Source organism: Salmo salar, chromosome ssa09, assembly GCF_905237065.1.
Source record: "Salmo salar chromosome ssa09, Ssal_v3.1, whole genome shotgun sequence".
In the NCBI taxonomy this organism is placed as follows: domain Eukaryota; kingdom Metazoa; phylum Chordata; class Actinopteri; order Salmoniformes; family Salmonidae; genus Salmo; species Salmo salar.
Window position 1 is genome coordinate 110,885,544 of NC_059450.1, and position 72,089 is coordinate 110,957,632.

A 72,089-nucleotide genomic window follows, 5' to 3' on the forward strand; every position below is an offset into this window, starting at 1 on the left:
CAAGTCAGGAAGTAAATTGAAATTCCCATTCCCATTTTTTCCTCAGAGGAGATTTGATTTCAGTTTACTTTCAGAATTGAAAAGGAATTGACTCTAACCCTGGTGTCGTGTAATATATTGGTGCAAGGTTCAGCTCGTATACTCTTCATCTTCCAGTATTAATTGCACTGATTGGTTAGAGCGTTATCTGAGATTATGATCACAATTAACATGACTGCTACTGAGTGTACAGCAATGAGAAGTAATTTAATCCCTCTTATTACCTTTTCATCTATGCTCTCTACCCTTCTCCATCTCTCTCCCTGTCTACATATAACTTTTGTGAAGAAACTCAACATAGAAAGATACAAAAATAACTCAGACAGTTTCATTTTCTATGTTTTATTTCGGACGTTAATTTGAGTCAGCTCAGAGAACACTCACAAAGAGTAACACCAACATCCTTAACACATTGATGGGACCTGGGACATGTTCATTAGGCACCAAATGGAAGAAAATAGACAAACAGGGAGGGATTACCTGACCTATTTCTCCAATAAGAAAGGCTAATTTTTGTTTCCTGTTGCTAAATGTTTTTTAACCGTTGCATGCCCTAATGAACACAACCCTGTCCACAGTATAAAATTAGGAATTATAATACAATTTTTTTAGAATAGTAATTTAATAGGATCTCTATGGTCCACAGTCTCTCTCTATCGCTCTCTCTCTTTCTGAGCCTTCTCCAATCTAGTATGGACTGTGTTGATTTTTAAAGAGGGTTTGCAATGGAGGGTCCACAGAGATTCGATCATAGTTGAATGGGACACATGTAGAGGAAAAGGGAGAAAATGCCAAAAAGAAAACATTCAATTCCAACAACATATTCACTCACTCATATACACACACAGGCACACACACACACTGAAACTGATGTGGAAAAGAACATATGAAAAAAATTGTCTATTTAATGGGGATCAAGGAGAGAGAGCTGCATCCACACCGATTTTCTTCACTGAAGAAAGTACAGGCGCCACAACACTGGCGACAGACAGACAGAAGGAGAGCTATGCAGTTACAACCATATTCCTCTCAGCACCACCTGTCTTTCTCTTAGCCTCTACCTCATTTCCTCCTACTCCACCACCTCCTTCCTCTCCATACCAGGACGTCCTGAACACCTGCAGTGAGGATCCGCCCTCTGGATCACACATCACATGACATCGACGAAGAACTCACTGGGGTTGCCCATGGCCATGCGGAACGATTGTCGTGAGGCGGTGAGTTCGGGGGGCATGGAGGCTAGGTCTCGGCCCGGGGGCGACCCAGGGGGGGCCGTGATGGGGAGGGAGGACGGTGGCTGGGCTGGCAGGCCGGGGGGTCCGTACACCAGGCTACTGCTGTGGGAATGGGTGCTGTGGACACTGTGGGCCAAGCTGATCAGGCTGTGCATGCTATGCTCGTTAGGGGGAACCACCACTGAGCGATCACTGGGGGCATTTTCCTTCCTCAGCTCTGATTCGCTGCCGCTCCCTGTGGACTTGGACTCGCCACCACCAGCACCACCGCCTGCCCCCCCAGCAGCCTCTTCCTTTTTACTGCCACTGCAGTTGGACCCGCTGCTACGACTCTCTGCAAAGGAGAGAGAGAAAGAGAGAAAGGTTGAGAGTTAAAGGTGTATAGTCTACACAGACTATTAAGGTGTGTACACTTTATTCGGAAAGTATTCAGACCCCTTTACTTGTTCTTCATCAATGTACACACAGTACCCCATAATGACAAAGCGAAAAACGTTTTTTAGAAATGTTTGCAAATTAAAAAAACAGAAATACCTTATTTACATAAGTATTCAGATCCTTTGCTATGAGACTCGATATTGAGCTCAGATGCATCCACTTTCCATTGATCATCCTTCAGATGTTTCTACAACTTGGAGTCCACCTGTGGTAAATTCAATTGATTGGACATGATTTGGAAAGGCACAAACCTGGCTATATAAGGTCCCACAGTTTTAAAAAAAACAAGCCATGAGGTCGAAGGAATTGTCCGTAGAGCTCCAAGACAGGATTGTGTCGAGGCACAGATCTGGGGAAGGGTTCCAACAAATCTCTGCAGCATTGAAGGTCCCCAAGAACACAGTGGCCTCCATCATTCTTAAATGGAAGAAGTTTGGAACCACCAAGACTCTTCCTACAGCTGGCCGCCTGGCCAAACTTAGCAGTCGGGGGCGAAGGGCCTTGGTCAGGGAGGTGACCAAGAACCCAATGGTCACTCTGACAGAGCTCCAGAGTTCGTCTGTGGAGATTGGAGAACCTTCCAGAAGGACAACCATCTCTGCAGCACTTCAACAATCAGGTCTTTATGGTAGAGTGGCCAGACGGAAGCAACTCCTCAGCAAAAGTGACTATCCCTAATCGGATGACTGTTATTTATTTTATCAACTAACTATGTTTAATTGTTATCCGATTAAATTAATCATGTAACAATTCATTCCTAATGAGTTTGGGGCACCACGGGAAAAGATGTTTAACGAGTTACTATCTCCCGACTTAAACTCTAAAGATATACAGATATCTTTTACATCAATAACAGTCACTTATTAATCATTACTACCTCATATCAGTCTCATTCTGAACATCGCATACTCCTTGATATCTGCAAGAACCCTAACCTTATTGATGAATCAGCAATACACAAATCGGCTTATTTATTTATTTATTTATTTACTAACTAACTAAATAATAACACAGAATACATAAACACACACACGGTATCGGTTACTGATTACTAACGTAATACAATGAAAACAGGTCCCTAGTGGACTAACAAAAGCATGGCTGTTTGGTTATAAAATATGGAGGGATAGGAAAGAGAGGGAAAGAGAGAGACAAAGAGAGTCAACTATCGTTGTTACATTTGGAAGCTACGCTCACCAAAATACAAATACTTAGCACCCTAACCACCGCTCATTCGGATTAGAAATGCAATATATATTTATGCGTAGCTGTCTATCTCTGTTGAACTAGATGGGTCCTATGGTGAAGTTGTCGAGGGATGTAAAACTCTGGTTTGTCCACTAAAGGTCACTATGTCCTTTGTAGAGCTTCTCTGGTAGTGGAGTGTTTTTTAGACAGATACATCAGATATACCAATGGTTGTCATAGAGCCGTGGTTCCCAAACGTTTTATAGTCCCGTACCCCAAACATTCAACCTCCAGCTGCGTAACCCCTCTAGCACCAGGGTCAGCACACTCTCAAATGTTGTTTTTTGCCATCAGTGTAAGCCTGCCACACACACAGTTTATTGCCATCAGTGTAAGCCTGTCACACACACACTATACAATACAGTTATTAAACATAAGAATGAGTGTGATTTTCTGTCACAACCCAGCTCGTGGGAAGTGACGAAGAGCTCTTATAGGACCAGGGCACAAATAATAATAATATAATAATTCTATCTTATATATAAAACCTTATTTGTTCATCAAAAATTGTGAATAACTCACCACAGGTTAATGAGAAGGGTGTGCTTAAAAGGATGCACACAACTCTGCAATGTTGGGTTGAATTGGAGAGAGTCTCAGTCTTAAATCATTTTCCACACACAGTCTGTGCCTGTATTTAGTTTTCATGCTAGTGAGGGCCGAGAATCCACTCTCACATAGGTACGTGGATGCAAAGGGCATCAGTGTCTTAACAGCGCGATTTGCCAAGGCAAAGATACTCTGAGCAGAGCCCTATCCAAAAATCTAGCAGTGGCTTCTGAACTTCTTAAGGCTAGGGGGCAGTATTTTGACATCCGGATGAAAAGCGTGCCCAAAGTAAACTGCCTGTTACTCAGGCCCAGAAGCTAGGATATGCATATAATTGGTAGATTTGGATAGAAGACACTCTAAAGTTTCTAAAACTGTTAAGATAATGTCTGTGAGTATAACAGAACTGATTTAGCAGGTGAAACCCCAAGGACAAACCATCCAGGGAAAAAGAAATTTGAGGTCATAGGATTTCCCAATAGTTTTCTATGGGAAACCCTATTTATGAGGAACCTGGTTGCAGTTCCTATGGCTTCCACTAGATGTCAACAGTCTTTAGAAATTGGTCGATGTTTTTCTTTTGAGAAATGAAGAAGTAGTGCTATTCATTCCATGTGTCACTCTGAAGGTCCCTACGATTTTGGTGCGCGTGAACAGGAATTGGAAACAGATTGTCCCGTACAGCATCCTATGATACAAGGCATTTATGTAATAAATTACCAAAGCTGTCTGACTTTATAGTAAGTACAGCGTCCTATGATACAACGCATTTATGTAATAAATTACCAAAGTTGTCTGACTTTATAGTTGGTACAGCATCCTATGATACAAGGCATATATGTAATGTAATAAATTACAAAGAGATCTGACTTCATAGTAAGTACAGCATCCTATGATACAAGGCATTTATGTAATAAATTACAATGGGTCTGACTGGCAAAAAGTGCTCTTCACTGACGAATCGCAGTTTTGTCTCACCAGGGGTGATGGTCACATTTATCGTCAAAGGAATGAGTGTTACACCGAGGCCTGTACTCTGGAGCGGGATTGATTTGGAGGTGGAGGGGCCGTCATGGTCTGGGGTGGTGTGTCACAGCATCATCGGACTAAGCTTGTCGTCATTGCAGGCAATCTCAACGCTGTGCGTTACAGGGAAGACATCCTCTTCCCTCATGTGGTACCCTTCCTGCAGGCTCATCCTGACATGACCTCCCAGCATGACAATGCCACCAGCCATACTGCTCGTTCTGTGCGTGATTTCCTGCAAGACAGGAATGTCAGTGTTCTGCCCTGGCCAGTGAAGAGCCCGGATCTCAAACCCATTGAGCACGTCTGGAACCTGTAGGATCGGAGGGTGAGGGCTAGGGCCATTCCCCCTAGAAATGTCCGGGAAACGGCAGGTGCCTTGGTGGAAGAGTGGGGTAACATTTCACAGCAAGAACTGGCAAATCTGGTGCACTGCAGTACTTAATGCAGCTGGTGGCCACACCAGATACTGACTGTTACTTTTGATTTTCAGCCCCCACCCCCTTTGTTCAGGGAAACATTATTCCATTCCTGTTAGTCACATGTCTGTGGAACCTGTTCAGTTTATGTCTCAGTTGTTGAATATTTACACATGTTAAGTTTGCTGAAAATAAACGCAGTTGACAGTGAGAGGACGTTTCTTTTTTGCTGAGTTTATATATATTTTTTTTTATTTGACTTTTTATTTTTTTAAATGTGAATCACATTTTTATTTGGCGTACCCCCGTTTGGGGATACCTGTCATAGAGGGATCTTTCTTCCCCTTTGTGTCTTTGGTCAAATGTCCTAGACTACTTTACATGCCAGCTGCAGACTGGTAAATGCTATGGTCTAGTGAGTTTCTTCTTCTTGTGTAGAGATTGAGAGTTTCACCATTTCAAATGTATGGACTACCGTCTCACGTTTTCTGGTCTGTAGAGTTTAAACCATTTGTCACGTTCAGCCCGTGCTGTACATTGGCTGGTCTCGTAGTGGTCTCAAGGTTGATTATTCAGGTTCAGGTTCCCGACCACTATACACACCATCATAAAAAAAGTAGATCTGTAACAAAGAGATTTCAGTCTTCCCATACTGGAAAGCCAGAGGGAGAGTTTCTGCAAACTATTTATGACTGGCTGTTAAGTCATAAAACCGGCCCAACAACTGCCTCTCTCCTAACCTGTGGGAGAGAGGGGGGTCTGACTATCTGTCAGCCACTGCCAGGTGATCTGGCACCTTTGATCCTCACCAAGGAGAGAGAGTCATGACACCACTTGGAGTTTGCCAAATGGCACCTAAAGACTCTCAGACCAGGAAACCTGGCACCATCCTTACGGAAGCATGGTGGTGGCAGCATCATGCTGTGGGAAAGTTTTTCAGCGGCAGGGACTGGGAGACTACACAGGATTGTGGGAAAGATGAACTGAGCAAAGTACAGAGAGATCCTTGATGAAAAGATGCTTAGGACCTCAGACTGGGGTGAAGGTTCACCTTCTAATAGGACAACGACCCTAAGTACACAGCCAAGAAAACGCACCAGTGGCTTCGGGACAAGTCTCTGAATATCCTTGAGTGGCCCACCCAGAGCATAGACTTGAACCCGATCTAACATCTCTGGAGAGACCTGAAAATAGCTGTGCAGCAACGCTCACCATCCAACCTGACAGAGCTTGAGAGGATCTGCAGAGAAAAATGGGAGAAACTCCCAAATACAGGTGTGCCAAGCTTGTAGCGTCATACCCAAGAAGACTCGAGGCTGTAATCACTGCCAAAGGTGCTTCAACAATGTACTGAGTAAAGGGTCTGAAAACTTATGTAAATGTGATATTTCCATTTTTCTATTTAGTTTTTATACATTTGCAAAAAATTCTAAAAAACACATTTTCTTTTATGTAACAAAATGTGGAAAAAGTCAGTCCAGTCATTTGGTTTGCCTTTCTGTGTGTGTCTCTCTGTTAGTTTGCGTGTATGTGTAGCGGAGCATCTCACCTTCGCTGTGCTGGCTGCCTGCACTCCCCCCCCTTCCAGGTTGGCTTTGGGGAGGCTCATGCAGAGGGTGTGGGTTGTAGGGCTGTGGGATGGGGTACTGGTAAGGGAAGGCCAGGGGCCAGGGGGCAGCCCCAGGGTGGGGCAGGGGAGCAAGGGTGTCTTGGTCTGACGCCCCACTCGACCCATCGTGGTCTCCCAGTGAGAGGTTAGCCATATCTGAGAGAGAGGGGAGGAGAGGAGAGAAAATGGGAGGAGGGGAAGGGAGAGAGTGGAGGAGAAGGGGAAGGAGTGGAAAGGGACAAACGTGTTAAAGAAGAAAGAGTAAAGGAGAGGTAGAAGAGTCATAAAGAAAGCTATCTTGTGGAAGAGAAAGAGATAATAAGACTCATTGCCACAGAGGTCTCCGAAGATGGAGAGGTGAAGAGTCATAAAGAAGCTATCTTGTGGAAGAGAAAGAGATAATAAGACTCACTGCCACAGAGGTCTCCGAAAATGTAGTAGCACTGCTCGGAGAAGGTGATCTTGTTGACGGTGTGACGGATATAGCCGGCCTTCAGCAGGTTGCTAGCATACTTCCTGGCCTCACGGCGGTCAGTGAAGCCCTCCACGTAATGGTAGAGCCAGTCCACCACGTCCGAACCTGGGACGGAGACAGTTGGAGAGGGTGAGAGAGAGACCTTAACAATAGTCCCTATGAAAGCGAGACAATACAGACAGAAGAAAGAGTGAAGAGAGCAGAGTAAAGAGAGAAAGAATACCTATGAAGGCAGAGGGGATTGTGATCTTGAGCCACATCCTGTCTCGCACCTCCAGGCCAGACTCTGGATTGGCCATCGCTTTGGCGATTGCTGCCATGTCGCTGTGAATGGATAAATGAAAGTCATCGAGCCCTGGGATGGAAAGAAGGAAAGAGAGCAACAGTCAGATAGCTGCAGTAGTGAAACAACCCAGCAGGCAAAACTGTAAAAAAACTGGTTGAAATGACATCCTAACAACATTATTTCAACCAGTTTCTGGTTGTAATAATAATAATTTCACCCAGTCTTGCCCACTGGGAAACACCAAAGGAGCCTTTCATTCATTCATTCAGCAGCAAGCGGGAAATGAATTAAGCAGAAGTGGCAGTCGTGCAGCATCCCACTAGGCAAAATGTATTGCCAAGATGGCAGGCTTTTCTGTCATCAGGGTCAGGTTATACTGACTAAAATAGGACACGTTTTTCTACACGTCTTTTTAGAGACCAGAAAAATACGTGTTTGCCTGGTTGTAATCTTGGACGTTGCTTCGACCAGAAAACAACCCAAATTATGTTATTTTCTACCAGATGTCTTGATGTCGTCACAACCAGATTTCGACCACAAACTTCTGTCCTTGGGTTGTCCCATGCCAACTTTTGCCCGCTGGGGATGGTGGAGAGGGAAAGGGAGGGGTGACTTACGCTCGGTCTCAGGGATGGAGCTTGTGATGGAGGAGCTGGTGGAGGTGATGGTGGTCATAGAAGGGCTCATACCATACACTGGGTACGTCCCCGTCATTGCTGCGGTGTGGGACACCCAGGCAGCAGGGTCTATGGGACGGATCGGCTCACCTACACAGAGAAAGAGTTGTTTTGTCTCTGTGGAACATGGTAAAACACATTTACATCGATTTCCCCCCCATAAAAGCAAATTAAATGTCAAATCTTAGAGGTGACATTTGATCCTCCCAAGAGGAAAATATATCCATCTGAGGAAGTTTTTACAAAGTCATTACGTCTAATTACATGATGCTGTGTGTGAGTACTCACTTCTCGGCAGTGTGAAGAATCCCCGAGGGTTAGGATCCCAGCACTTAGCCACAGTCAGAGTAATAGGGCTGTCAACAATTACACACAGCAGACACTCAGTTTACACACAGTTTATACACACACACAAACCAGCAGCAATGTGTGATCCTCAGCACGTATCAGCATGTAGGTTTCAGTGTGAGAGACTGCTCCTTACCCTGGCTTATGCACAATCTCCCTCAGTACTCTTACTGCATCATCATTGCTCATGTTTTCAAAGTTAATGTCGTTCACCTGGAGAAGAGGGGATGAGAGACGGGGTGATGTAGAAAAGGGAGAGAAAGAAATCAGGAAATCCTACCAACCAAGTCCAATTAAAGACCCCAAAACCATTCCTCCTATTCTCACTTTCTTGCCACTTAAAAATACTTTAAAGCACGACTTAAGTCGTTTTTTGGGTTATCTGTACTTCACTATTTATATTTTTGTAAACTTTTACTTCACTACATTCCTAAAGAAAGTACTTTTTACTCCATACATTTTCCCTGACACCCAAAAGTACTCATTAGATTTTGAATTCTTAGCAGGACAGGAAAACAGTACAATTCACACACTTATCAAGAGAACATCCCTCCTCATCCCTACTGCCACTGATCTGGCGGACTCACTTAATTTGTAAATTATGTCTGAGTGCTGGAGTGTGCCACTGGCTATCCGTAATTTAAAAAACAAGAAAGGAATTTGAAATTATACTACCGGTCAAAAGTTTTAGAACCTACTCATTCAAGGCTTTTTCTTAATTTTTTTGTATTTTCTACATTGTAGAATAATAGTGAAGACATCAAAACTATGAAATAACACATATGGAATCATGTAGTAACCCAAAAAGTGGTAAACAAATCCAAATATATTTTATATTTGAGATTCTTCAAATAGCCACCCTTTGCCTTGATGACGGCTTTGCACACTCTTGGCATTCTCTCAACCAGCTTCATGAGGAATGCACCTGGAATGCATTTCAATAAATAGGTGTGCCTTCTTAAAAGTTAATTTGTGGATTTTCTTCTTAATGCATTTGAGTCAATCAGTTGTGTTGTGACAAGGTGTGGGGGGGGTATATACAGAAGACAGCCCTATTTGGTAAAATACCAAGTCCATATTATGGCAAGAACAGCTCAAATAAGCAAAGAGAAATGACAGTTCATCATTACCTTAAGACATGAAGGTCAGTCAATATGAAACATTTCAAGAACTTTGAAAGTTTCTTCAAGTGCAGTCGCAAAAAACATCAAGCGCTATGATGAAAATGGCTCTTATGAGGACCATCACAGGAATGGAAGACCCAGATTTACCTCTGCTGCAGAGGATAAGTTCATTAGAGTTACCACCCTCAGAAATTACAGCCCAAATAAATGCTTCACAGAGTTCAAGTAACAGACACATCTCAACATCAACTGTTCAGAGGAGACTGTGAGAATCAGGCCTTCATGGTCAAATTGCTGCAAAGAAACCACTACTAAAGGACACCAATAAGAAGAAGAGACTTGGGGGCTACTGAGTGGCGCAGTGGTCTAAGGCTGTGGCATGAGAGATTCTGGGTTCGAGTCCAGGCTCTGTCGCAGCCGGCTGCAACCAGGAGACCCATGGGGCGGTGCACAATTGGCCCAACGTCATCTGGGTTAGGGGAGGGTTTGGCTGACAGTGATGTCCTTGTCCCATCGTGCACTTGTGACTCCTGTTCTGGCTGGACGCAGATGCACACTGAAACGGTCACCAGGTGCGCGGTGTTTCCTCTGACACATTTGCGCGGCTGGCTTCCGGATTAAGTGGACATTGTGTCAAGACGCAGTGCGGCTTGGTTGGGTTGTGTTTCGGAGGACGCACGGCTCTCGACCTTCACCTCGCCTGAGTCCATAACGGAGTTGCAGCGATGAGACAAGACTGTAACTACCAATTGGATACCACGAAAAAGGGGTAAAAGTGACGTTTTTTTAAAAGACAAAAGGAATAAGAGACTTGCTTTGGCCAAGAAACACGAGCAATAGACATTAGACCGGTGGAAATGTTTCCTTTGGTCTGCAGTCCAAATTGGAGATTTTTTTGTTCCAACCGCCGTGTCTTTGTGAGATGCGGTGTTGGTGAACGGACGATCTCCGCATGTGTAGTTCCCACCATGAAGCATGGAGGAGGAGGTGTGATGGTGTGGGGGTGCTTTGCTAGTGACACTGTCAGTGATTTATTTAGAATTCAAGGCACACTTAACCAGCATGGCTACCACAGCATTCTGCAGTGATACGTCATCCCATCTGGTTTGGGCTTAGTGGGACTATCATTTGTTTTTTAACAAGACAATGAGTGATGGAGTGCTGCATCAGATGACCTGGCCTCCACAATCCCCCGACCTCAAGCAAATTGAGATGGTTTGGGATGAGTCAGACTGCAGAGTGAAGGAAAAGCAGCCAACAAGTGCTCAGCATATGTAGGAACTCCTTCAAGACTGTTGGAAAATCATTCCAGGTGAAGCTGGTTGAGAGAATGCCAAGAGTGTGCAAAGCTGTCAACAAGACAAAGGGTGGCAATTTGAAGAATCTCAAATATATTTGGATTTGTTTAACACTTTTTTGGTAACTACATGATTCCATATGTGTTACTTAAATATAATTTCAGCAATTACATTAACTTTTGATACTTAAGTATATTTAAACCAAATACTTTTAGACTTTTACTCAAGTACTATTTTACTGGATCACTTTCAATTTTACGTAAGTCATTTTCTATTAAGGTATCTTTACTTTTACTCAAGTATGACAATTGGGTACTTTTTCCACCACTGTTAAACACGAACACTCAACAAATACCTGCAGCAGCATGTCTCCAGGCTCGATGCGTCCATCGGCAGCCACTGCCCCTCCCTTCATGATAGAGCCGATGTAGATTCCTCCATCTCCTTTCTCATTACTCTGACCCACAATACTGATGCCCAGGAAGTTATACTTCTCTGCATGAAGGGAGGGAGGAGGAAAAGAGGAAGGAAGAGTAATGACAAGAGAAAGAAAGAGTGTTGAACAACAAAAAGGATACCTTCCCTACAGATGTAAACCAATAGCCAGAGTGAAGGATAAATATGAATTACTCTTTGAAAAGGGAGTCTTTGGCCTCTGGGCTCGTATACACAAAGCGTCTCAGAGAAGTTCTGATCTACTGGTTGAATCAACGTTGTTTCCACATCATTTCATCCCAAAAAAACTATGTGATGGCGTTGAAACAACATGGGAAACTATTTGGATTTGGAAAAAGTCATCAACGTAAGGGCATTTCATATTTTTTTCACCAAACTTTTAACCTAAATCCAATGACATGGTGAATTGTTTTGTTGATTTCAGGTGGAATTCACATTAGTTGACAACTCAACCAAATGTAAATCAAAATTAGATGTTGAATTGACTTCTGTGCCCAGTGGGTGGTCTCTGAATCTTTAAGTCAATCCATAAGTCCCCAATGATATATAAAATATCATATAGACGTAAAGTTATATACATTACACAGATATAGATGAACAGTACTACTCACCCATATTTAAAGTGACAGTGATGATGTTCAGTGACATGGTGGAATCTGTGACGCTACTGAAAGAGGACGACTGGACAGAAAGAGAGGGAGGAGTAGAGGAATGATTGAAAGAGAAAGACATGCACAAGGACCACTGAACACTAACAGCAAACTGGCATCTGTGTGGTCTGTGTGTGAGTGTTTCTTTCTATTTGTATTGTGTGTGTGTGTCTTACCCTCTCCATCCGTGGCGCTTTGAGTTTCCGCCGCCGCCGCCGATGTCGTCTCATGAGCCTCGACGAAGTGCTCTGCTCCGTGGAGCCACTGAACCTGCGGGTGATGACATCTCAGCGGTGACACAACTCACTGTTGTGTCATGACACACAATGCACACTCATATGCCAGTGGTTGATTGGCCACATGTGACTCCATCCATTTGAGCCAATCTTAGATGTGGCCATTGAGCTTAAAGGGAAAAGCAACAGTCTTTTGTATGGGTTTTCTAGAGCATATGATTTGTGGGCACTTTAATAAGAGTAGATAGCGATCACATAGTGTATACAGTGAGGGAAAAAATTATTTGATCCCCTGCTGATTTTGTACGTTTTCCCACTGACAAAGAAATGATCAGTCTATCATTTTAATGGTAGGTTTATTTGAACAGTGACAGAATAACAACAGAGACAGAATAACAACCCAAAAATCCAGAAAAGCACATGTCAAATGTTATAAAATGATTTGCATTTTAATGAGGGAAATAAGTATTTGACCCCTCTGAAAAACATTACTTAATACTTGGTGCCAAAACCCTTGTTGGCAATCACAGAGGTCAGACGTTTCTTGTAGTTGGCCACCAGGTTTGCACACATCTCAGGAGGGATTTTGTCCCACTCCTCTTTGCAGATCTTCTCCAAGTCATTAAGGTTTTGAGGCTGACATTTGGCAACTCGAACCTTCTGCTCCCTCCACAGATTTTCTATGGGATTAAGGTCTGGAGACTGGCTAGGCCACTCCAGGACCTTAATGTGCTTCTTCTTGAGCAACTCCTATGTTGCCTTGGCCGTGTGTTTTGGGTCATTGTCATGCTGGAATACCCATCCACGACCCATTTTCAATGCCCTGGCTGAGGGAAGGAGGTTCTCACCCAAGATTTGACGGTACTTGGCCCCGTCCATCGTCCCTTTGATGTGGTGAAGTTGTCATGTCCCCTTAGCAGAAAAACACGCCCAAAGCATAATGTTTCCACCTCCATGTTTGACGGTGGGGATGGTGTTCTTGGGGTCATAGGCAGCATTCCTCCTCCTCCAGACACGGCGAGTTGAGTTGATGCCAAAGAACTCCATTTTGGTCTCATCTGACCACAACACTTTCAACCAGTTGTCCTCTGAATCATTCAGATGTTCACTGGCAAACTTCAGATGGGCATGTATATGTGCTTCCTTGAGCAGGGGGACCTTGCGGGCGCTGCAGGATTTCAGTCCTTCACGGCGTAGTGTGTTACCAATTGTTTTCTTGGTGACTGCCGTGTCTTTGGGGTACCATTAAACTGAAGACATGTTTATCAATTAACTCCCTGTAATTATTATCACGCGATTAAACTGATTCATCGTTTAATTGTAATTAACTAGGAGATCGGGGCACCAAGGAAAATATTCAGATTACAAAGTTATAATTTTCCTAATATAACTTTCCTATATTATAACATTATATATTATATTCTATTATAGTATAGGCCGATTATCTTCTGGTTTAAATGGTGTATTTTACCTCGCGTCCAGTCTCATTCCAAACGTCGTAAATTGTTGTATCTGCACGAACCCAGTCTTTACTAAGAGTCATCCATACATCAATTGTCTTAAAATCATTTATTTACTAAACCAATTAATTCACATAAAGTATACAAACAGTAATTATCGTCACAAAGAATTGGTAGAGTAATGTGCCCTAGTGGGCTAAAACAGGCATGGCTGGTGTCTTGTTAACAATGGGTCATAAACTGTTCAGCTGAGGAGGTACACAGAGTTCATTAATATTAACAATTGAACGCTCACTCATTCGGGAACAATTGCAATCAATATATATTTACGCTCAGTGTGTCGTCGGGATCCTTGTTGGAGCGTCGTTCTGTTTGAGAGTTCTCTCTCTCTCTCTCTCTCTCTCTCTCTCTCTCTCTCTCTCTCTCTCTCTCTCTCTCTCTCTCTCTCTCTCTCTCTCTCTCTCTCTCTCTCTCTCTCTCTCTCTCTCTCTCTCTCTCTCTCTCTCTCTTAGAATGGTTCTTTCAAAGCGACATTCATTAATGTCATCATAGAATGGATGTTTCGTTGGTCTTCGCGTTCAATGATATAATTTACTTAGCTGCAGACTAATAATTAATATCAAAGACTTGTTCTTATTCTGTTGGAATCGATAGTCTAAAAGTTAACCACGTGGTATAGTTCACTTTCAGTAGAGTACTTGGATGGTCAAACCTATTGACCAACTCGCAATGGAGTGGAGGCCGGGTCTGAAGAAAGTAGATCAGAGTATAGTTTTATAGTGAACATGTCACATGACGCCTGGTCCTGTCTGTGTCCCTGGGGGCGTGCCGATGACTGAGTTAAGCTTGGTACAGAAATATAATTCTATCACATTAACATCAGTACATAGCATCTCAATGTATTACAAATAGCTTTATCCTTATTAATACATTCTATACAACCATGTGTATGCAAGTCTCAAGGCTGAGGCTATTATATAAACCGTTTTATGGTAATATGGCTATATTGTCTCTTCTGAGTATGACAAAATTGTACCAAGCGGACCAGTTCGTAGCTGGATTCTTCACCAATCTTCCATACCTTCTCCAGAACACAAATGTCACTCGGTTCCCCAATTCTGTGAGTTGGAAGAATTTCCTGTGTCTCTCTATGGGCCATGTGGCCAGAGACTCTTCTCTGGAATTTTACCACTCCTTCACACAGGGACTGGGCGGGGAAGGTAGGTTGGGGGATGGTGCCAGGGGGGAGGGGGTCAACTGTCCTCCCTGTACTCAAAGAGGCCAACGTCAAGACAGTGACTATGGTCCCAACTGTTGTCACCTTCTCACCAAGCTGCTTGGCGATGGTCTTGTAGCCCATTCCAGCCTTGTGTAGGTCTACAATCTTGTCCCTGACATCCTTGGAGAGCTCTTTGGTCTTGGCCATGCTGGAGAGTTTGGAATCTGATTGATTGATTGCTTCTGTGGACAGGTGTCTTTTATACAGGTAACAAACTGAGATTAGGAGCACTCCCTTTAACCTCTATGGGCTAGGTGGGACGCTAGCGTCCCCCCCGTGGTGCACTCCATCAACAGCAGGTGCATTTCAAGAGCGGCAAATTTGAAACCAAATAAATGTCCAAATTCAAATTTTTCAAACATACAACTATCTTACACCCTTTGAAAGATAAACATGTCCTTAATCTAACCACGTTGTCCGATTTCAAAAAGGTTTTACGGCGAAAGCATAAAGTTAGATTATGTTAGGAGAGTACATTGACAATAGCTGTGTGTAATGTTTTGTCAATTCAAAGACAGGGTCACCAAAACCATAAAACCAGCTAAAATGATGCACTAACCTTTTACAATCTCCATCAGATGACACTCCTAGGACATTATGTTAGACAATGCATGCATTTTTAGTTCTATCAAGTTCATATTTATATCCAAAAACAGCGTTTTACTATGGCATTGATGTTGAGGAAATCGTTTCCCTCCAATAACCGGCAGTCAAGTCAGCACCACAAATTAAATAATTAAAATTAGAAAACATTGGTAAAATATTATATTGTCATTTAAAGAATTATAGATTTACATCTCTTGAACGCAATCAACTTGCCAGATTTAAAAATAACCTTACTGGGAAATCACACTTTGCAATAATCTGAGCACTGCGCCCAGAAAAATACGCGTTGCGATACAGACTAGCCGCCATGTTGGGGAGATCTAAAATCGAAAATACTATGTAAATAATCCATTACCTTTGATTCTCTTCATCAGATGTCACTTCCAGGTATCACAGGTCCATAACGAATGTAGTTTTGTTCAAAAAAGCTCATCATTTATGTCCAAAAATCTCCGTCTTGTTAGCACATGATCTAAGCCCGCCGGACTTCACTTCATGAACGAGGGGAAAAAATATATTTACGTTCGTTCAAACATGTCAAACGTTGTATAGCATAAATCATTAGGGCCTTTTTTAACCAGAACATGAATAATATTCAAGGTGGACGAATGCATTCTCTTTTATAACGTATTGGAACGAGGGTACCCAACATGAACTCGCGCGCCAGAGTCTAATCGACCATCACCGTTCCATGGCTCTTGTTCGGTCAGATCTCACAGTAAAAGACTCAAAACACTTTGTAAAGGCTGGTGACATCTAGTGGAAGCAATAGGAAGTGCCAAAATATTCCTCAGCCCCTGTGTTTTTCAATGGCATAGGTTTAAAGGTAATACAACACATCAGATATCCACTTCCTGTCAGAATCTGTCTCAGGGTTTTGCCTGCCAAATGAGTTCTGTTATACTCACAGACACCATTCAAACAGTTTTAGAAACTTTAGGGTGTTTTCTATCCATATATAATAAGTATATGCATATTCTAGTTACTGGGTAGGATTAGTAACCAGATTAAATCGGGTACGTTTTTTTATCCAGCCGTGAAAATACTGCCCCCTAGCCCCAACAGGTTAAGAGTGTGCTCCTAATCTCAGCTCGTTACCTGTATAAAAGACACTTGGGAGCCAGAAATCTTTCTGATTGAGAGGGGGTCAAATACTTATTTCCCTCATTAAAATGCAAATCAATTTATAACATTTTTGACATGTGTTTTTCTGGATTCTTTTGTTGTTATTCTGTCTCTCACTGTTCAAATAAACCTACCATTAAAATTATAGACTGATCATTTCTTTGTCAGTGGGCAAACATACAAAATCAGCAGGGGATCAAATACTTTTTTCCCTCACTGTACATCAAGTGGATGTGTAAGTTGGTCAAGTGGTTTATGTAATGTTTTCATGTGATAGGACACATTTTTAGTGTCTTGGGTAAATGTACACTACATGACCAAAAGTATTCGGCCACATGCTCATCAAACATCTCATTCCAAAATCATGGGCATTAATATGGAGTTGGTCCCGCCTTTGCAGCTTTATAACAGCCTCCACTCTTCTGGGAAGGCTTTCCACTAGATGTTGGAACATTGCTGCGGGGATTTGCTTTCATTCAGCCACAAGAGCATTAGTGAGGTCGGGCACTGATGTTGGGCGATTAGGCCTGGCTCACAGTCGGCATTCCAATTCAGGTGTTCGATGGGGTTGAGGTCAGGGTTCTGTGCAGGCCAGTTAAGTTCTTCCACACCGATCTCGACAAACAATTTCTGTACGGACCTCGCTTTATGCAAGGGGCCATAGTCATGCTGAAACAGGAAAGGGCCTTCCCCAAACTGTGACCACAAAGTTGAAAGCACAGAATCGTCTAGAATGTCAGTGTATGCTGTAGCATTAAGATTTCCCTTCACTGGAACTAAGGGGCCTAGCCCAAATCATTATTTCTCCTCCACCAAACTTTACAGTTGGCAATATGCATTGGGGCAGGTAGTGTTCTCCTGGCATCCGCCAAACCCAGATTCATCCGTCGGACTGCCAGATGGTGAAGCATGATTCATCAATCCAGAGAACGTGTTTCTACTACTCCCGAGTCCAGTCGACGCTTGGCATTGCACATGGTGATCCCAATGAACACATTTCATGAAGCAGTGAACAGTTCTTGTGCCGACATTGCTTTCAGAGGCAGTTTGGAATTCGGTAGTGAGTGTTGCAACCGAGGACAGACGATTTATTTACACGCTATGCGCTTCAGCACTCGCTGGTCCTGTTTTGTGAGATTGTGTGGCCAACCAATTCACAGCTGAGCCGTTGTTGCTCCTAGACATTTCCACTTCACAATAACAGCACCTACATTTGACTGGGGCAGCTCTAGCAAGGCAGAAATTTGACGAACTGACTTGTTGGAAAGGTGGCATCCTATGAAGGGTGCCACGTTGAAAGTAACTGAGCTCTTCAGTAAGGCCATTCTACTGTCAATATTTGTCTATAGAGATCACATGGCTGTGTGCTTGCTTTTGTACCTGTCAGCAATGGGTGTGGCTGAAATAGACGAATCCACTAATTTGAAGGGGTGTCCACATATTTTTGTATATACAGTGTACGTGAGTGTGAGTGTAAATGAATGGATAGTCAATTCGCTCCTTACCGCTTCCCTTTGGTCCTAACCCGTCAAGGCCTATTGCAACCAACACTGGCAGCAATGAACAACCTTGAGGTGATCTCTTCATATTTAATGGATGTTCCACTTATCATTGTGGCTGTAGTTGTTTTGGGATATTTAGTCCCTTCACTTTAGTCCCCTCACTGACATAATTAAAAGCAATTTTTTGTTGATCCATCAGTGTGTGTGTGTGTGTGTGTGTGTGTGTGTGTGTGTGTGTGTGTGGTGCTCACCGACTAGATGCGTCATCGTCTTCAGAGTTGAAAAAGCTTGTCGTCTCCAGCTCAGAACTCATCAGCGTGGATGAGCTCTCGTACCCCGCCAGCTCCGGTCGCCGCGTCTCCCGCTCTGGACGCGTGTGACCATTCAACCTGCCACCTGAGGAGGGCGCCAGGCAAGCAGAAGAGAGTAAAAGTAAACCGGGTAGCGTTCAGTAGAAACAAATTGGAAGAAAAAAGACAAATGGGAAGGGAATACCTGAATGCAAATTTTCATTTTCAAAACACCAGTTTTTTGTAAGAAAAATGTTTTGCTATGGTATGCCCTAATAAGAGGATGAATACTAATCATTATGAATACTTCATAATTGCCTTTTCATACTATGTGCCAACCCAACCGAACTGTGCTGGTTCCGATATTTTCATTTCCCACTGTGCTTTTCAGCACAGTTCAACTACGGTGGTTGCGTAACCAGGCAACTTCAGTATAGCTTGGCTTGACTTAGCCCAGCTAGGTTCAGAATATACAGTGTATTCAGACCTCTTGACTTTTTCCACATTTTGTTACGTAACAGACTTCTTCTAAAATGGATAAAAAATAAAAAAAAACATAATGACAAAGCGAAAACAGGTTTTTAGAAATGTCTTATTTACATAATTATTCAGACCCTTTGCTATGAGACTCGAAATTGAGCTCAGGTGCATCCTGTTTCCATTGATCATCCTTGAGATGTTTCAACAACTTGATTGGAGTCCACCTGGAGAAAATCCAATTGTTCGGACATGATTTGGAAAGGCACACACCTGTCTATATAAGGTCCCACAGTTAACAGTGCATGTCAGAGCAAAATCCAAGCCATGAGGTCGAAGGAATTGTCCGTAGAGCTCCGAGACAGGATTGTGTTAAGGCACAGATCTGGGGAAGGGTACCAAAACATTTCTGCAGCACTGAAGGCCCCAAAGAACACAGTGGCCTCCATCATTCTTAAATGGAAGAAGCTTGGAACCACCAAGACTCTTCCTAGAGCTGGCCGCCCGGCCAAACTGGTCAATCGGGGGAGAAGGGCCTTGGTCAGGGAGGTGACCAAGAACCCGATGGTAACTCTGACAGAGCTCCAGGGTTCCTCCGTGGAGATGGGAGAACCTTCCAGAAGGACAACCATCTCTGCAGCACTCTACCAATCAGGCCTTTATGGTAGAGTGGCTGAGACAGAAGCCACTCCTCAGTAAAATGCACGAGAGCCCACTTGGAGTTTGCCAAAAGGCACCTAAAGGACTCTCAGACCATCAGAAACAAGATTATCTAGTGTGATGAAACCAAAATTGAACTCTTTGGCCTGAATGCCAAGCGTCACGTCTTGAGGAAACCTAGCACCATCCCTACAGTGAAGCATGGTGGTGGCAGCATCATGCTGTGGGGATGTTTGTCAGCGGCAGGAAGACTAGTCAGGATCGAGGGAAAGATGAACGGAGCAAAGTACAGAGAGATCCTTGATGAAAACCTGCTCTAGAACGCTCAGGACCTCTGACTGGCGTGAAGGTTCACCATCCAACAGGACAACGACAGGTGTGCCAAGCTTGTAGCGTCATACCCAAGAAGACTTGAGGCTGTAATCTCGGCCAAAGGTGCTTCAACAAAGTACTGAGTAAAGGGTCTGAATACTTATGTAAATGTGATATTTCAGTGTTTTATTTTGCTTTGTCATTATGGGGTATTGTGTCTTGATTGATGAGGGGGAGAAACTTTTTAATTCATTTTAGAATAAGGCTGTAACGTAACAAAAGGTGGAAAAAGTAAATGTGTGTGCAGTGTATATTTTTTTATTCCTGACATCCTCTCTCTTTGCCTCTCAGTGTGAGAGAGAAGCGTACAGGGCATTGGAGGAGAAGACCTGGCACTTCATGTTTTTGATATAACTGACCTGGAAGACTAGTTGTGTTGAATTTAGGCAATCACTGAGCTGATCAATTATGAAAGATTATGGATATACTGACAAGATTCATGTCTCTCCGCTGTAACAATGGGAGTCATTGTCCACAAAGCGGCATGGCGGTCTGTCTAGCTCCCGCTTATCCTTTCTTTGGATTGGTAGATACATCTCATCAGGGGCGCAACTTTCACTGGGGACGGGGAGGACATGTCCCCCCAACATTTTGAAATTGCATTTTTTGTCCCCCCAGTTTTATCATTGGAATATGATACAAAACTAGGCAACGGTTTGCTTTAGGACCATGCGGACGCCTCCGAGCGGTCGGGTAGGCTGTTTGAAGTTTTTATCCGACTGGATAAAAACAAAATGCCCCTCCCCCCACCACACGTTTCTCAAACAAAAGTTGCGCCCCTGCATCTCATTATTGTAATCCTTTTTTAAATATTCGATGAGGGTTGTTGACGTCAACCACCTGTATTCAATGGAGAGAGATGCTATGCTACTAGCCTCATGCCATGAATATGCATAGCCATCTTGAGACAACTCCGATATGAAATGTTTTTTCTCAAAGTTGCCGGGATGTCACGTGTCCTACTTATATCAGTGCACTCGTATCAACTTAAGCATTACAAAACTTCAATTTTATCAAATAAACCTCACATAGCAAATAAGCCATTCATTTTGACCTCCACACAAAAACTCCTTGAAAGAAACGCCAAATGCTGGAGGAAGACAGATTTTCTATCGATTTGGGCCTCTTCCTCTCTGTCAATTAGCTCAGCTGGTCAGGTGTGGTGCCTAGTTGGAACAAAGTCCAGCAGCACCTGTGGTACTCCAGGAACAGAGTTGCTTACCATTGGTATAGGGCCTACTGAATTGTATTGGTTAGTGGCTGCTGAGGGTTGTCGAGGACATCAGCAATAGTTCAATTGCTAAAAGATTGGATTTTTTCTAATCACCAATTGCATAATTTCAATAAAATGGGGCTGAGTCACTGGCTTACTGGTGTTCTTCCATGCCGTCCCTAGGAGGGGTGCATCACTTCAGTGGTTGAGTCACAGACGTGATCTTCCTGTCCGGGTTGGCGCCCCCCCTTGGGTTGTGCCGTGGCGGAGATCTTTGTGGGCTATACTCAGCCTTGTCTCAGGATAGTAAGTTGGTGATTGAAGATATCCCTCTAGTGGTGTGGGGGCTGTGCTTTGGTAAAGTGGGTGGGGTTATATCCTGCCTGTTTGGCCCTGTCCGGGGGTATCGTCGGACGGGGCCACAGTGTCTCCTGACCCCTCCTGTCTCAGCCTCCAGTATTTATGCTGCAGTAGTTTATGTGTCGGAGGGCTAGGGTCAGTCTGTTATATCTCGAGTATTTCTCCTGTCTTATCTGGTGTCCTGTGTAAATTTAAGTATGCTCTCTCTAATTCTCTTTCTCTCTTTTTCTCTCTTTCTTTCTTTCTTTCTTTCTTTCTCTCTCTCTCTCGGAGGACCTGAGCCCTAGGACCATGCCTCAGGACTACCTGGCCTGATGACTCCTTGCTGTCCCCAGTCCACCTGGCCGTACTGCTGCTCCAGTTTCAACTGTTCTGCCTGCGGCTATAGAACCCTCACATCTTCACCGGACGTGCTACCTGTCCCAGACCTGCTGTTTTCAACTCTCTAGAGACAGCAGGAGCGGTAGAGACACTCTGAATGATCGGCTATGAAAAGCCAACTGACATTTCCTCCTGAGGTGCTGACCTGTTGCACCCTCGACAACCACTGTGATTATTATTATTTGACCTTGCTGGTCATCTATGAACATTTTGAACATCTTGGCCATGTTCTGTTATAATCTCCACCCGGCACAGCCAGAAGAGGACTGGCCACCTGTCACGGGTGTGCGTACTGGTAGCGAAGTCAGGTGCAGGAGAGCAGAGAGTTGTGAACAGGCGCACACTTTATTTAGGCAGAAGCAAACAGCAGACAGACACAACTGCGTCAAAATCTCCAGCAAAATGGCAAAAGTGCAAAGCGCAAAAACAGTCACAAAAGCTATAGTTTACCAAATAAACATACTTCGTGAAATAAACACGGATCATGAAAACCAGCCAGGCGCGTCACATAAAACACGTAACACCAAACAATTCCACATAAAGACATGGGGCGAACAGAGGAATATACAGCAGTGTAATTAGGGAATGTAAACCAGGTGTGCAGGGAACAAGACAAAACAAATGGAACAATGAAAAATGGAGCAGCGATGGCTAGAAGGCCGGTGACGTCGAACGCCGAACGCAGCCAGAACAAGGAGAGGAGCCGACTTCGGCGGAAGTCGTGACACCACCCCTCATAGCCTGGTTCCTCTCTTGGTTTATTCCTAGGTTCTGGCCTTTCTAGGGAGTTTTTCCTCGCCACCGTGCTTTTACACCTGCATTGCTTGCTGTTTGGGGTTTTAGGCTGGGTTTCTGTACAGCACTTTGTGACTTCAGCTGATGTAAGAAGGGCTTTATAAATACATTTCATTGAATTTGATTGATTTTTAGGTCATTCTCCCTGACCTCCATAACAGGTAGATGTATTACATTATTTAAATAAAGAGTGGGAGCATGCTTTTGGTGTCCTATGGTACCCTGTAGGTTTTCTACGGTCTGAGAGTTAAAAAAAAAAAACAGGAAGAACCTGGGAGAAAATACGACTCTTTCAGATCTTGAAAGGAACGAAGCCCTTGCAGGTTGAAAATATCCTTAAAAATAGACCAATGAGGGAATGTAAAGGACATAGAGCCAGATAAAATAAAATTGTTATTCCAAATAGGAGATAACTCGTGAAAATTACAATTTGTGCCCAGATAATTATTGACTTGGAAACAAACCGTCAATAAATATTTTCCCCCAATAGATCCCATAAAAGATTAGGCAGTTTCTGCTTTATCACAGAAGGAAGGTCCTGAATTATAAATGAGTGGGACTTGGCCTCTATTATTTCCCAGTATGACCAATTTCCCTAAAACAAATACAGTTGAAGTCGGAAGTTTACATACACTTAGGTTGGAGTCATTAAAACTCGTTTTTCAACCACTCCACAAATTTCTTAGTAACCAACTATAGTTTTAGCAAGTTGGTTAGGCCATCTAATTTGTGCATGACACAAGTAATTTCTCCAACAATTGTTTACAGACAGATAATTTCACTTATAATTCACTGTATCACAATTCCAGTGGGTCAGAAGTCTACATACACTAAGTTGACTGTGCCTTTAAACAGCTTGGACAATTCCAGAAAATTTGGTCATGGCTTTAGAAGCTTCTGATAGGCTAATTGACATCATTTGAGTCAATTGAAGGTGTACCTGTGGATGTATTTCAAGGCCTACCTTGGATGTATTTCAAGGCCTACCTTCAAACATCATGGGAAAATCAAAAAAAATCAGCCAAGACCACAGAAAAAACATTATAGACCTCCACAAGTCTGGTTTATCCTTGGGAGCAATTTCCAAATGCCTGAAGGTACCACGTTCATCTGTACAATCAATAGTACGCAGGTATAAACACCATAGGACCACGCAGCCGTCATACCGCTCAGGAAGGAGAAGCGTTCTGTCTCCTAGAGATGAACGTACTTTGGTGCAAAAAGTGCAAATCAATCCCAGAACAACAGCAAAGGACCTTGTGAAGATGCTGGAGGAAACAGGTACAAAAGTATCTATATCCACAATAAAACAAGTCCAATATTGACATAACCTGAAAGGCCGTTCAGCAAGGAAGAAGCCACTGCTCCAAAACCACCATAAAAAAGCCAGACTACGGTTTGCAACTGCACATGGGGACAAATATCGTACTTTTTGGAGAAATGTCCTCTGGTCTGATGAAACAAAAATAGAACTGTTTGGCCATAATGACCATTGTTATGTTTGGAGGTAAAAGGGGGAGGCCTGCAAGCTGAAGAACACCATCCCATCCGTGAAGCACGGGGGTGGCAGCATCATGTTGTGGGGGTGCTTTGCTGCAGGAGGGACTGGTGCACTTCACAAAATAGATGGCATCATGAGGCAGGGAAATGATGTGGATATATTGAAGCAACATTTCAAGACATCAGTCAGGAAGTTAAAGCTTGGTCGCAAATGGGTCTTCCAAATGGACAATGACACCAAGCATACTTCCAAAGTTCTGTTAAAATGGCTTAAGGACAACAAAGTCAAGGTATTGGAGTGGCCAAGCCCTGACCTCAATCCTATAGAAAATTTCTGGGGAGATCTGAAGAAGCGTGTGCAAGCAAGGAGGCCTACAAACCTGACTCAGTTACACCAGCTCTGTCAGGAGGAATGGGCCAAAATTCACCCAACTTATTGTGGGAAGCTTTTGGAAGGCTACCTGAAATGTTTGACCCAAGTTAAACAATTTAAAGGCAATGCTACCAAATACTAATTGAGTGTATGTAAACTTCTGACCCACTGGGAATGTGATGAAAGAAATAAAAGCCGAAATAAATCATTCTCTCTATTATTATTCTGACATTTCACATTCTCTAAATAAAGTGGTGATCCTAACTGACCTAAGCCAGGGAATCTTTACTAGGATTAGATGTCAGGAATTGTGAAAAACTGACTTTAAATGTAAAGGTGTATGTAAACTTCAGACTTCAGCTGTATGTAGTTCTGCTACTTGTAACATTGTTGTTTCACTGATGAGTCAGTCTAGTTAAATCATTATATGTGATACCAATTTTTACAAATCGCATGGTTTTTAAGATGAGATTCACCCAATAGAATGTTCTTTTGTTGTTTGATTCAGTCATTTTCAACAAGCATGTGAACTTCCCAACTTGTCAACATTCTATTGCATCGACTCCCATTCAACAAGATATATAAAAGGTGTTAAAAACATAGAAAGCGGTTATCATATATCAATTTGATCAGGGGCTTGTGGGGTACAATTTAATACCATCAAACCTTTGCCACACCAAATTGGACAAATTTTTCTGCTGGCCCATGGACTATAAGTGGGAAAGGCTGTGACATGAAGGCAGATGGACAGACACTAAGACTTACCATGGTCATGAGTGTCTTTTTCTTTCCTTCGCGGCCTCTCCCTCTCCCTCTCCCTGCCCCGGTCTCTCTCCCGCTCCCTCTCTCTCTCTAGCAACACGACCGACTCAGTCTCTGTCTCGTTGTCCAGGTTGTCCTGAATGCCAGCAGCGTTTGCACTGATGGGCAGGTGAAAAAAAAAGTAAAAGGAGGAGTGAAAGAGATGAAAGAGAAAGAAAATTAATGAATTCAAAGAGAAGGGATTATACACTGCTCAAAAAAATAAAGGGAACATTTAAACAACACATAGTATCTCCAAGTCAATCACACTTCTGTGAAATCAAACTGTCCACTTAGGAAGCAACACAGATTGACAATAAATTTCACATGCTGTTGTGCAAATGGAATAGACAACAGGTGGAAATTATAGGCAATTAGCAAGACACTCCCAATAAAGGAGTGGTTCTGCAGGTGGGGACCACAGACCACTTCTCAGTTCCTATGCTTCCTGGCTGATGTTTTGGTCACTTTTGAATGCTGGCAGTGCTTTCACACTAGTGGTAGCATGAGACGGCGTCTACAACCCACACAAGTGGCTCAGGTAGTGCAGCTCATCCAGGATGGCACATCAATGCGAGCTGTGGCAAGAAGGTTTGCTGTGTCTGTCAGCGTAGTGTCCAGAGCATGGAGGTGCTACCAGGAGACAGGCCAGTACATCAGGAGACGTGGAGGAGGCCGTAGGAGGGCAACAACCCAGCAGCAGGACCGCTACCTCCGCCTTTGTGCAAGGAGGAGCAGGAGAAGCACTGCCAGAGCCCTGCAAAATGACCTCCAGCAGGCCACAAATGTGCATGTGTCTGCTCAAACGGTCAGAAACAGATTCCATGAGGGTGGTATGAGGGCCCGACATCCACAGTTGGGGGTTGTGCTTACAGCCCAACACCGTGCAGGACGTTTGGCATTTGCCAGAGAACACCAAGATTGGCAAATTCGCCACTGGTGCCCTGTGCTCTTCACAGATGAAAGCAGGTTCACACTGAGCACGTGGCAGACGTGACAGAGTCTGGAGATGCCGTGGAGAACGTTCTGCTGCCTGCAACATCCTCCAGCATGACCGGTTTGGCGGTGGGTCAGTCATGGTGTGGGGTGGCATTTCTTTGGGGGGCCGCACAGCCCTCCATGTGCTCGCCAGAGGTAGCCTGACTGCCATTAGGTACCGAGATGAGATCCTCAGACCCCTTGTGAGAACATATGCTGGTGCGGTTGGCCCTGGTTTCCTCCTAATGCAAGACAATGCTAGACCTCATGTGGCTGGAGTGTGTCAGCAGTTCCTGCAAGAGGAAGGCATTGATGCTATGGACTGGCCCACCCATTCCCCAGACCTGAATCCAATTGAGCACATCTGGGACATCATGTCTCGCTCCATCCACCAACGCCATGTTGCACCACAGACTGTCCAGGAGTTGGCGGATGCTTTAGTCCAGGTCTGGGAGGAGATCCCTCAGGAGACCGTCCACCACCTCATCAGGAGCATGCCCAGGCGTTGTAGGGAGGTCATACAGGCACGTGGAGGCCACACACTACTGAGCCTCATTTTGACTTGTTTTAAGGACATTACATCAAAGTTGGATCAGCCTGTAGTGTGGTTTTCCACTTTAATTTTGAGTGTGACTCCAAACCCAGACCTCCATGGGTTGATAAATTGGATTTCCATTGATTATTTTTGTGTGATTTTGTTGTCAGCACATTCAACTATGTAAAGAAAAAAGTATTTAATAAGATTATTTCTTTCATTCAGATCTAGGATCTCGTCGTTTAAGTGTTCCCTTTATTTTTTTTAGCAGTATATTTCTTTTCCCTTCTCCTACACACAACTGTCTGACAGACACACTAGCAAGACCCAGACAAGTCTTTGTTGCAGACCCATACTGTTTAAGTGTCAAGTGCTGCTATCAGAATGTCAGTATGTTTTAGTGTCAGCCTCACCAGAGCATTCCGGGAGCTAGCTACAAAGAGAACGTGAGCACCTGTCTGTGTGTGTGTGTGTGTGTGTGTGTGTGTGTGTGTCTGTCTGTCTGTCTGTCTGTCTGTCTGTCTGTCTGTCTGTCTGTCTGTCTGTCTGTCTGTCTGTCACTGCTGCATGCATGTGCACACCATGTGTGTGTGGTTACGTACATGCATGCATACGTGTGTGTTTGCACATGCATACACGGACACACATGTTCATGTGTGTGTATAATGCATGAGGATGAGCATATGTGGGTGTACATTTGAGATACAGTGGGCAAAATTGCAGTAACCAGTGCTGACCAGCAAAGGGAAAGGGGTGTTCTCGCTGTGTGTGTGTATGTTGTGGGTGTCTGATAAAGACCTTCCCAGCTGGCTGATTTAATATTGACCCTGAGTTCCCAGGGGGTAGGCAGAGAGAGACACATACATACAGATACTAGATATGATTTCAATAAAATACCAAAATCACACACAGAAACACACACACAGAAACACACACACACACACACACACACACACACACACACACACACACACACACACACACACACACACACACACACACACACACACACACACACACACACACACACACACACACACACAGTATTTAGCTCTACACCTCACCATAGTTAAGTCAAGGCCACTTCCACACCACACTAGAGGGAGGGGGGGGTTAGGTCAGATGGATCAACTAGAGTGACACACACAGTATTTAGCTCTACACCTCACCATAGCTAAGTCAAGGCCACTTCCACACCACACTAGAGGGAGGGGGGTTAGATCAGATGGATCAACTAGAGTCACACACACACATGCATACACAGACACACACTTTGCAGATACTGACTGAAAAGAGGGGGGTCTTGAGTCTCCGATTCCGCCGGTCCTCTCCAAAGGGGGTGGCAGCTCTGCCTGGCTGTCTGCACACATAGAACCCCCATCGGAACCCCCATGAGAACCATCTGCTGACACTAACTGGGGAGATAGAGCGAGAATGACAGAGAAATTATTATTATTGCTTGTGCTTACTTTGACACTGTAAGTGCTTTAACTTTCCATGTCCAAAAAGTATATTGAATTGAGAGAAAGAAAGTGAATGAGTGAGTGAGATAATGATAGTGAGAGAGAGAGGTGAAGGGGGCTTAGACAAACCTCAAATAAAACCCTATTCCCTATTATATTGCACTACTTTATACCAGAGTCCTATGTTTGTCATTATACTACTAACTTTATTCTCTGTCTAGGGCTTTATTCAAAAGTAGTGCACTATAAGAGGAAATGGGAATCCTTTGAGACACAGACACAGTGAGACACATACAGATAGTGAATAACAAAGTCAGTCATGATTTTGAGTATAAGTTTGTATGCGTGACAGTCTGTCGGAATTGTAAATGTGCTTATTGACTAGGTGGACACAAGACAGACACACATACAGTCCTCCATTGATAAACACACACACACACATATTCCCTTGTTTATTTGGAATGTCCCCCAACCATCCTTCCATCCCATTTTTCTCAGATTCAATCAGTAAAGCCCAGGATATTTCAGGAGTGTTGTGGAGCATCCTGTGATTCCAGTTAGCTAATCTAATCAGCTGGGGAAGTAGGGAGAAGTGTTCTGGTCTCTTCTGGTCTGCCTCCTAAGCATCCATCAACATAGTGCAGGAATAAAGCACTGGGGAGCAGCTTTATACTATGTGCGGGCCTAATTATTATTTTATACAGTACCAGTCAAGTTTGGACACACCTACTCATTCAAGGGGTTTTCTTTATTTTTACTATTTTCTACATTGCAGAATAATAGTGAAGACATCAAAACTATGAAATAACACATGGAATCATGTATTGTAGTAACCAAAAAAGTGTTAAATCAAAAATATATTTTAGATTTTAGATTCATCAAGGTAGCCACCCTTTGCCTTGATGACAGATTTGCACACACTTGACATTCTCTCAGGCAGCTTCATGAGGTAGTCACCTGGAATGCATTTCAATTAACAGGTTTAAAAAAAATTACTTGGCCGCAAGTGGATCTTCCAGCAAGACAATAACCCCAAGCACATATCAAAATCCACAAAGAAATGGTTAATCAATATTTTGCAATGGCCATCTCAGTCTCCGGACTTCAACACCATTGAAAACCTCAGGTTAGAATTGAAGAGGGCAGTCCATTATTGCAGTTGAAGTATATCAAGGATCTGGAAATATTATGTAAGGAGGAATGGTCTAAGGTCAATCCCACTGTGTTCTCAAATCTCATAAAACATTTTAGAGTTGTTGGCGCACACAGTGATGTGGGCAGGTGTGGATAAAATGCCAGGGCCAATTTCTTGTCCCACTCCCCTGACTTTGACATTAGGGTATTTAGTGTAGATCGCTGACCAAAAATGACAATTGAATCAATTTTAATCCCACTTTGTAACGCAAGAAAACATGGAAAAAGTCAAGTGGTGTGAATACTTTCTGAAGGCACTGTAGTTTCTGTTCAGATACACACCTCACATTTCACCATGCAATAAGCTTACATATCGGCATAAACAGTACTGTATCCCCTTAAGGTTGCCCATTCAAGCCCCAAGCTACAGCCTCTCTGCCTATCTAACAGGCCAACTAAATCTCTAGGCAAATGGTCCAGCATTGGCTGCCTCACTTTAGTACAGATGTATACATTTTTCCCTTTCATCCTAGCGCCACTTTTTCAATAGGCAAAACCTTACAAATCTCCCGAAACCACTGTGTAATAGTTTTCTTTATCTAGAGCAGTGTTTCCCAACCCCGGTCCTCGAGTACACCCAACACTACACATTTTTGGTGTAACCCTGGACAAGCACACCTGATTCAACTTGTCAACTAATCATCAAGCCCTCAATAAGGTGAATGAGGTTGATTTGTCTAGGGCTACAATGAAAATGTGTACTGTTGGGGTACTCAAGAACCAGGGTTGGGAAACACTGACCTAGAGTACATTTCAGACCAACACCAGTGTTCTAAAGTTTGGGAAATGCATATCTCCCTGATATGCTTCACTGCTTCACTTATACAGAAAAGAGGAGAAGGGAAAAGAGAAGAGAAGGGAGGACAGGAAGTAGAGCGAGGGGAGTGGCATCTGCACTTCTCTCTTATGGCCAACAAGGGGAGCTAATGAGGTCCAACCACACACCCAAAATACAGTGTTCAGTCGTGAATAGGGAGTCTAGCCAGCTCAGTGATGGTCATGACCAGAGCTCGATCAAAAATTCAGCCTGAGAGCACTGACGCTGATCTTGCGTCAGTTTTGCATTTTTCCGACTAATGGTTAAGGTTATGATTGGGGGAGGGCAAACGGATTCTAGATCTGTACCTAGGGAAACTTCACCCCGGGGCAGGGGAAAGGCAGAGTGCAGAAAGAGGGAAGGAGTCAGTAGACCAGGACAAATACACTACATGACCAAAAGTATGTGGACACCTGCTCGTCGAACATCTCAATCCAAAAATCATGGGCATTAATATGGAGTTGCCCCCCCCCCCCTTACTGCTATAACAGCCTCCACTCTTCTGGGAAGGCTTTCCATTAGATGTTGGAACATTGCTGCGGGGACTTGCTTCCGTTCAGCCACAAGAGAATTAGTGAGGTCGGGCACTGATGTTGGGCAATTAGGCCTAGCTCTCAATCGGTGTTCCAACTCATCCCAAAGGTGTTCGATGGGGTTGAAGGCTCTGTGCAGGCCAGCCAAGTTCTTCCACACCGATCTCGACAAACCATTTTTGTATGGACCTCGCTTTGAGCAAGGAGGCATTGGCATGCTGAAACAGGAAAGGGCCTTCCCCACTGTTGCCACAAAGTTGAAAGCACAGAATCGTCTAGAATGTCATTGTATGCTGTAGCGTTAAGATTTCCCTTCACTGGAACTAAGGGGCCTAGCCCGAACCATGAAAAACAGCCCCAGACCATTATTCCTCCTACAACAAACTTTATATTTGGCATTATGCATTGGGGCAGGTAGCGTTCTCCTGGCATCCACCAAATCCAGATTCGTCCGACTGACTGACAGATGTTGAACTGTGATTCATCACTTCAGAAAACACATTTACACTACTCTAGAGTCCAACTGCGGCGAGCTTTAAACCACTCCAGCCAACGTTTGGCATTATGCATGGTGATCTTAGGCTTGTGTGCGGCTGCTCGGCCATGGAAACCCATTTCATGAAGATCCAGACAAACAGTTCTGGTGCCGACGTTGTTTCCAGAGGCAGTTTGGAACTCTGTAGTGAGTGTTGTAACTAAGGACACACAATTATTTTTACGAGCTATGTGCTTCAGCACTTGGCGGTCCCATCCTGTGAGCTTGTGTGGTCTACCATTTTGTGGCTGAGCTGTTGTTGCTCCTAAACGCTTCCACTTCACAATTACAGCACTTACATTGACCGGGGCAGCTCTAGTAGGGTAGAAATTTTACGAACTGATTTGTTGGAAAGGTGGCATCCTATGACGGTGCCACGTTGAAAGTCACAGAGCTCTTCAGTAAGGCCATTCTACTGGCAATGTTTGTCTATGGAGATTGCATGCCTGTGTACTAAATTTTATACGTCCTGTCAGCAATGGGTGTGGCTGAAATAGCCGAATCCACTAATTTGAAGGAACTAATACTTTTGTATATACAGTGCATTCGGAAAGTATTCCGACCCATTCACTTTTTTCACATTTTGTAACGTTACAGCCTTGTTCTAAAATTGATAAAAAATGTTTTTACCTCATCAATCTACCCCATAATGACAAAATCTGTTTTTTATAGATTTTTGATGATTTGTAAAAATAAAAAAACTGAAATATAACAAGTATTCAGACCCTCTAATCAGTACTTTGTTGAAGCACTTTTGACAGTGATTACAGCCTTGAGTCTTCTTGAGTATGAGGCTACACGCTCTGTCAGGTTGGACAGGGAATGTTGCTGCACAGCTATTTTCAGGTCTCTCCAGAAATGTTCGATCAGGTTCAAGTCCGGGCTATGGCTGGGCCAGTCAAGGACATTCAAAGACTTGTCCCGAAGCCAGTCCTGCATTGTCTTGGCCATGTGCTTAGGGTTTTTGTCCTGTTGCAAGGTGAACCTTCGCCCCAGTCTGAGGTCCTGAGCACTCTGGAGCAGATTTTCATCAAGGATCTCTCTGTATTATACTCCGTTCATCTTTGCCTCGATCCTGACTAGTCAACCAGTCCCTGCCACTGAAAAACAACTCCACAGCATGATGCTGCCACAACCATGCTTCACCGTAGGGATGGTGTCAGTTTTCCTCCAGACGTGATGCTTGGCATTCAGGCCAAAGAGTTCCATCTTGGTTTCATCAGACCAGATAATCTTGTTTCTAATGGTCTGAGAGTCCTTTAGGTGATTTTTTGGCAAACTCCAAGTGGGCTGTCATGTGCCTTTTACTGAGGAGTGTCTTCTGTCTGGCCACGCTACCATAAAGGCCTGATTGGTGGAGTGCTGCAGAGATGGTTGTCCTTCTGGAAAGATCTCCCATCTCCACAGAGGAACTCTGGAGCTCTGTCAGAGTTGCCATCAGGCCCGTCTCCCCCGATTGCTCAGTTTGGCCGGGCGGCCAGCTCTAGGAAAAGTCTTGGTAGTTCCAAACTTCTTCCATTTAAGAATTATGGAGGCCACTGTGTTCTTGGGGACCTTCAATGCTGCAGAATTATTTGTGCTTTGACACAATCCTGTCTTGGAGCTCTATGGAAAATTCCTTCGACCTCATGGCTTGGTTTTTGCTCTGGCATGCACTGTCAACTGTGTTACCTTATATAGACAAGTGTGTGCCTTTTCAAATCATGTCCAATCAATTGAATTTACCACAGGTGGTAAGTCAAGTTGTGGAAACATCAAGGATGATCAATGGAAACAGGGTGCATCTGAGCTCAATTTCGAGTCTCATAGCAAAGGGTCTGAATACTTATGTAAATAAGGTATTTCTGTTTTTAATACATTTGCAAAAAATGCTAAAACTTTTCGCTTTGTCATAATGGGGTATTGTGTGTAGATTTGAGAGACAAATATTTAATCAATTTTAGAATAAGGCTATAATGTAAAAAATAATTGGAAAAAGTCAAGCGGTCTGAATTCTTCCCGAATGCACTGTATGTTAGCTCATGAATGTGAGAGGAGTAGATACATTCTAGCAGTTTATAAATAATTTAGCTAGTCTCGTTCTTTCTACATAAGTGTTCTCTTGAAATCATATTCCTTGAGTTTCAGCCCAGCCTGCCTAGGCTACAGTGCAGAGCACTTGACATTTGATGAAATGTTTTTTTTCTCTCCCATCAATCTACACACTACCCCATAATGACAAAGCAAAAACAGGTTTTTAGAATTTGCTGATATCTTCAAAGTAGCCACCCTTTGTCTTGATAACTGCTTTGCACACTCTTTGCATTCTCTCAACCAGCTTCATGAGGTAGTCACCTGGAATGCATTTCAATTAACAGGTGTGCCTTGTTAAAAGTTCATTTGTGGAATTTTTTTCCTTAATGCATTTGAGCCAAACAGTTGTGTTGTGACAAGGTAGGGGTGGTATACAGGAGACAGCCCTATTTGGTAAAAGACCAAGTCCATATTATGGCAAGAACAGCTCAAATAAGCAAAGAGAAATGACAGTACATTACTTTAAGACATGAAGGTCAGTCAATACGGAAAATGTCAAGAACTTTGAAAGTTTCTTCAAGTGCAGTCGCAAAAACCATTAAGCGCTATGAAGAAACTGGCTCTCATGAGGACCGCCACAGGAAAGGAATACTCAAATGTACTTCTGCTGCAGAGGATAAGTTAGTTACCAGCCTGTAAATAAGGTATCTGTTTTTTTTATTTTTAATACATTTGCAAACATTTAGAAAAACCTGTTTTTGATTTGTCATTATGGGGTATTGTGTATAGATTGCTGAGGGGGGGAAAATGTATTTAATCCATTTTAGAATAAGGCTGTAACATAACAAAATGAGGAAAAAGTCAAGAGGTCTGAATACTTTCTGAATGCACTGTAGCTGGTCTTGGCTGAGTCATTCCATCTCACCTATCAGACAGCGATGGACTTTGGTTTCTAGAGCACAACCGAGAGTACACAAATGAATGACAAAAACCAACCAACTACACACACAGCTCTCAAATGCACACACAAAAGCATCATCACACACAGTTGCCAACACACAGCAGAACAGACACACCGACACAGCTCCCAAATGAGTGAACCATCTGAAGCCAAAACAGATCCCACCAAAACCCAATTAAACAAGTTTGTTAGCTGTTGCCTAGCTAGTAAACAGTCACACACACACACTCACACACACATACGTGACGTAGACACACACGCAAGTAGTGTTTTACAGCTCAATTCTGATAATAATTGTGAGTTATACCATCATGTAACTTTTACACACAGTAACACCACGGTGTGATGCATTTCAGAAGTGTTAGGAGTGTTAACATACACAGGCCTCTTCTCGACCTCCTGATGAGGGACGTCTGCATACAGAGGGGTCATACAGATATACGGAGAGAGAGAGGGAGAAAGAGAGACTGAGAGACAGATGGAGAGAGAACGAAAACTGGGCTGTGGTTGAAATGAGAGAGAGATAGAGAGAAACACTGAACTGCGGTGGAATTGAGAGAGGGCACAGGTGATGACGGTGATAAACATGAAGAACCGTTGCTCACCCATGACACGACCCGGCCGTTGAAACAGGGAAGTTTAGCATTGTCGTCTGAGATCTCCTCCTTCACCACCCTAAGGGGAGAAAGGAGGGAGTCAAAATCCACCGGGTTACACACATCACAACATTAAAGGCAACCTCAATAACGTGGGTATATATACACGCAGTGGCCAGTTTATCAGATACACAACCCCGTTCACGAAAATGGTTCACTCCTACAGAGAGTGAGTCACGTGGCCGTGGCTTGCTATATAAAGCAGGCAGACAGGCGTTGAGGCATTCAGTTACTGTTCAATTGAACGTTACAAATGGGCAAAACGAGTGACCTAAGCAACTTTGAGCGTGGCATGATCGTCGGTGCCAGGCGCGCCAGATCCAATATCTGCAGCAGACGACCACCCCGGGTTCCACAACCTATCATCAGTACATGACAAAGAGTTCAGTTTTCTTGAGTAGCCTACGCAGTCCCCAGACCTCAAACCCAATAGAGCATCTTTGGGATGAAATGGAACGGGCTGTGGAATGTTTCCGACACCTTGAAGAATTCCCCGAAGAATTCAGACTGTTCTGGAGTCAAAGGGGGGTTCAACCCAATACTAGATGGGCTTTCTTAATAAACTGGCCGGTGAGTGTATACAGTGGGCTCCGAAACTATTGAAACATTTGTTAAAGATGAGCAAAAAGGAATGTATAAAATTAACTATTCAAATACTGAGCTATATTGGTAAATTCTATTATTTTATACTAATACAATTGCTCAGAGAAAGAGACTTTGTTTACCAAGTAATATAAATATTTTTCCTATCAAAACGGAAGGAGTCAAAATTATTGACACCTATTTTCAATACCTCACCTTGCGAGGATAATGGCACTGAGACTTTTTCAGTGACATTATCCTCGCAAGGTCTCATATTGAAAGGTATTGAAAACAGAACTTCCGGTTCCGGTGGCATGCAACATAACTATGAGTCAACTGACACATTTTCAAATAATTGTCAACATCTAACACCATATTAAGTTGTGGGACATTCACTGTATTACAAGGAGCAACACAGTAGCTCTATTTCACTCCAGCAGGTAGCATAATCTGTCCATTCACAGTTATGTCGGCTCTCAACACCCAACAACAGAAAGAGTTGGCCGCTACTATCAGGAAATTACCTCTGCCCTCGACTTGCAATTATATCCGATAAATGAATATCTTGCACTGCTTACTTCTAAAGTGGATAACGACTCAACTAAAGCAGAAAGTTTGGAGACAGCGGCCAATGTGACAGAGTGTGACAGCCTGAGCGAAATGATCCATTTCTTGCTGGATCATGTGCCCTGCGTGCATTAATGAGCTCTGCGTGCATCATTTGTTGGTGTAAAACCATATTTGAAAACATGATACATAATTTGAAAGCTGAGAAACAGCCCTTTCAAATGATATGACATCCCCATCAATAAAATTGTAATCAGTCAAGAAATAACACCTGTGAAAATATGTATCTTATATGAAAATCAATACTTTTTTTCCCAAACAACTGCCATTTACACAACTTTCTAATGAAGATAGAGAAAACCTTATTGAGTCTTCCTTGTTTTGTAATGATTGAACATCTGCAATCAGAATAGAAATACCTTTACTGTGAACACGTTACAGCTGTTTTAGTGAGCGATCGCATTTTCTATGTAATGTTCCTTGATCAGACACTTTATCTGGATAGTATATTAAACAAAAATCTGCACCAAAATGAATTACAAATAGCATTTAGTCTTACATTTGACAAAGAAAGACAAACAAGTACTATAATATTAATAAAATATGAACTTTATTGAAAGAATAAGGTTAGGGGAATACATTGTCTCATTCAAACCTGTAAAAAAAAGGTACAAGTTATCTCCATCATAGCCATAACGTTACAGTATATACAATATTCATCTCAGGGATATTGTCATCAAAATTGATCTGGCTGGGGAGTGACGCTGGGCAGCATCTTAGACCTGGAGGGTGGGGGAGGGGGACAGGCATCAGTTGGCATGGCATCAAGCATAATGTATTTCTATAACTTCCCTAAACCAGTGTGAGCACGGTGGTCAATCTATTTTATTCAACATCAATATGGAGTATAATCTTTAATATTTGCATCGTGTGTTTGGATATACTGAGCCATCTGCTCGTGGGATGCCTTCCTCAGGTTCTCAGTCTGCTTGACAGTCAGACCTCTGACATGACCCAGCTCCTGCAGTAGAGAGAGATTTATTCCTAAGGCAACACAGAGGAAATTCTTGCATGAAATTGATGAGTACTTTCGGGGGCTGCCATACACTCTTTTGTTAGCTCAGTGTAGGCCAATGCCAGGTTCAGCCTGCACAGAAGAAACAATAGTTTATAATATTTCAATGCTAGGGATACGTTCCAAATGGTACCCTATTTCTTAGATGGGGCATCAGTGTAGACATCTCTAATAGTAACCTGATCTGCATTAGCATCGAATAGCCCCCGTGATATGCAACTTTTCAGGGAAGTTAGGAACAAATACAGTGAGGGAAAAAAGTATTTGATCCCCTGCTGATTTTGTACGTTTGCTCACTGACAAAGAAATGATCAGTCTATAATTTTAATGGTAGGTTTATTTGAACAGTGAGAGACAGAATAACAACAACAACAAAAAACAGAAAAACGCATGTCAAAAATGTTATAAATTGATTTGCATTTTAATGAGGGAAATAAGTATTTGACCCCCGCTCAATCAGAAAAATGTCTGGCTACCAGGGTTCTTTTATACAGGTAACGAGCTGAGATTAGGAGCACACTCTTAAAACCTGTTAGGGCTAGGGGGCAGTATTTGCACAGCCGGATAAAAAAACGTACCCGATTTAATCTGGTTACTACTCCTGCCCAGTAACTAGAATATGCATATAATTGTTTGATTTGGATAGAAAACACCCTAAAGTTTCTAAAACTGTTTGAATGGTGTCTGTGAGTATAACAGAACTCATATGGCAGTCAAAACCCTGAGACAAATCCTGACAGGAAACTGAAATCTGATGTGTGGATATCACTTCAAACATTTGCCATTGAAACACACAGGGGCTTGCAATTCATTTAGCACTTCCTATGGCTTCCACTAGATGTCCCCAGTCTTTACAAAGTGGTTTGAGCCTCCTACCATCAAAATTGACTGAAAGAGAGGATGTTTACCTTGGTCGCAGGGGATGGGCCATTACCATTGTGACTTCGGCGCCCATGGGTACTCTCCCTTTTCGAAACGTTTTGAAAGACAATGCAACCGTCCCAATGGAATATTATTGAAGCCCTGGTTGAAAAAGCCCCTAAAGATTTGTTATACAACGTTTGAACGAACTTAAATATATTTTTTTTGCTCATTCCTGACGACAAGTCAGACGCACACGGTACATTTTTACTAGCCTTCGGAGCGCGCTAACACTATTGGGACATAAATTATTAACTTTTTTGAACAAAACGACATTTGTTATGGACCTGGGATGCCTAGAAGTGCCTTCTGATAAAGATAATCAAAGGTAAGGGATTATTTACAATAGTATTGTTGATGGTTGATCGTTCCAAGATGGCTCAAAACATGTATAGCCTAGACTATTTTTCTGGGCATACCACGTCGTTTATTGCAAAGTGTGATTTCCCAGTAAAGTTATTTTTAAATCTGGCAAAGAGATGGCATTCAAGACATGTTAATCTATAAGTGTTTGAATGACAATATTACATTTTAACAAGGTTTTCGAATAGTAATTTTGTAAATTGTAGCGCTGATCATCGGAAGCATTTGAGGGAAAAGATTTTCTGAACGTCATGCGCCGATGTAAAATGCTGTTTTTATACATAAATATAAACTTTATCGAACAAAAAATGCATGTGTTGTGTAACATGATGTCCTAGGAGTGTCATCTGATGAAGGTTGTCAAAGGTTAGTGCTGCATTTAGCTGTGTTTTGGGTATTTGTGATGCATGCTAGTTGCTTTGAAAATGGCTGTGTGATTATTTCTGGCTGGGTACTCTGCTGACATAATCTAATGTTTTGCTTTTGCTGTAAAGCCTTTTTGAAATCGGACAACGTGGTTCGATTCAGGAGAGGTGTATCTATAAAACGGTGTAAAATAGTCATATGTTTGAGAAATTGAAGTTATAGCATTTATGAGGTTTTGCATTTAGCGCGACGTGATTCCACTGGCTGTTGATTAGGGTGGGACGCAAGCATCCCACTGGCCCAGACAGGTTAAAGGGAGTGCTCCTAATCTCAGCTTGTTACCTGTATAAAAGACACCTGTCCACAGAAGCAATCAATCAATCAGATTCCAAACTCTCCAGCATGGCCAAGACCAAAGAGCTCTCCAAGGATGTCAGGGACAAGATTGTAGACCTACACAAGGCTGGAATGGGCTACAAGACCATCGCCAAGCAGCTTGGTGAGAAGGTGACAACAGTTGGTGCGATTATTCGCAAATGCAAGAAACACAAAAGAACTGTCAATCTCCCTCGGCCTGGGGCTCCATGCAAGATCTCACCTCGTGGAGTTGCAATGATCATGAGAACGGTGAGGAATCAGCCCAGAACTACATGGAAGGATCTTGTCAATGATCTCAAGGCAGCTGGGACCATAGTCACCAAGAAAACAAATGGTAACACACTACGCCATGAAGGACTGAAATCCTGCAGCGCCCGCAAGGTCCCCCTGCTCAAGAAAGCACATATACATGCCCGTCTGAAGTTTGCCAATGAACATCTGAATGATTCAGAGGACAACTGGGTGAAAGTGTTGTGGTCAGATGAGACCAAAATGGAGCTCTTTGGCATCAACTCAACTCGCCGTGTTTGGAGGAGGAGGAATGCTGCCTATGACCCCAAGAACAACATCCCCACCGTCAAACATGGAGGTGGAAACATTATGCTTTGGGGGTGTTTTTCTGCTAAGGGGACAGGCCAACTTCACCGCATCAAAGGGACGATGGACGGGGCCATGTACCGTCAAATCTTGGGTTAGAACCTCCTTCCCTCAGCCAGGGCATTGAAAATGGGTCGTGGATGGGTATTCCAGCATGACAAGAAGCACATTAAGGTCCTGGAGTGGCCTAGCCAGTCTCCAGACCTTAATCCCATAGAAAATCTGTGGGGCTGCTGAAGGTTCGAGTTGCCAAACGTCAGCCTCGAAACCTTAATGACTTGGAGAAGATCTGCAAAGAGGAGTAGGACAAAATCCCTCCTGAGATGTGTGCAAACCTGGTGGCCAACTACAAGAAACGTCTGACCTCTGTGATTGCCAACAAGGGTTTTGCCACCAAGTACTAAGTCATGTTTTGCAGAGGGGTCAAACACTTATTTCCCTCATTAAAATGCAAATCAATTTATAACATTTTTTACATGCGTTTTTCTGGATTTTTTTGTTTGTTATTCTGTCTCTCACTGTTCAAATAAACCTACCATTAAAATTATAGACTGATCATTTCTTTGTCAGTGGGCAAACGTACAAAATCAGCAGGGGATCAAATACTTTTTTCCCCTCACTGTATACACAGGCAGTTAGAAAAGCTAGGGCTAGCTTTTTCAAACAGAAATTTGCATCCTGTAGTACTAACTCAAAAAAGTTCTGGAACACTGTAAAGTCCATGGAGAATAAGAGCACCTCCTCCCAGCTGCCCACTGCTCTGAGGCTAGGAAACACTGTTACCACCGATAAACCCACTATAATTGAGAATTTCAATAAGCATTTCTCTACGGCTGGCCATGCTTTCCACCTGGCTACCCCTACCCCGGTCAACTGCCCGGCACCCTCCGCCAAAGCCCCCACCATTTCTACTTCATCCAAATCCAGATAGCTGATGTTCTGAAAGAGCTGCAAAATCTGGACCCCTACAAATCAGCCGGGCTAGACAATCTGGACCCTCTCTTTCTAAAATTATCTGCCGAAATCATTGCAACCCCTATTACTAGCCTGTTCAACCTCTCTTTTGTGTCATCTGAGATTCCCAAAGATTAGAAAGCTGCCGCGGTCATCCCCCTCTTCAAAGGGGGTGACACTCTAGACCCAAACTGCTACAGACCTTTATCTATCCTACCCTGTCTTTCTAAGGTCTTCGAAAGCCAAGTTAACAAACAGATTACCGACCATTTCGAATCCCACCGTACCTTCTCCGCTATGCAATCTGGTTTCAGAGCTGGTCATGGGTGCACCTCAGCCACACTCAAGGTCCTAAACGACATCATAACCGCCATCGATAAGAGACATTACTGTGCAGCCGTATTCATCAACCTGGCCAAGGCTTTCGACTCTGTCAAGCACCACATTCTTATTGGCAGACTCGACAGCCTTGGTTTCTCAAATGATTGCCTCGCCTGGTTTACCAACTACTTCTCTGATAGAGTTCAGTGTGTCAAATCGGAGGGCCTGTTGTCCGGACCTCTGGCAGTCTCTATGGGTGTGCCACAGGGTTCAATTCTCGGGCCGACTCTCTTCTCTGTATACATCAATGATGTTGCTCTTGCTGCTGGTGATTCTCTGATCCACCTCTACGCAGACGACACCATTCTGTATACTTCTGGCCCCTCTTTGGACACTGTGTTAACTAACCTCCATACGAGCTTCAATGCCATACAACTCTCCTTCCGTGGCCTTCAACTGCTCTTAAACGCAAGTAAAACTAAATGCATGATATTCAATCGATCACTGCCCGCACCTGCTCGCCCGTCCAGCATCACTACTCTGGACGGCTCTGACTTAGAATACGTGGACAACTACAAATACCTGGGTGTCTGGTTAGACTGTAAACTCTCCTTCCAGACTAACATTAAGCATCTCCAATCCAAAATGAAATCTAGGTTTGGCTTCCTATATCGCAACAAAGCATCCTTCACTCATGCTGCCAAACATACCCTCGTAAAACTGACCATCCTACCGATCCTCGTCTTCGGTCATCTATAAAATAGCCTCCAACACTCTACTCAACAAACTGGATGCAGTCTATCACAGTGCCATCCGTTTTGTCACCAAAGCCCCATACACTACCCACCATTGCGACCTGTACGCTCTCGTTGGCTGGCCCTCGCTTCATACTCATCGCCAAACCCACTTGCTACAGGTTATCTACAAGTCTCTGCTAGGTAAAGCCCCGCCTTATCTCAGCTCACTGGTCACCATAGCAGCACGCACTCCAGCAGGTATATCTCACTGGTCAACCCCAAAGCCAATTCCTCCTTTGGTCGTCTCTCCTTCCAGTTCTGTGCTGCCAATGACTGGAACGAACTGCAAAAATCACTGAAGCTGGAGACTCATATCTCCCTCACTAGCTTTAAGCACCAGCTGTCAGAGCAGCTCACAGATCACTGCACCTGTACATAGCCCATCTGTAAACAGCCCATCTATCTACCTACCTCATCCCCATACTGTATTTATTTATTTATCTTGCTCCTTTGCACCCCAGTATCTCTACTTGCACATTCATCTTCTGCACATCTACCATTCCAGTGTTTAATTGCTATATTGTAATTACTTCACCACCATGGCCTATTTATTGCCTTAACTTACCTCATTTGCACTCACTGTATATAGACTTTTTGTTTTCTTTTGTTCTACTGTATTATTGACTGTATGTTTTGTTTATTCCATGTGTAACTTTGTGTTGTTGTATGTGTCAAATTGCTATGCTTTATCTTGGCCAGGTCGCAGTTGTAAATGAGAACTTGTTCTCAACTAGCCTACCTGGTTAAATAAAGGTGAAATAAAAAAATACTACCTGGAGTGCCTCAACCTAAAACAATTTCGGTCCTCTGCTATGCATAACCCCTTGCCCTCGCATTCAGGTGCTACTCAAACAAACCACATCCTATTCTCCTTTCTATCTATCTTGTAACAACGCCAACAATTTCTAGAGTAGTCCTCCAGTACATTGAAGTTTCACTCTTTCTGTTCTGACTATCAGCCAAATGTTAGTGTGGTGCCATATAGCCAACTATCAGATGGTGCCATTTAGCCAACTATCAGATGGTGCCATTTAGCCAACTATCAGATGGTGCCATTTAGCCAACTCCTATGTATAGCCAACTTCGATGGTAACATGGCATGACAACATTCATACAATAGGATAAACAGATGATTCTCTGCCAGTCAATGTTCAACTTTCTGTCCTGTCCTGTGTGTGTGTTCTGTTACCCTGGCTTATTGTATTGTGCTCACTTGGGCAGTGAGGGTGTGTCCTGTGAGGGTGTGATTGTCCCTCAGCCCTTTCTTCAGCATCAGCATGTTGTCCAGTCTCTGCCTATCCTTGTCACCGCGGGGACAGCTTCTACAGTGTCCTCACGAAGGTCTGAGAGCTGACAGTCCACCACACTGTCCTACAGAAAGAGAGGGAGAACTTTAAAATCATAGACCTGCGATAGATAGATAGATAGAGAGAGAGAGATAGAGAGAGAGAGAGAGAGAGAGAGAGAGAGAGCGATAAGTACCAGTCAAAAGTTTGGACACACCTACTCATTCAAGGGTTTTTCTATATTTTTGCTATTTTATACAATATAGAATAATAGTGAAGACATCAAAACTATGAAATAACACATATGGAATCATGTAGTAAGCAAAAAAAGTGTTGAACAAATCTAAATATATTTTAGATTCTTCAAAGTAGCCACCCTTCGCCTTGATGACAGCTTTGCACTCTTGGTATTCTCTCAACCAGCTTCACCTGGAATGCTTTTTCAACAGTCTTGAAGGAGTTCCCACATATACTGAGCACTTGTTGGCTGCTTTTCCTTCACTCTGCGGTCCAATTCATCCCAAACCACATCAATTGGGTTGAGGTCGGGTGATTGTGGAGGCCAGGTCATCTGATGCAGCACTCCATCACTCTCCTTCTTGGTAAAATAGCCCTTATACAGCCTGGAGGTGTGTTGGGTCATTGTCCTGTTGAAAAACGAAATGATAGTCCCACTAATCGCAAACCAGATGGTATGGCGTATCGCTGCAGAATGCTGTGGTAGACATGCTGGTTAAGCGTGCCTTGAATTCTAAATAAATCACAGACAGTGTCACCAGAAAAGCACTCCCACACCACCTCCTCCATGCTTCACAGTGGGAACCACACATACGGAGACCATCCATTCACCTACTCTGCATCTCACAAAGACACGGCGGTTGTAACCAAAAATCTCAATGTCCATTGCTTGTGTTTCTTGGCCCAAGCAAGTCTCTTCTTCTTATTGGTGTCCTTTAATAGTGGTTTATTTTCAGCAATTCGACCATGAAGGCCTGATTCATACAGTCTCCTCTGAACAACTGATGTTGAGATGTGTCTGTTAATTGAACACTGTGAATAACTTATTTGGGCTGTGAGGCCACACAATGACATGAAATGTTGTGTTTTAATTAACTACAAAGTGCCTCAGCAGGGTTTTCGATATACAAATGGATACACACACAGACTGCTACCTAAGTCACGCAGGGCAGGCAAATGAAATGCTTAAGAACTGATTATCCCCCATCGAAAATCTTTTTACTCACTTCTCTGAGACCCCCGGGCCTGAGCAAGCTGTGATCTCATTCTCCCTCCCTCAGTTTCTCCCCCTCTATCTCTGGTCTATATTCTCCTCTCTATCTCATGCTACCTTTTTTGACACTCACTCGCTCCCTTTCTCCTATTTCCAGAATAAGAACAGAACAGCAAACTGTGCGTTAATGTGTGTGTCCATGGGATTCCAAGTTAACAGCAGCAGCGGTGAGGGATATTAACTCTCCATAGTGTGGTGGTGATTGACATTGACTCAGCCTCTGAACCCACTGCCAAGCTGGGAGGTTTAGGGTCTCCATGTCGTTGTAAAAGAGGTCAGAAGCACCAGCAGCACAGGATTTACCATTGTTCTAGCACTGAGTGAGCACTAATCCAGCAGCACAGGATTTACCATTGTTCTAGCACTGAGTGAGCACTAATCCAGCAGCACAGGATTTACCATTGTTCTAGCACTGAGTGAGCACTAATCCAGCAGCAGCACAGGCTTTACCATTGTTCTAGCACTGAGTGAGCACTAATCCAGCAGCACAGGATTTACCATTGTTCTAGCACAGAGTGAGCACTAATCCAGCAGCAGCACAGGATTTACCATTGTTCTAGCACTGAGTGAGCACTAATCCAGCAGCAGCACAGGATTTACCATTGTTCTAGCACTGAGTGAGCACTAATCCAGCAGCAGCACAGGATTTACCATTGTTCTAGCACTGAGTGAGCACTAATCCAGCAGCAGCACAGGATTTACCATTGTTCTAGCACTGAGTGAGCACTAATCCAGCAGCAGCACAGGATTTACCATTGTTCTAGCACTGAGTGAGCACTAATCCAGCAGCAGCACAGGATTTACCATTGTTCTAGCACAGAGTGAGCAATAATCCACCAGCAGCACAGGATTTACCATTGTTCTAGCACAGAGTGAGCAATAATCCACCAGCAGCACAGGATTTACCATTGTTCTAGCACTGAGTGAGCACTAATCCACCAGCAGCACAGGATTTACCATTGTTCAGGCCTTTCTAATCGACCTGGCCCGAGTATCCTGGAAGGATATTGACCTCATCCCGTCAGTAGAGGATGCCTGGTTGTTCTTTAAAAGTGCTTTCCTCACCATTTTAAGTAAGCATGCCCCATTCAAAAAATGTAGAACTAAGAACAGATGTAGCCCTTGGTTCACCCCAGACTTGACTGCCCTTGACCAGCACAAAAACTATCCTGTGGCGTTCTGCATTAGCATCGAATAGCCTCCGCGATATGCATCCTTTCAGGGAAGTCAGGAACCAATACACTCAGTCAGTTAGGAAAGCTAAGGCTAGCTTTTTCAAACAGAAATTTGCTTCCTGTAGCACTAATTCCAAAACATTTTGGGACACTGTAAAGTCCATGGAGAATAAGAACACGTCCTCCAAACTGCCCACTACACTGAGGATCGGAAAAACACTGTCACCACCGATAGATCTACGATATTCGAAAATTTCAATAAGCATTATTCCACGGCTGGCCATGCTTTCCACATGGCTACCCCTACCCCGGCCAACATCTTGCCCCCCCAGCCTCCGACTGCTTTTAAATGCTAGTAAAACTAAGTGCATGCTCTTCAACCGATTGCTGCCTGCATCCTCCCGCCCGACCAGCATCACTACTCTGGACGGTTCTGACCTAGAATATGTGGACAACTACAAATACCTAGGTGTCTGGCTAGATTGTAAACTCTCCTTCCAGACTCACATTAAGCATCTCCTATCCAAAATGACATCTAGAATCGGCTTCCTATTTCACAAACAAAGCTTCCTTCACTCATGCTGCCAAACATACCCTCGTAAAACTGACCATCCTACCGATCCTTGACTTCAGCGATGTCATTTACAAAATAGCCTCCAACACTCTACTCAGCAAACTGGATGCAGTCTATCATAGTGCCATCCATTTTGTCACCAAAGCCCCATATACTACCCACCACTGCGACCTGTACGCTCTTGTTGGCTGGCCCTTGCTTCATACTCGTCGTCAAACCCACTGGCTCCAGGTCATCTACAAGTGTTTGCTGGGTAAAGCCCCGACTTGTCTCAGCTCGCTCGTCACCATAGCAGCACCCACCAGTAGCACACGCTCCAGCAGGTATATCTCACTGGTCACCCCCAAAGCCAATTCCTCCTTTGGCTGCCTTTCCTTGTAATTACTTGCTACTATGGCCATTTTATTGCCTTACCTCCTCACACCATTTGCACACACTGTATATAGACTTCCTTTTTTTTCCTATTGTGTTATTGACTGTACGCTTGTTTATTCCATGTGGTAACTCTGTGTTGTTGTTTGTGTCGCACTGCTTTGCTTTATCTTGGCCAGGTCGCAGTTGTAAATGAGAACTTGTTCTGAACTGGCCTAACTGGTTAAAAAAAAATATCTACAATACATTTTTACCTCGACTCTGCTGGGTCATTCTGTGAATGACACATTGACAACTCATGGGTGGTCAATATGAACACTAGCATACTTCTTAAAATTAGGTAATGTATTGGCGTGCATTCTAAGACAAGGAGAGGACACATGAAGTTGTGGTTTATTACATTAGCACTTTATGGACTCTCTCCCCAAAATGTTTTGTTGTAACCTCATTGCAATGATGATTGTTTGTCATTCTGAATCAAGCAGTTTTTAGCTATTACCAATGTGTACCTCTTTGCCTGTGCTGTGAGTTGGTTAAAACATAATAATAATATAGCAACTGTTTTCCAAAGACACCTACAGTAGTGCATGCATCATTGTTCCAAAGACACCTACAGTAGTGCATGCATCCTTGTTCCAAAGAAACCTACAGTAGTGCATTCATCCTTGTTCCAAAGACACCTACAGTAGTGCATGCATCCTTATTCCAAAGAAATCTACAGTAGTGCATGCATCCTTGTTCCAAAGACACCTACAGTAGTGCATGCATCCTTGTTCCAAAGACACCTACAGTAGTGCATGCATCCTTGTTCCAAAGACACCTACAGTAGTGCATGCATCCTTGTTCCAAAGTGACCTACAGTAGTGCATGCATCCTTTTTTGTATTGGGTGGCCCCAGCAGGAATCGAAAATACGATCCTGGCTTTGCAAGCGCCATGCTCTACCAACTAAGCCTCACAGGACAGCATGATATGGGTTGTTTGACTGGTTAATCTATCCAGGCCTGCAGGTGCAGACTACTCCACTGATGTGGCAAAGCAGTGAAGCACTCCCTGATCAGATTTACTACGGACAAATAAGAAGGATGCTGCTCTGGACACACACGGATGGAGGGAGGGAGGGAGGGGCTATGAAAAATAGGGAGGATGGAAAAGAGAGCAGGAGGGAAGGGACAGAGGTGAAAGGGGGGGAAGGGAGGGTAATAATCTCTGAGGTTCAGAGTCGGCATCCTTTTTTCTTCCCAGCCATAAACAACACAAATAGGACCGAGAGACGATTAAAAATCCACAGGAGGCCAGACACAAACACAGAGACAAAGACAGCTAACCTATTCCCCAGTACATGCGCACACATCTGATATGCAAATAGTCTCAAGTCGACAGAGAAGAGGGGAAGACAGGAAAATAAAACAGGAAGAAGGGAGGAAAGTAGGTCAGCTTCCTGAGAGACAGAGCGAGAGAGCGAGCACTCTGTTCCACTACACACACACACAAACAATATCCACTACTATAGAAATAGATGTACCTGGTTGGGGGTCTAGAGCGGTATGGTGAGGATCTAGTGGTCCACACCAGGCTTCTGTTTACATACATTTTTGTATTTATTTAACATACCATCCTCCAATGCATCCTTCAGTCCTTAAAGTAATCACTAATCTAAAACGATTGGATAGGTGAGCGCAAGGATATCACTCCATAGCTTCCAATCCGCTCAAGCCCGTAAGATCAGTGATTACTGCAAGGAAGGGAGGAATAGCACATCAAATAATTCTGCCTGATCAGCTACAGGTCTGCAGCAGAAGCAGGACCTGCATTTACAAAAAAACTTGAAATGTGCGGTTTCAAATGTGAAATGGCTGTTTTCACATGTTGAGCTTTAATTGAACGTGAAACCATATTTTCACATGTATTAAATAGAGTTAACACCACCTTTTCTCATGTGAGGAGAATAACATGTTGTTTTCACCTCAAACGTGAATTGTAGTTTGACCTGTGAAATCACAAGTTCACATGTGAAAAACATTGACATGTGAAAATCTAACTTTCAAATGTGGAATTGTAAGTTCACATGTGGGGGTGAAATAGTGTTATGCTCCTCACATGTGAAAAGGTTGTGTAAACATGTTGCAGTAGCAATGTTCCCACAGAGCAGCTCACAGATCACTGCACCTGTACATAGCCCATCTGTAAACAGCCAGTCTATCTACCTACCCCATCCCCATACTGTATTTATTTTTTTATCATCTTGCTCCTTTGCACCCCAGTATCTCTACTTGCACATTCATCTTCTGCACATCTACCATTCCAGTGTTTAATTGCTATATTGTAATTACTTCGCCACCATGGCCTATTTATTGCCTTAACTTACCTCATTTGCACTCACTGTATATAAACTTTTTGTTTTCTTTTGTTCTACTGTATTATTGACTGTATGTTTTGTTTATTCCATGTGTAACTTTGTGTTGTTGTATGTGTCAAATTGCTATGCTTTATCTTGGCCAGGTCGCAGTTGTAAATGAGAACTTGTTCTCAACTAGCCTACCTGGTTAAATAAAGGTGAAATAAAAATAAATAAAAACATGTGGAACTGCAATTCTTTAATGCCATTCTGTAAAAAGGTTACTTTTTACCTGAGTATAATAATTCAAGTGCATTATTTTTATTTCTGAGCCATCCACTTCATTGTTATTTTACTCCTCCATGGTATTACATTGATATACATGTGCATTATTTTTATTTCTGAGCCATCCACTTCATTATTATTTTACTCCTCCATGGTGTTACATTGATATTAAAGGTCGACCGATTATGATTTTTTTCGCCGCCGATACCGATTATTTGAGGACCCGCAAAAGGCCGATACCGATTAATCGGCCGATTTTTATTTATTTATTTGTAATAATGACAATTACAACAATACTGAATGAACACTTATTTTAACTTAATATAATACATAAATACTATCAATTTAGCCTCAAATAAATTATGAAACATGTTCAATTTGGTTTAAATAATGCAAAAACAAAGTGTTGGAGAAGAAAGTAAAAGTGCAATATGTGCCATGTAAAAAAGCGAACGTTTAAGTTCCTTGCTCAGAACATGAGAACATATGAAAGCTGGTGGTTCCTTTTAACTACAACCTAAGAAGTTTTAGGTTGTAGTTATTATAGGAATTATAGGACTATTTCTCTCTATACAATTTGTATTTCATATACCTTTGACTATTGGATGTTCTTATATGCACTTTAGTATTGCCAGTGTAACAGTATAGCTTCCGTCCCTCTCCTCGCTCCTACCTGGGCTCGAACCAGGAACACATCGACAACAGCCACCCTCGAAGCAGCGTTACCCATGTAGAGCAAGGGGAACAACCACTCCCAAGTCTCAGAGCGAGTGACGTTTGAAACGCTATGAGCGTGCACCCACTAGCTAGCTAGCCATTTCACATCGATTACACCAGCCTAATCTCGGGGGTTGAAGTCATAAACAGCGCAATGCTTGAAGAATTGCGAAGTGCTGCTGGCAAAGGCACGAAGGTGCTGTTTGAATGAATGGTTACGAGCCTGCGAGCCTGCTGCCTACCATCGCTCAGTCAGACTGCTCTATCAAATATCAAATCATAGACTTAATTATAACATAATAACACACAGAAATACGAGCCTTGGGTAATTAATATGGTCGAATCCGGAAACTATCATTTCGAAAACGAAACGTTTATTATTTCAGTGAAATACGGGACCGTTCCGTATTTTATCTAACGGGTGGCATCCCTAAGTCTAAATATTCCTGTTACATTGCACAACCTTCAATGTTATATGTCATAATTATGTACAATTCTGGCAAATTAATTACGGCCTTTGTTAGGAATAAATGTTCGCAATGAGCCAGGCGGCCCAAACTGCTGTATATACCCTGACTGCTTGCACGGAACGCAAGAGAAGTGACACAAATTCATCTTAGCAGGCAATATTAACTAAATATGCAGGTTTAAAAATATATACTTGTGTATTGATTTTAAAGAAAGGCATTGATGTTTATGGTTAGGTACATTGGTGCAACGACAGTGCTTTTTTCGCAAATGTGCTTGTTAAATCATTACCCGTTTGTCGAAGTTGGCTGTGATTCGATGAGAAATTAAAAGGCACCGCATCGATTATATGCAACGCAGGACACGTTAGATAAACTAGTAATATCATCAACCATGTGTAGTTAACTAGTGATTATGTTAAGATTGACAGTTTTTTATAAGATAAGTTTAATGCTAGCTAGCAACTTACCTTGGCTTCTTGCTGCCCTCACGTAACAAGTAGTCAGCCTAGCATGCAGGCTCCTCGTGGAGTGCAATGTAAGGCAGGTGGATAGAGCGTTGGACTAGTAACCGGAAGGTTGCAAAAACGAATCCCCGAGGTGACAAGGTAAAAATCTGTTGTTCTGCCCCTGAACAAGGCAGTTAACCTCCGTTCCCAGGCCGTCATTGAAAATAAGAATGTGTTCTTAATCTGACTTGCCTAGTTAAATAAAGGTGTAAAAAAATAATTTATTTTTAAATAAAAAATAAAATAAAAAATAATTTATTTAAATTCAAAATTCGGCAAATCAATGGCCAAAAATACCGATTACCGATTGTTATGAAAACTTGAAATCGTCCCTAATTAATCGGCCATTCCGATTAATCGGTCGACCTCTAATTGATATACACATACAGTGCATTCAGAAAGTAATCAGACCCCTTGACTTTTTCCACATTTTATTATGTTACAGCCTTACTCTAAAATGGATCAAATAGTTTTTCCCCCTCATCAATCTACACACAATACCCCATAATGACAAAGCAAATTTATAAAAATAAAAACTGAAATATTATATTTACATAAGTATTCAGACCCTTTGCTCAGTACTTTGCTGAAGCACCTTTGGCAGCGATTACAGCCTTGAGTCTTCTTGGGTATGACGCTACATGCTTGGCACACCTGTATTTGGGGAGTTTCTCACATTATTCTCTAAAGATCCTCTCGAGCTCTGTCAGGTTGGATCGGGAGCGTTACTGTACAGCTATTTTCAGGTCTCTCCAGAGATGTTCGATCAGGTTCAAGTCCGAGCTCTGGCTGGGCCCCTCAAGGACATTTAGAGACTTGTCCCGAAGCCAGTCCTGCATTGTCTAGGCTGTGTGCTTTGGGTCATTGTCCTGTTTGAAGGTAAACCTTTGCCCCAGTCAGAGGTTCTGACTGCTCGGGAGCAGGTTTTCATCAAGGATCTCTCTGTACTTTGCTCCATTCATCTTTCCCTCGATCCTGACTAGTCTCCCAGTCCCTGTCACTGAAAAACATCCCCACAGCATGATGCTGCCACCACCATGCTTCATCGTAGGAATGGTTCCAGGTTTCCTTCAGACGTGACGCTTGGCATTTCAGGCCAAAGAGTTCAATCTTGTTTCTCATGGTCTGAATACTTTAGGTGCCTTTTGGCTAACTCCAAGCGGGCTGTCATGTGCCTTTTACTGAGGAGTTGCTTCCGTCTAGCCACTCTACCATAAAGGCCTGATTAGTGAAGTGCTGCAGAGATGGTCGTCCCTCTGGAAGATTCTTCCATCTCCACAGAGGAACTCTGGAGCTCTGTCAGAGTGACCATTGGGTTCTTGGTCACCTCCTTGACCAAGACCCTTCTCCCCCGATTGCTCAGTTTGGCGTTTGGCCAGGTGGTCAGCTCTAGGAAGAGTCTTGGTGGTTCCAAACTTAGTTCCATTTAAGAATGATGGAGGCCACTGTGTTCTTGGGGACCTTCAATGCTGCAGAAACGTTTACCCTTCCCCAGATCTGTGCCTCAACACAATCCGGTCTCGGAGCTCTACGGACAATTCCTTCGACGTCATGGCTTGGTTTTTGCTCTGACATGCAATGTCAACTGTGGAACATTATATAGACAGGTGTGTGCCTTTCCAAATCATGTCCAATCAATTGAATTTACCACAAGAGGACTACAATCAAGCTGTAGAAACATCTCAATGATGATCAATGGAAACAATGGAAACAGGATGCACCTGAGCTCAATTTTGAGCCTCATAGCAAAGGGTCGGAAAAGGTATGTAAGAAAGGTATCTGTTTTACATTTCCAAAAAGTCTTAAAACCTGTTTTTGCTTTGTCATTATGGGGTATTGTGTGTAGATTGATGAGGATTTTTTATTTATTTAATCCACTTTAGAATAAGGCTGTAATGTAACAAAATGTGGAAAAAGTCAAGGGGTCTGAATACTTTCCGAAGGCACTGTACACTGCTGGGCAGAAGTAGGATGAAACCATACCACTTGCTGACCACACTTTGTCTAGCCTGTGTGTATGTCTGTGTCTTGGTATCAACCATGAATAGGGTAATCCCAATCCCTGTCCACAATATTTCCAAGTCTAACTTTCTAGATGCTACAAAGTAGCCATAAGCACAGATCACAAAATGTATTTTATCTTTCTCCAACACATTCAAGCTAAGCTCTGTCTCTCTCACACACACATTGCAATGTCGGTTGAATTTATGAGGGCAAGGAGATTAAACCTAATTTTATATTGATCACAAAAGAGAAACCTTCTCCATGGTCCCTTTCCAGTCTCCATTTTCAAGAATGGAGCCTCAATTTTCAAGAAAAACTAAGGCAGTGGGAATGGACAATATCAAGTTCATCCTCTTCCAAGCATTTTTTTTTACTACTGTTAAATCAGTCTCTACAGAGCACGGAACAGTAAAATCCACAAACTCAGACTCAGACAATACCCTCAGTAAATCAGAGTGTGGGGAGAACTAGGATTTCCACTAGATGGCACAGTCAAAGTCAAAATTCTTAAAACTTAATGAAAACAAAAATCTGCTTTTTAGTATTAAGGTTAGGCTTATGCATAAGGTTAGCACTGTGGTTAAGGTTAGGTTTACAATCACATTTTAACAAGATCAATTGTAGAATAGGCGGTGTTTATGACTTTGTGGCTGTGGTAACTAGTGACAACCGAGGACTACTGTCTCGTGCGCATGATGGAGTTGCCCTGTAAACTATCGAATTTAGGAACATTCCAAGCACAAAGTTTCGTTATTTCGTAAAATCCTTTTTATGCTCGAAAATGATCACAACGGACGGCCGCTCTTCCGAGAAAACGCAAAGCCGTGCGCTTTAGTAACTCACCATTAAAAGCTGTCGATTGACCCGTTTTTCCCTCTAGCCTCCCCAAAGCATAGTCTGTGTTTTTTAGGGGGTGGGAGGGGAGACCTCGGAAACCATAAACACTTCCTATGTGGCATTAACAGAAAAGCAAGGGTTTGGAACAACTCCGTCCCTCATAAAAAAAATCTGACTTCCAACCGCACCACTGCCCCCCACCCAGTATCCTCAGTGATGCCAATAACCCGGGTCCTCCATTTCCAAAATGGACGCTCTTGATATATGAAATAAACTACAATCTATCCCATTTGATCAGATCGGATTACATATTTGTAGCCTATTCAAAACCCTGGTGGGAAAGCTATTTACTGTATTTTAGCTATGCGTAAAGGCGCTCTAAAAGTCTAGGCTATCAAGTGACATTGACAGGAGAGGCGGGGCGCAGAGAATGAGTACGAGAATGTAAAATCTCAGTATCTACCGAACAGTATCAATAACAGGAAAGATAAATACACCCCTTCTACGCCCCATATTTATATGGAAGAGCAGCAAAGTAAGTTACTTTGCACAATGGTCTTACCCGAAATCATCGTCCATAGATTTGAAGAAAAATGTATAGTTGGGTTTATTGAGGGCATTTTTGAAGTCGGCAAGAGTAACCCTGTCGGCAGCGATGGGCAACTTGACCAGGTACGGAGTTTCCTGGTCGTCCAAATGATAGATAATTTTGGTCTCCCCCATGGCGAACCGCTGGGGAGGGTAAATCCGGTTACATCCAGCCCCGTGTCCGCTCTCTCCTTTCCTGGCGCTGGATATTCCACAGTGTCTCCTCTAGCCTGTTTCCCGGCTGTTGTCAACTCTTCGCTCGACGTCGTGAGGCGGACCCTGCACGACGCCAACTGCGGACAGATGTGTCCAAATAAAACACGTAAAAACGTGGTATTATTTTTGTTCGTTGCAGTCTCTCATCACAAAATAACGGAATTGGGTTAATTTGCCCCGGTTATGAGCCTCGGATTGCGCTCTATATCGGCGGACACCGCTTTCCCTGCTCGTTGTAACATCTGTCCGCGGATGCATGAGAATAGCCCCTCCTTTCGACATTCCAATGAAACTCCCTCTAGAGGACTGGGAATGAAATGAACAAGAAATTTGATAGGAACTCTTGAAGATTTAGGAAAATACGGATAGATTTGTATCATGTAGGCTATAAGGAAAAACGTCTTAGCCTACAAGCAATGGCAATTTGTCTGTCTGTTGTTAGATCATATGCAATGTGTTTGGTGTCAAGGCTTAGTTTAGCTTGGCATCCCTCTCATCATTATAGGCCTTCAGGTAGACCATGGCCCTTTCGCGATAGCGACGGAACTTGCTTACGAGTGTTTTAAACACGTCGTTCCAACAACAGCCGAAGATGTAACATGCGTTTTCCAAAACACCACGGAGAGAGAGCGTTTGCTAAGTGCGTCTTTGGAGCATGTGTCGATACTGATAGGATCGAAAGAAAGCCAGCGCTGCTCTCAGATAAGTTTTCTATATTAAAACCTTTCTATATAAAAAAATATATATTTCACAATGCTGACGACGGATCAGTTACTATAGAGCAGTAGGGATGCCCCCCCAAAAAGCCATATTACAACAACCTATGTGTTGTGATAATTGCCTTGTTTGCTCTATAACCCTATGCCTTGTGACCGTGATATATACACTACATGACCAAAAGTATGTGCACACCTGCTCTTCGAACATCTCTTCCAAAATCATGGGCATTAATATGGAGTTGGTCCCCCCTTTGCTCCAAAAAAAGCAGTCTCCACTCTTCTGGAAGGCTGTCTACTAGATGTTGGAACATTGCTTGGGGGGTCTTCCCTGTGGCTCAGTGGTAGAGCATGGTGTGTGCAACGCCAGGGTTGTGGGTTTGATTCCCACGGGGTGCCAGTACAACAAAACAAAAAAAATGTATGAAATGTATGCTACTGTATGCGTCTGCTAAATTACTAAAATGTAATTGCTGCGGGGACTTGCTTCCATTCAGCCACAAGAGCATTAGTGAGGTTGGGCACTGATGTTAGGAGATTACACCTGTCGGCATTCCAATTCATCCCAAAGGTGTTCTATGTGGTTGAGGTCAGGCCTCTGTGCAGGCCAGTCAAATTCTTCCACACCGACCTCGACAAACCATGTCTGTTTGGACCTCGCTTTGTGCACAGAGGCAATGTCATGCTGAAACCATGAAAAACAGCCCCAGACCATTATTCCTCCTCCACCAAACTTTACAGTTGCCACTTTGCATTGGGGCAGGTAGCGTTCTCCTGGCATCCACCAAACCAAGATTCATCCGTCGAACTGCCAGATGGTGACGCACTCCAGAGAACGCGTTTCCACGGACACACCTGTTAGCAACGAGTGTGGCTGAATCTACTAATTTCAAGGGGTTTCCACATACTTTTGTAAATATAGGATGGGCCTAAGGCCGAGACAATAAGAAGACACAATGAAGAATAAAATCAACCACACCTTTGTTTCATCACAAAACTGGAGAGCGACCTCTGTCTGGTGAAGTTGTCAAAGCATATTGCATGCAACAAAACAGTTACATGACCTACAGCATGGTCAAGCAAGTTGTTTCCCACATTTTCAGACCACTAAACTACTATTGATTTAGAACCACAGAGAGTTAGCGCAAGTCGCAAAGAAAACAGGAGCTGCCTCCACTATTCCAGCACCATTTCATCATCAAATCACCTCTGCTTATTCTAATACATTGACAACTAAAAGATACCAACAACGATTTAGTCCAATCAACATAAGCTAAATATGATGTGGCTGTCCGTGGTTCTGATTTCTCTGTGTGTGTGTGTATGTGTGTGTCTCCCTATCCCAGTCTGCTGTCCCCACATGCTTCAAGATGTCCACCAGTCTTCCTGTACCCAAGAAGTCAAAGGTAACTGAACTTAATGACTATCGCCCTGTAGCACTCATCTCTGTCATCATGAAGTGCTTTGAGAGACTAGTCAAGGATCATATCACCTCTACCTAACCTGCCACCCTAGACCCACTTCAATTTGCTTACTGCCCCAATAGATCGACAGACGATGCAATCGCCATCACTCTGCACACTGCCCTGTCCCATCTGGACAAGAGGAATACCTATGTAAGAATGCTGTTCATTGACTACAGCTCAGCATTCAACACCATAGTACCCTCCAAGCTCATCATTAAGCTCGAGGCCCTGGGTCTGAACCCCGCCCTGTGCAACTGGGTCCTGGACTTCCTGACGGGCCGCCCCCAGGTGGTGAAGGTAGGAAACATCACCTTCACTCCGCTGATCCTCAACACTGGGGCCCCACAAGGGTGCGCGCCCAGCCTTGTGTACTCCCTGTTTACCCATGACTGCGTGGCCAAGCACGCCTCCAACTCAATCATCAAGTTTGCAGATGACACAACAGTAGTAGGCTTGATAGTAGTAGTAGTAGGCTTGATTACCAACGATGACGAGACAGCCTACAGGGAGGAGGTGAGGGCTCTGGGACTGTGGTGTCTGGAAAACAACCTCTCACTCAACGTCAACAAAATAAAGGAGATGATCGTGGACTTTAGGAAACAGCAGAGGGTACCCCCCTATCTACGTCGATGGGACCGCAGTGGAGAAGGTGGAAAGGTTCAAGATCCTTGGCGTACACATCACTGACAAACTGAAATGACCACCCACACAGATGGTGTGGTGAAGAAGGCGCAACAGAGCCTCTTCAATCTCAGGAGGCTAAAGAAATTTGTCTTGTCACCTAAAACCCTCACAAACTTTTACAGATGCACAATTGAAAGCATCCTGTCGGGCTGTATCACCACCTGGTACGGCAACTACACAGCCCGCAACCGCAGGGCTCTCCAGAGGGTGGTGCGGTCTGCCCAACACATTACCGGGGGCAAACTACCCTCCCTCCAGCACACCTACAGCACCCAATGTCACAGGAAGGCCAAAAAGATAATCAAGGACATCAACCACCCGAGCCTCTGCCTGTTCACCCTGTTATCATCCAGAAGGCGAGGTCAGTACAGGTGCATCAAAGCTGGGACCGAGAGACTGAAAAACAGCTTCTATCTCAAGGCCATCAGACTGTTAAACAGCCATCACTAGCACATTAGAGGCTGCTGCCTATAGGCATAGACTAGAAATCACTGGCCACTTTATGAAATGGAACCCTAGTCACTTTAATAATGTTAACATATCTGGAATTACTCATCTCATATGTATATACTGTATTCTATACTATTTTACAGTATCTTAGTCACTTAATAATGTTAACATATCTTGCATTACTCATCTCATATGTATATACTGTTTTCTATACTATTCTACAGTATCTTAGTTAATAATGTTTACATATCTTGCATTACTCATCTCATATGTATATACTGTATTCTATACTATTCTACTGTATCTTAGTCTGTTCCGCTCTGATATCGCTCGTCCATATGTATATAGTCTTAATTCATTCCTACTTAGATGTGTGTGTATTGGGTAAATGTTGTGTAATTTGTTAGATATTACTTGTTAGATATTACTGCACTGTAGGAGCTAGATGCACAAGCATTTCGCTACACCCGCAATAACATCTGCTAATCACGTGTATGTAACCAATAACATTTTATTTTATTTGTGTGTATGTATGCATTCCTGCAAGTAGAAAAACAATTTTGACTCACCCTACTTGTAGAGAAACGCCAATGCCGTCCTCCTCTCTTTCATTTTTGAGGAAACGGTCTATGACTCTGTTGTACAGTACATGCTTTTATTTTCTGTTGTCCTCGGCTACCTGGCTAAAATGCTTGCTTACTAGCCTAACTTCCTTTCATGGGCAACGTTAGCTAGTTAACATTAGCCTTCTCATAGTACATTTACAATATCTACATATTGAACTTCCATCCTCTCAGGCCAGGGGCACAATGTATGAATTTATGGTTAGATCAGAATCCAGAAGCCCAAAGCCCTATCTCCATCTGTGGCTAATTTAGGAAAGGGCCAATTTTAGCTAGCTAGCTAGCCACTTGGGGACAACAACACAACGAGATGCAATAATTCAAGTTGCGTCTGTCAATGACATGTGCTCTCAATGCCATGTGATAGGAGTGAACCGATATCCAAACTGGCTTCCCTTTTTTGGAGACCGCCAGGACCATTCAGTTGAACTCACCCAGTTTAGCTCAACGCTGATTGACTATTATTTTATACTTGTTTTATCAAGGGAGGCCAAATGCTATCTGGTTTCCCTTGCATTCAATGCTACGGGAGGCAACAATGTCATACTATTTTTGACCAGAGGAGCATCAGATAGATGGCCTACACATAGAGACAGTGGGGCGCTGTTTCACTCGCTCAGATGCTTTCTCCGGTGAGATACAGTACATTCAGCCTCTTGCAAAGTGAAGGAAAATTATGAAACACCGAGACATTGTATTTTTTTCCCCTTGGTCAGTTTTTTGGGGGAAGCCTGGCCTCCCTTGGCATCCATGAAACCACGCCCCCAGTGGGCAAAACCTGGTTGAAAAGACTTCAGTATAGGCCTCTGTCACAGCTGTTAGAAGGAGCGGACCAAGATGCAGCGTTTTCGTAGTTCCACATATTTATTTAACCTCTAGGGGCTAGGGGGCAGTATTTTCACAGCCGGATGAAAAACGTACCCAATTTAAACAGGTTACTACTCTGGCCCAGAAAATAGAATATGCATATTATTAGTAGATTTGGATAGAAAACACTCTGAAGTTTCTAAAACTGTTTGAATGGTGTCTCTAAGTATAACAGAACTCATATGGCAGGCAAAAACCTGAGAAAAAATACAAGCAGGAAATGAAAATCTTGTGGCTGTACTATTTTCAAGTCATTGCCAATAAAACACAGTGACAAAGGATTCATTTTGCACTTCCTATGGCTTCCACTAGATGTCAACAGTCTTTATAAAGTTGTTTGAAGCGTCTATGATGAACAGAGACCGGATGAGAAGGAAGGGAAGTTGATGTCCCTGGGATGTCGTCACTTCATTATTGCGCGTTCATGCGCGTTTATGTGAGATGAGACCTTTTTCAAAACGTTTATCAAGACACAGGAAAGGTCCGGTTGAAATATTACTGATGTTTCACGTTAAAAATGGCCCTAAAGATTGATGCTAAACAACGTTTGACATGTTTGAACGAACGTAAATAGATTTTTTTTTCACTTTTCGTCGTGACTTTTCCCTCCTGCGCCCTACATTTTGAGTAGCCTACCGAACGTGCTAACAACACGGAACAACATGGAGTTATTTGGACATAAATTATGAATTTCATCGAAAAAAAAAAAAAATTTGTTGTGGACCTGAGATTCCTGGAAGTGCCTTCTGATGAAGATTATTCAAGGTAAGGGAATATTTCTAATGTTATTTATGATTTTAGATAATTCCAACATGGCGGCTATCTGTATTGCGCAGTGTATTTTTCTGAGCAGAGTACTCAGATTATTGCAAAGTGTGCTTTCCCAGTAAAGTTATTTTGAAATCTGTCAATGCGGTTGCATTCAGGAGATGTTAATCTATAATCCTTTGAATAACAGTTTAATACTTTAACCACGTTTTATAATGAGTATTTTTTGTAAATTCACTGGCAGTTTTGGGGGAGACACATTTTCTCAACGACACGCGCCGATGTAAAATGCTGTTTTTGGATATAAATATGAACTTGATAGAACAAAAAATGCATGTATTGTCTAACATAATGTCCTAGGAGTGTCATCTGATGAAGATTGTCAAAGGTTAGTGCATAATTTTAGCTGGTTTTCTGCGTTTGGTGACGCCTGTCCTTGAATTGAAAATGGATGTGTGTACTTTTTTGGCTATGTACTCTCCTAACATAATCTAACTTTATGCCGTAAAGCCTCTTTGAAATCGGACAATGTGGTTCGATTAACCTCTTATGGCTAGGGGGCAGTATTTTCACGGCTGGATAAAAAACGTACCCGATTTAATCTGGTTACTAATCCTACCCAGTAACTAGAATATGCATATACTTATTATATATGGATAGAAAACACCCTAAAGTTTCTAAAACTGTTTGAATGGTGTCTGTGAGTATAACAGAACTCAAATGGCAGGTCAAAACCTGAGAGATTCCTTTACAGGAAGTGGCCTGTCTGACCATTTCTGGAACTTCTTTGCCATCTCTATCTTTTACTAAGGATCTCTGCTCTAACGTGACACTTCCTACGTCGTCCATAGGCGCTCAGAGCCCGGGAAAAACCTGAATGTCGTCATCCCAGCCCCAGGCTGAAACACATTATCGCCTTTCTCAAGTGGCCGATCAAGGGACTGTGGGCTTAGGCGCGTGACCTGGCCGCCCCCGTCTTTGTGATTTTTTTCCTCTGTTTGCCGAAAAGGAGATTCCCGGTCGGAATATTATCGCTTTTCTACAAGAAAAATGGCATAAAAATTGATTTTAAACAGCGGTTGACATGCTTCGAAGTACGGTAATGGAATATTTAGATTTTTTTTGTCACGAATTGCGCCATGCGCACGACCCTTCTTTACCATTTCGGATAGTGTCTGGAACACACGAACAAAACGCCACTATTCGGATATAACGATGGATTATTTTGGACCAAACCAACATTTGTTATTGAAGTAGCAGTCCTGGGAGTGCATTCTGACGAAGACAACAAAGGTAATGAAACTTTTGTAATAGTAAATCGGAGTTTGATCAGGGCTAAACTTGGTCGGTGTCTAAATGGCTAGCCGTGATGGCTGGGCTATCTACTGAGAATATTGCAAAATGTGCTTTCACCGAAAAGCTATTTTAAAATCGGACATATCGAGTGCATAGAGGAGTTCTGTATCTATAATTCTTAAAATAATTGTTATGTTTTTTGTGAACGTTTATCGTGAGTAATTTAGTAAATTCACCGGAAGTTTGCGGGGGGTATGCTAGTTCTGAACGTCACATGCTAATGTAAAAAGCTGGTTTTTGATATAAATATGAACTTGATTGAACAAAACATGCATGCATTGTATAACATAATGTCCTAGGGTTGTCATCTGATGAAGATCATCAAAGGTTAGTGCTGCATTTAGCTGTGGTTTTGTTTTTTGTGACATTATATGCTAGCTTGAAAAATGGGTGTCTGATTATTTCTGGCTTGGTACTCTGCTGACATAATCTAATGTTTTGCTTTCGCTGTAAAGCCTTTTTGAAATTGGACAGTGTGGTTAGATAAAGGAGAGTCTTGTCTTTAAAATGCTGTGAAATAGTCATATGTTTGAAAAATTGAAGTTTTTGTATTTTTGAGGTATTTGTAATTCGCGCCACGCCTATCATTGGATATTGGAGCAGGTGTTCCGCTAGCGGAACGTCTAGATGTAAGAGGTTAAGGAGATGTTTATCTTTCAAATGGTGTAAAATAGTTGATTGTTTGAGAAATTGAAATTATTAGATTTTTGCTGTTTTGAATTTCCCGCCAGTGGGATTCTATCCCCAATTAACCAGTGAAACCGAATGCAACAATTAAACACTTCAAAAGATACACAAAACAACAAACCATGACGCAGGAGGATCAAATACACCCACAAACATATGTGAAACAAACATCAACTTAAATAGGACCTCCAATTAGAGACAACGACAACCTGCTGCCTCTAATTGGAGGTCATGCCAAACACCAACATAGAAATGCAAAACTAGAAACTTAACATAGACATACAAAAACAGACAAACACCCCCTGTGACGCCCTGACCTACTCCACCATAGAAAATAACCACTCACTATGGTCAGGACGTGACAGTACCCCCCCAAAGGTGCGGACTCCGACCGCGCCTAAAAAAACAACAAAGGGAGGGTAGGGTGGGTGACAACTGTCTATGGCGGCGGCTTTTGTTCCGGGCGTGGTACCCCCGCTGATCCCCCCACTTCTGTATGTCCGGAGGAACCAGACCATGGATCCTCGCCGGATGCTTCGGACCACCAACCGCCGCTGAAAACTTGGGGCTAAAGACCGCCGCTGAAGACTCGGGGCTGCAGGCCGCCGCTGAAGGCTCGGGGCTGCAGGCCGCCGCTGAAGGCTCGGGGCTGCAGGCCGCCGCTGCAGGCCGCCGCTGGAGGCTCAGGGCTGCAGGCCGTCGCTGGAGGCTCGGGGCTGCAGGCCGTCGCTGGAGGCTCGGGGCTGCAGACCGTCGCTGGAGGCTCGGGGCTGCAGACCGTCGCTGGAGGCTCGGGGTGCAGACCGTCGCTGGAGGCTCGGGGTGCAGACCGTCGCTGGAGGCTCCGGACTGGGAGGCGTCGCTGGAGGCTCCAGGCTGAGAAGCGTCACTAGAGGCTCCGGACTGAAGAGCGTCGCTGGAGGCTCCGGACTGAAGAGCGTCTCTGTAGGTTCCGGACTGGGGACCTTCACTGCAGGCTCCGTGCCATGGATCATCACTACTGGTTGATGAGCAAATTACGGACTCCTCTTTAAATCTGTGTATTCCTCCAAAGCTCAGTTGTCCTGAGTCTGCACAACTCTGCCAGGACCTAGGATCAAGGGAGACACTAAAGTGTTTTAGTACTATATCTCTTGACACAATGATGAAAATAATCATGGCCTCTAAACCCTCAAGCTGCATACTGGACCCTATTCCAACTAAACTACTGAAAGAGCTGCTTCCTGTGCTTGGCCCTCCTATGTTGAACATAATAAACGGCTCTCTATCCACCGGATGTGTACCAAGCTCACTAAAAGTGGCAGTAATAAAGCCTCTCTTGAAAAAGCCGAATCTTGACCCAGAAATGATAAAAAAATAAAATCGGCCTATATCGAATCTTCCATTCCTCTCAAAACATTTTGAAAAAGCTGTTGCGCAGCAACTCACTGCCTTCCTGAAGACAAACAATGTATACGAAACGCTTCAGTCTGGTTTTAGACCCCATCATAGCACTGAGACTGCACTTGTGAAGGTGGTAAACGACCTTTTAATGACGTCAGACCGAGGCTCTGCATCTGTCCTCGTGCTCCTAGATCTTAGTGCTGCTTTTGATACCATCGATCACCACATTCTTCTGGAGAGATTGGAAACCCAAATTGGTCTACATGGACAAGTTCTGGCCTGGTTTAGATCTTATCTGTCGGAAAGATATCAGTTTGTCTCTGTGAATGGTTTGTCCTCTGACAAATCAATTGTAAATTTCGGTGTTCCTCAAGGTTCCGTTTTAGGACCACTATTGTTTTCACTATATATTTTACCTCTTGGGGATGTCATTCGAAAACATAATGTTAAATTTCACTGCTATGCGGACGACACACAGCTGTACATTTCAATGAAACATGGTGAAGCCCCAAAATTGCCCTCGCTAGAAGCCTGTGTTTCAGACATAAAGAAGTGGATGGCTGCAAACTTTCTACTTTTAAACTCGGACAAAACAGAGATGCTTGTTCTAGGTCCCAAGAAACAAAGAGATCTTCTGTTGAATCTGACAATTAATCTGGATGGTTGTACAGTCGTCTCAAATATAACTGTGAAGGACCTCGGCGTTACTCTGGACCCTGATCTCTCTTTTGAAGAACATATCAAGACTGTTTCAAGGACAGCTTTTTTCCATCTACGTAACATTGCAAAAATCTGAAACTTTCTGTCCAAAAATTAGGCAGAAAAATTAATCCATGCTTTTGTTACTTCTAGGCTGGACTACTGCAATGCTCTACTTTCCGGCTACCCGGATAAAGCACTAAACAAACTTCAGTTAGTGCTAAATACGGCTGCTAGAATCCTGACTAGAACCCCAAAATGTGATCATATTACTCCAGTGCTAGCCTCCCTACACTGGCTTCCTGTTAAGGCAAGGGCTGATTTCAAGGTTTTACTGCTAACCTACAAAGCATTACATGGGCTTGCTCCTACCTATCTTTCCAATTTGGTCCTGCCGTACATACCTACACGTACGCTACGGTCACAAGACGCAGGCCTCCTAATTGTCCCTAGAATTTCTAAGCAAACGGCTGGAGGTAGGGCTTTCTCCTATAGAGCTCCATTTTTATGGAATGGTCTGCCTACCCATGTGAGAGACGCAGACTCAGTCTTAACCTTTACGTCTTTACTGAAGACTTATCTCTTCAATAGGTCCTATGATTAAGTATAGTCTGGCCCAGGAGTGTGAAGGTGAACGGAAAGGCTGGAGCAACGAACCGCCCTTGCTGTCTCTGCCTTGCCGGTTCCCCTCTCTCCACTGGGATTCTCTGCCTCTAACCCTATTACAGGGGCTGAGTCACTGGCTTACTGGTGTTCTTCCATGCCGTCCATGGGAGGGGTGCGTCACTTGAGTGGGTTGAGTCACTGACGTGGTCATCCTGTCTGGGTTGGCGCCTCCCCCCCCCCCTTGGGTTGTGCCATGGCGGAGATCTTTGTGGGCTATACTCGGCCTTGTCTTAGGACGGTAAGTTGGTGGTTGGAGACATCCCTCTAGTGGTGTGGGGGCTGTGCTTTGGCAAAGTGGGTGGGGTTATATCCTGCCTGTTTGGCCCTGTCCGGGGGGTATCATCGGATGGGGCCACAGTGTCTTCTGATCCCTTCTGTTTCAGCCTCCAGTATTTATGCTGCAGTAGTTTGTGTCGGGGGGCTAGGGTCAGTCTGTTACATCTGGAGTATTTCTCTTGTCTTATCCGGTGTCCTGTGTGAATTTAAATATGCTCTCTCTAATTCTCTCTTTCTCTCTTTCTTTCTTTCTCTCGGAGGACCTGAGCCCTAGGACCATGCCTCAGGACTACCTGGCATGATGACTCCTTGCTGTCCCCAGTCCACCTGGCCGTGCTGCTGCTCCAGTTTCAACTGTTCTGCCTGCGGCTATGGAACCCTGACCTGTTCACCGGACGTGCTTGTTGCACCCTCGACAACTACTATGATTATTATTATTTGACCATGCTGGTCATTTATGAACATTTTAACATCTTGACCATGTTCTGTTATAATATCCACCCGGCACAGCCAGAAGAGGACTGGCCACCCCTCATAGCCTGGTTCCTCTCTAGGTTTCTTTCTAGGTTTTTGGCCTTTCTAGGGAGTTTTTCCTAGGGAGTTTTTCCTAGCCACCGTGCTTCTTTCACATGCATTGCCTGCTGTTTGGGGTTTTAGGCTGGGTTTCTGTACAGCACTTTGAGATATCAGCTGATGTACGAAGGGCTATATAAAATAAATTTGATTTGATTACTGGTTCCGCGTCATGGATAATCACTGGAGGCTTTGTGCCATGGATCATCACTGGAGGCTCCGGGCCATGGATTATCACAGGAGGCTCCAGGCCATGGATTATCACTGGAGGCTTCGTGCCATGGATCATCCCTACAAGCTCCGGGCCATGGATCATCACTGGAGGCTTCGTGCCTTGGATCATCCCTACAGGCTCCGGGCCATGGATCATCACTGGAGGCTTCGTGCCATGGATTAACACTACAGGCTCCGGGCCATGGATCATCACTGGAGGCTTCATGCCATGGATTATCGCTGGAGACGTCGGACCGTTGACCATCACTAGAGGCTTCCTACGGGGTGCTGGAACTGATCTCACCAGACTGGGGAGACGCACTGCGGACCGCGTGCTCAAAGCAGGCACCGGCCCTACCGGGCTATGGAGGCGCACTGGAGGAAGAGTGCGCTGAGCAGGCACAGGGAACACTGGGCCTTGGAGGCGCACTGGAGGTCTGCTACGTGGGACTGGCATAGGAGGCGCCAGGCTAGTAACACGCACTTTCGGGCTAGTGCGGGGAGCAGGAACAGGACGTACTGGGCTATGGTGGCACACAGGAGGAAGAGTGCACGGAGCAGGCACAGGGTACACTGGGTCTTGGAGGCGCACTGGAGGTCTGGAGCGCACGGCCTGCACAACCCGCCCTGGCTGGATGCTCAACTCCGCTCGATAACTGCGGGGTGAGGGCACAGTTCGCACCGGCCTTTGAATGCGCCCTGACGACACAGTGCACTTCACCGCAAAGTACGGTGTCTGCTCCATCACTTGCTCCCCACAGTAAGCACGGGAAGTTGTCTCAGGACTCCAACCTGACTCTGCCCAACTCCCCTTGTGCCCCCCCTAAACATTTTTTGGGGCTGCCTCTCAGCCTTGCCTTTCGGTGCATATAGAGCCTCGTAGTATCGTCGCTCCTCTTTCACTGCTTCGATTTCCTCCCTGATTTCCTCCCTGCAGCCCAGACGTGACAGCCTCACAAGTGGCGTAGCGGTCTACTCGATCCCAGGCTGTGTCACAACCGGCTTTGACCGGGAGTCCCATAGGGTCGGCGTACAATTGGCCCAGCGTCGTCCGGGTTAGGGGAGGCAAAAGAAACGCACACCTGTTTAGGCGAGGTGCTGGCTAGCAGAGTAGAACACTTGAAAAGGAGAGCCGCACACTCTGGAGCTCAGATGCAATAATTGAATAACCTAATATCAAACGTTTCGACAGACAAGCTGTCTTCATCAGGGTATAATGACAAACACTGCGGGTCACTAGTTTATATAGTGTCAAAGGACGCACACAGGTGTCTGTAATCATGGCCGGGTGTGGCCTGATATCATTGGTTAATTTGGAGAAATAAAAATAACATACAAAAAACATGAATGATAGCATACGATCATAGAAACAATTTGGCTACATAGGCCGACAAACATTTACAATGAATAGCAAAATCACAATACTCACAAGAATGGCTTCAGATCAAAGTCTACATTGAGACTGAAGGGAGCAAGGGTCTTTAAATTAAAGATGCAGGCAGCCTCTCGTTTTAACAATAAATTGTCGAGGTCACCCCCTCTCCTAGGGAGGGTGAAATGTTCGATGCCGATATAACGTAGGGACGAAAACTAGTGGTTCGCTTCCAAAAAGTGGGCCGCAACTGGGTAAGTTGAGTTTTTGCACCTAATGGTGCTACGATGCTCTGAGATTCGCGCTTTTAATTTCTGCTTTGTTTTACCCACATCATTTTTACCACAAGAACAAGTTATAAGATAAATAACTCCCTTAGTGGAGCACGTGATAACACCTTTGATTGGGATCTGTTTCCCTGTTTGTGGGTGTTTGAAGGATCTACATTTGTAAGTGCCATTGCATTGAGCACAGCCATTACACATGTAGTTTCCATCTAGTAGGGGCGCAAATAAACATTGTGCAAGGATATCTTGGGGTGGTAAATCAGAGTTTACCAGTTGATCGCTGAGGTTTCTGCCCCGCGAGAATACGACCAAGGGATGGTCCGAAAAACACATTACCAATACTGTCATTGGATCTTAGAATGGGCAAATGTTTGTGAACGATTCCCTTCATTTGTTCAGAGCACTTTGAATAGCGGGTAGTTAGAACGCAAGAATGCTTCTTTTTGCGACACTGACCTTGAAAAAGATCAGTTCGTTTTGAATTATCTCAATGACAGTACCTGTAAACCCCCTCTGTCTAGGAGCAGTAACACACACTAACCCACTACCTGTAGACCCCCTCTGTCTAGGAGCAGTAACACACACTAACCCACTACCTGTAGACCCCCTCTGTCTAGGAGCAGTAACACACACTAACCCACTACTTGTAGACCCCTCTCTGTCTAGGAGCGGTAACACACACTAACCCACTACCTGTAGACCCCCTCTGTCTAGGAGCGGTAACACACACTAACCCACTACCTGCAGACCCCCTCTGTCTAGGAGCAGTAACACACTAACCCACTACCTGTAGACCCCCTCTGTCTAGGTGCAGTAACACACACTAACCCACTACCTGTAGACCCCCTCTGTCTAGGTGCAGTAACACACACTAACCCACTACCTGTATACCCCCTCTGTCTAGGAGCAGTAACACACACTAACCCACTACCTGTAGACCCCCTCTGTCTAGGAGCAGTAACACACACTAACCCACTACCTGTAGACCCCCTCTGTCTAGGAGCAGTAACACACACTAACCCACTACCTGTAGACCCCCTCTGTCTAGGTGCAGTAACACACACTAACCCACTACCTGCAGACCCCCTCTGTCTAGGAGCAGTAACACACTAACCCACTACCTGTAGACCCCCTCTGTCTAGGAGCAGTAACACACACTAACCCACTACCTGTAGACCCCCTCTGTCTAGGAGCAGTAACACACACTAAACCACTACCTGTAGACCCCCTCTGTCTAGGTGCAGTAACACACACTAACCCACTACCTGCAGACCCCCTCTGTCTAGGAGCAGTAACACACACTAACCCACTACCTGTAGACCCCCTCTGTCTAGGAGCAGTAACACACACTAACCCACTACCTGTAGACCCCCTCTGTCTAGGAGCAGTAACACACACTAACCCACTACCTGTAGACCCCCTCTGTCTAGGAGCAGTAACACACTAACCCACTACCTGTAGACCCCCTCTGTCTAGGTGCAGTAACACACACTAACCCACTACCTGTAGACCCCCTCTGTCTAGGTGCAGTAACACACACTAACCCACTACCTGCAGACCCCCTCTGTCTAGGAGCAGTAACACACACTAACCCACTACCTGTAGACCCCCTCTGTTTAGGAGCAGTAACACACTAACCCACTACCTGTAGACCCCCTCTGTCTAGGAGCAGTAACACACACTAACCCACTACCTGTAGACCCCCTCTGTCTAGGAGCAGTAACACACACTAACCCACTACCTGTAGACCCCCTCTGTCTAGGAGCAGTAACACACTAACCCACTACCTGTAGACCCCCTCTGTCTAGGAGCAGTAACACACACTAACCCACTACCTGTATACCCCCTCTGTCTAGGAGCAGTAACACACACTAACCCACTACCTGTAGACCCCCTCTGTCTAGGTGCAGTAACACACACTAACCCACTACCTGTAGACCCCCTCTGTCTAGGAGCAGTAACACACACTAACCCACTACCTGTAGACCCCCTCTGTCTAGGTGCAGTAACACACACTAACCCACTACCTGTAGACCCCCTCTGTCTAGGAGCAGTAACACACACTAACCCACTACCTGTAGACCCCCTCTGTCTAGGAGCAGTAACACACACTAACCCACTACCTGTAGACCCCTCTGTCTAGGAGCAGTAACACACTAACCCACTACCTGTAGACCCCCTCTGTCTAGGAGCAGTAACACACTAACCCACTACCTGTAGACCCCCTCTGTCTAGGAGCAGTAACACACACTAACCCACTACCTGTAGACCCCCTCTGTCTAGGAGCAGTAACACACACTAACCCACTACCTGTAGACCCCCCTCTGTCTAGGTGCAGTAACACACACTAACCCACTACCTGTAGACCCCCTCTGTCTAGGTGCAGTAACACACACTAACCCACTACCTGCAGACCCCCTCTGTCTAGGAGCAGTAACACACACTAACCCACTACCTGTAGACCCCCTCTGTCTAGGAGCAGTAACACACTAACCCACTACCTGTAGACCCCCTCTGTCTAGGAGCAGTAACACACACTAACCCACTACCTGTAGACCCCCTCTGTCTAGGAGCAGTAACACACACTAACCCACTACCTGTAGACCCCCTCTGTCTAGGAGCAGTAACACACTAACCCACTACCTGTAGACCCCCTCTGTCTAGGAGCAGTAACACACACTAACCCACTACCTGTAGACCCCCTCTGTCTAGGAGCAGTAACACACACTAACCCACTACCTGTAGACCCCCTCTGTCTAGGAGCAGTAACACACTAACCCACTACCTGTAGACCCCCTCTGTCTAGGAGCAGTAACCCACTAACCCACTACCTGTAGACCCCCTCTGTCTAGGAGCAGTAACACACTAACCCACTACCTGTAGACCCCCTCTGTCTAGGAGCAGTAACACACTAACCCACTACCTGTAGACCCCTCTGTCCAGGAGCAGTAACACACTAACCCACTACCTGTAGGCCCCCTCTGTCTAGGAGCAGTAACCCACTAACCCACTACCTGACCCCGTTTTTAGAAGAGACTCCCAGCCAGACCACCCTGCCCAGACCCTGTAGAAGAGGCTCCCAGCCAGACCACCCTACCCAGCCCCTGTAGAAGAGACTCCCAGCCAGACCACCCTACCCAGCCCCTGTAGAAGAGACTCCCAGCCAGACCACCCTGCCCATAAAACCTGAAGTAGAAGAGGCTCCCAGCCAGACCACCCTACCCAGCCCCTGTAGAAGAGACTCCCAGCCAGACAACCCTACCCAGCCCATGTAGAAGAGACTCCCAGCCAGACCACCCTACCCAGCCCCTGTAGAAGAGGCTCCCAGCCAGACCACCCTACCCAGCCCCTGTAGAAGCCATCTGCTGCTGAGGAACACACCAGTCAGTAAGTGTCTCACTTACTAAAACTATTATAGTTCTCACTCACTAAAATTTGTAAAGTTTTAGTAAAGAGCCTTGATTTCTAAGATTACAGTGTGTCTGGTCCTGAACTCCAGTTAAAGGGGGCTGCTCCCAGAGTGCGGACCGGCGGGGCAGAACAAGACCCCCTGGCCAACTGTTCCTACCACTGCCATCCAACCAGCTGCATTTGATCCCCAGGCCACCTGAAGTCTGGCCAACCAATGACTTTCCCGCAATTTACCTGTGGATTCCAGAGAAACCTCCTAGTCTGGCCCGGAACACAGTTGTTGTTCCAGTGCCCCGCCACCAGATGGGCAGGCATGTTAAGAACACAGGCATGTTAGCGTGATCCTGGACAACACCCTGTCGTTCTCCACTAACATCAAGGCGGTGACCCGATCCTGTAGGTTCATGCTCTACAACATTCGCAGAGTACGACCCTGCCTCACACAGGAAGCGGCGCAGGTCCTAATCCAGGCACTTGTCATCTCCCGTCTGGATTACTGCAACTCGCTGTTGGCTGGGCTCCCTGCCTGTGCCATTAAACCCCTACAACTCATCCAGAACGCCGCAGCCCGTCTGGTGTTCAACCTTCCCAAGTTCTCTCACGTCACCCCGCTCCTCCGCTCTCTCCACTGGCTTCCAGTTGAAGCTCGCATCCGCTACAAGACCATGGTGATTGCCTACGGAGCTGTGAAGGGAACGGCACCTCCATACCTTCAGGCTCTGATCAGGCCCTACACCCAAACAAGGGCACTGCGTTCATCCACCACTGGCCTGCTGGCCCCCCTACCTCTGAGGAAGCACAGTTCCCGCTTAGCCCAGTCAAAACTGTTCGCTGCTCTGGCACCCCAATGGTGGAACAAGCTCCCTCACGACGCCAGGACAGCGGAGTCAATCACCACCTTCCGGAGACACCTGAAACTCCACCTCTTTAAGGAATACCTAGGATAGGATAAAGTAATCCTTCTAACCCCCTCCCCCCCTTAAAAGATTTAGATGCACTATTGTAAAGTGGTTGTTCCACT

The 72,089-nt window shown here is 44.1% G+C and overlaps 1 protein-coding gene across 4 annotated transcripts; it reads right to left on the minus strand.

The window, feature by feature from the left end:
• Positions 1 to 365: 365 nt before the first annotated feature.
• On the minus strand, positions 366 to 54,844 carry LOC106612406 (segment polarity protein dishevelled homolog DVL-3). 4 transcript variants are annotated; one of them, XM_014213507.2, is made up of 16 exons: positions 54,330 to 54,843; positions 43,127 to 43,284; positions 34,942 to 35,011; positions 28,108 to 28,235; positions 25,272 to 25,426; positions 18,337 to 18,481; positions 12,054 to 12,147; positions 11,839 to 11,908; positions 11,127 to 11,266; positions 8,486 to 8,562; positions 8,290 to 8,357; positions 7,942 to 8,091; positions 7,262 to 7,393; positions 6,976 to 7,143; positions 6,504 to 6,719; positions 366 to 1,608 (listed from the first exon to the last, which is right to left on the minus strand). In XM_014213507.2, the coding sequence occupies exons 4-16, from the start codon at positions 28,188 to 28,190 to the stop codon at positions 1,190 to 1,192; spliced, it is 1,917 nt and encodes a 638-aa protein (XP_014068982.1). In that variant the 5' UTR covers positions 28,191 to 28,235; positions 34,942 to 35,011; positions 43,127 to 43,284; positions 54,330 to 54,843; the 3' UTR covers positions 366 to 1,189. The 4 variants fall into 4 exon arrangements, with proteins under 4 accessions (XP_014068982.1, XP_014068981.1, XP_014068980.1 ...); XM_014213506.2 differs by having other exon boundaries at positions 43,103 to 43,284; XM_014213505.2 differs by lacking the exon at positions 43,127 to 43,284 and having other exon boundaries at positions 8,014 to 8,091; positions 54,330 to 54,844.
• Between the last annotated feature and the right edge of the window lie 17,245 nt (positions 54,845 to 72,089).

Excerpts from the sequence above, each read along its gene's own strand:
- LOC106612406 (XM_014213504.2), bottom strand. The coding sequence starts at position 54,490 with ATGGGGGAGACCAAAATTATCTATCATTTGGACGACCAGGAAACTCCG. Across the intron at positions 7,394-7,941 it reads CTCCATCCCTGAGACCGAGC|GGCTCGATGACTTTCATTTA; the intron begins GTAAGTCACCCC and ends TTTCCATCCCAG. Across the intron at positions 7,144-7,261 it reads AATCCCCTCTGCCTTCATAG|GTTCGGACGTGGTGGACTGG; the intron begins GTATTCTTTCTC and ends TCTCCGTCCCAG.